The sequence below is a fragment of the Colius striatus genome, chromosome 16 (genome assembly GCF_028858725.1).
Source record: "Colius striatus isolate bColStr4 chromosome 16, bColStr4.1.hap1, whole genome shotgun sequence".
In the NCBI taxonomy this organism is placed as follows: Eukaryota; Metazoa; Chordata; class Aves; order Coliiformes; family Coliidae; genus Colius; species Colius striatus.
The window spans coordinates 12945888-13017976 of record NC_084774.1 but is presented as its reverse complement, the minus strand read 5'-3'; positions in this window follow the sequence as shown (position 1 = coordinate 13017976).

Genomic DNA, 72089 nt, shown 5'->3' with positions numbered 1-72089 from the left:
CTACTTTAAGAAGAGCAATTTATTTTAATGCTGGAAGACCCTGAAAACCTCCTTAGGCATGAGTGTATGTAGAAATTGCAGCGTGCTCTCAGTTTTCCGTGAGCTTCACACTGCCCAAGAGCGGCAGCATGTCAGAGGCTGTGATGGAAAGCAGAGCAACCTCTAGGTTAAGACAATGTGCTGAAGATGAGGCAGCTCCAGGCTAATTTAGGAGGCCAGGCAAACATGTTATGGGATGTGGGAGTGCCAGCGAATTAGTTGGAGCAAGAAAGTGCAACAAACCCTCCACAGCCTTCCCACTTTTGGGGAAAAAAAGATCTTAACATCATACACTTCTAGGAATCACCTTCAGAAAGTGTGCATTAGAGCAGGATACCTAGCTAGGTCTGACCCTTGTCAGAGCTGTGTCAGACACTGTCATCACTGGCAATAGTAGCTCCCACCTCAGTGTCAGAACACAGATCACACGCGTACCCCGTGCACAAAGCCCTACGTTATAGCAGTGTTTTGTGCAGTGAGCAATCTCATCTCCAGCACAATTTGACTGACAATTCGGTGGAGCTACAGACAGTTTCCATGGGAATTAGGTGTCTACCTGCCATTTATACCTTTCAAAATCTCTCCCTAAGTGCCAAGAGATAACATTGAATGTAAAATTACCCCCTTTTTAAAGTCAAAATAGAGGAGCAGATTCTTAACAGAAGCTGACCCTGAAAGAAAAAAGTTATTGTATAGTGTAGAGACCAAGATCTTGATATACCATTTCTTTTCCTCTATAGATGTCATCCAGGAGCAGGAAAACATCTGGAAATCTTTCATTCAGCTGAGAAAAACTGAGAGAGTGTAGCCATTTGACCTCTCAGTTACTTTACTGCCAATGTTTAATGGTTTTAACGAAGAAACATGAAAATATGAACAACAAATAAAGAATACAAAATAGCAAACAAAGAAAAATTATAACATCAACAGTCCACTGGCACACAAATTAAATGCATTATCTAAGACATGGTAAAACACTCAGCTTGTTTCTGCAAACATTAGCATTTCGAAATGGCTGAAGGACCATTGTGGTCACAGCACCCTGGATTAGAAATCATCTCCAACTAGTGAGAAGTCTTGGTGCTGCATGCCCTCAAATAGTAACTCCTACCTGTTGTCATTATTATGGGTGCACCAAATTTCCTTAATTTCATGAAGATGTGGATTTATTCAAGCAATTATTTTTGCATTGGTGAGTTTTATCAAAATGTATGCTTGGTTCTCTTATTTGATATATAAGCCCTGACAATATAGTCATTAACTGTATGGAAAAGTCATTCAAAAGAAAATTGTAGCAACAAAGGGAACATATTAAATTCAATCTCATTAAGAAGGCCCTAAGTTAAGATCACCTCTAGTTTCTTGGTCTCCTAGCTTAGGCAATAATGTCTGGGAGGTCAGCTCAAAGGAGGTGGAGGAATCAGACTGTTTCCTTCTCCCAAGAGTGTTTGGCTGGAAACTGCACAAATGTGTACTTTGGTTTCCCTCAGAAAGTGAAGTTACTAACAAGTCATTCAATCAGGCTAGAAAAAGAAATATTTTTAAATGCCAGGTCCTAGTATCATTAAAACAGTGCACTATTCTGAGATTTCTGTGATCCCAAATTCAGTGAAATTACAACCATCTGACAGCAAAGCCAACTCCTGAAGTCGGTACTGCTGAACTTTATTGCTCCACAACTACAGCCACACATGATCCCGAGCACAAGGTTTATTTCTCTCAATGTAAACTGGAGCACTTACAGAAGTTTTAATGGAACCAATATTAAATCTTTGTAGGCCACAGCTTTCTGATGTTGTGAAACATTTTTATGGGTAAGAACTCAGAATAAGAGAAGCCCAAGATACTGCTTTTTTCTTTATTTAAACCAGAGTCTTTGATTTGATCTTATCCAGTGAAACAAGCTCCCTTTCTCCTCTGACTTTTTATCTTCTCCAGTCAATAAACAGGTATTAATATCAACTGGTATTAATTTTAGTAGTAATGAAGTAAAACCTAAGGTTACCTATATATGGTTCTAATTCATGCCTCTTCCTAGATCATGTCACTAAACAAGGACAAAGAAAGTACAATGTAAGTAGGTATTTAAAAAAAAATAGCAGGAAAACAGGAAGAAATGCAATGACTTAAAGAAGTATCCCTGCTCTCTGATGTGAAATCTGAGACCTCAAACAAGCAGTCCTAACTTCCTCCACAAATGGATACCACAATTTCAGATAACTGACTGAACAACTACTCTCACTAAAATCACTGCTCTGTGACCAGAATTTTATTCATTGCTGTTTCTTCATCATCCTGGGGGCAAAACCTTTCTCTGTTCCCTTTTTCCAGCTAGCATGACAAAGGAATTTGTACAAGTATCACAATAGGAAGAAATATCATTCTTCTAGACAGAGTTCTAATTTTTCAGGTTCTCTGGGAGCCCATGAGGTGTGAGAGCTGCTTCAGCCAGTATTGCACATCTATCCATGGTGAAGAATAATATCCATAATAGCACTATGCTACCAAACACTCACTATGAAAAACCCTCACATATGGATCCTATGCTTCTGTCGCAGCCCTCTGCTAAACCAGGCTATTACGGGGAATGATAATGTTCATAAACCAAGGTACTGAATAAAAAACAAAGGAAATATCCTTGCCATATAGAAATGGTGGACAGAACATATTTATTGTATGCTTCTCTTATCAGCTTATTGTAAGCTGATATGATAGCAGTGCAAGGTACAGGAGAGGGCAGACAATGACAGTGGAATGTTGGATTTTTTTATCTTGTCCAGAGGATTAGAGAATTTGAGTGCTAACAGGTTTTTTTATTTGGCAATACTTACAACTTAAGACATAAGATAAGTAGGCAAAAAAGCACTATTGAGAATATAAGTGAGCATGTTCTATGCACTGCTGCAGCAGCCAGATGTGTTTCACTAGTGTGCTGACTGGGAGAAAAGTAATTAAAAACCTCTAACTCTGAATAGTAGTCATCAGAATGAATTAATTTATTGTATGCCCCCTTTTTTTTCTTCATCATGACAAAGCCAATGGCAAAGCCACTTGGGAAGTTTCATCAACAATAGATTCTCATCGGGATTTTTAAATCCTGATTTTTCCTTGCTAGGGAAATTTTGGTTGTTGCAGTCAGCATCATCCAGAATAACTCCCTAAAATGGAATCACAGATGGAGACCTTGCATCAGCTTTGTCTATATGACTTCTTGCAATGCTACAGGAATGGTTTATTCTATAATATACACTTGGCACTTGCTTAAGCAGCAGTTTTGTCATTCCCAGGTGCTAGTGAACTGTGAAGCCCTTCAAGATAAGGATTTTATCTGTCACTTAGGTGTAAACTGAGGCATAAAACAGTTCTGAGATTTATCCTATAGTCATAAGGAAGAATAGAAGTGAATCCAGGACTCACAATTGTCATGCTTTTATCTTTCATATTGGAAGACATATCTTGTAGCATATGAATAGGCCTATAAAAAAGGAGAAGGAAGGGGAATATGGAGAACATGGAGACATGCAGCCTGCCTGCACAAATGGTAGGAAAGGTGCATTTCCTTAATATTTAGCACTAGCCCAAGCCTGTGATGGCAAATGGGACTGTTACCACTGACTCCAACAGAAAAATATTCGTCTCAGTGCTGAGTGATTTTGAAAATGCTGCTTTGACATTTTAGGCCTGAAACCAGACATTTTGCCTGACATTATGAAACACAGCAAAGTAATATTGCAAATAAGGGTAAAAAAAATCCAACTTGGAAAACATAAATGACCTTTGAAAACCTGAAATCATATAATAATAACTGGCTTGGCCCATTTCTGAGGGTTTATTATTTGAGCTTCACTTATGTTTTTGCCTCTCTCCCTTGGATAAAGTGAACAGTTAGGGACTAAAATCCCAGAACAAGTGCATGCCTGTTTACAAACAACATGAAAAATGGCTTGAAATATCTCCAAATATCTAATCTGCTGTGGGGGAAATCACACAAAACAAAAAACTCAAACCCTCTCACCCAGTGTTTTCCAGGGTCTGCATATATTGTTTGCTTCAGACAGCTCATTTCTAATGAATCCAATAACCAGTTGGAACTTGAACCTGCTTTGCCATCACTCACTATTCTTTCAGTTCCAGTAAAACTGAAGGAAATGATATTTTTCTTGCTCAGTATTAAAAAAGTCACAATAGCGCTAATGTTTACATCTGGTTCCAAAACCAGTTTTGTGCTTCAGTCAAAACAGAGATGAAATTTAATGCATGCAAGGTTCAACTTTTTGAGAATTCATAATGTTTTCTTGGTTGGTTTTTCAAATCTTTTTTTTCTAAGAGTTTTTCTGTCCCCAAACCTGGTACTACTTTACCTAAATTGGGATTATTAGAGCAGTACTTACCCCTAATACAGTTATTTGGGTATTAAGTCAGCATAGCATTTAAGCAGCACTCTAACTGCACCCAGATGAGTAGCTGTGCTGTAGAAGTCCATTGCTAAAAAGACTAATACACTATAATTTTGTTACAGCACTGCTAGAAGTGTATGGATCAGGGCTCAGCGTTCTGTGAGGAGACAATGGCAATGTTCTCCTCTGAAAGCAACATCAGTGTTACTTGTTTTGCCAGTGTCTTCATTTTACAGGGATGCCATTGCCAAGGGTATACTAGCAAGCTAGGTGATATCCTTTGATGACAGGTTCCTGAGTGGTGTTTTTGTTGAATTATAATCTAGCCCAGAAGATGGTAGTTTGGCAAGAATTCCTGTGAAGAACAGCACTAAAGAAATTTAGTTATTTACTGATTTGGGTCCTGTGTACTCTGCTGTCTCCATTTCTCTTCTCACACTCTCTTCCTATGTCTCTAACATCTTGTCCTCCACAGTTCCCTTAGTCTGCTCTAACATTCCCCAGCTGTTTGGAACATACTACCCTGGTTCAGACTGGTAAGGCCAATAGGGCTGACCTGCATTCCACTCTGGGAATGGTTAGCTATTGTTTCATCTGCTTTTCCCTCCAACTGGGCACTTCAGGTCTCCTGTCTCAGTTGCCAAGTTCTGTTAACTTTGGACCGTCGTATGTTTGAAAACTCACCTCTTTGGTCATTTTTCCTTGATAATGGCAAACAGATTCATAAATTAATCAGAGAGGATAGACACTGAGAGACAGAAAGGTAGACAGGCAGACAGTCTCATTTCCTTAGGAAGCAAGGCTAAAAAATGAACACATTCCCTAGAGGTTTTGACAGCGATGACTTTGGTACAGTTGCGCAGAGCTACCTTTAATTGGATACTGCTGGATTACGTTCCATTTTTCCTCCTGTCCTGACCTGCTCATTGAGTAAATAGAGGCATCTGCCAAAGCAATGGCTCCTGAATTAGACAAGAGCACCTTCCCCCTGGGAGGGCAAAGTAGGACAGCAATTCACCCGGGCTTTCTGCAGCTGAAGTTATTATTCAGGTTTCCACACTGTAGGAGCAAGGCATCTGTATCTAGCTGAATAATCTAGCAGGAGATGTAGCTAAGTCACAAAAACATATTGGCTGAGAAACACAGGTATCTTAAATAGAGAGTTTAAAGTGACATTTTCAGATAAAAGTCCGTCATTCCTTTTTCCAAACCCAAACTGGTTCTTTATTCACTGAATGCACTTCTCATCTTAGCAGCAAACTGTTTGCATTGGATCCTTAGCTGACACTGAGATGCTAAAAGTCCTTAGCCACAGGCAGCAAAACTGTACACTGCCTGTTGTTCGAACTCTGGATTATCAGGAAAGCAGGTTTTTATCATGTGATTACAAAAAGCCATACAAGCAGGAGAGTTTAAATTTTTCCAACTACTGCCTTCAATGAAGAGGGTTTGTATTTCCAATGACAAACAGTTTTTAGGAAAGTAGAAAACATTTTTCCTAGAAAATATCCTTTCGAGGTTAGAAGTTTCTTGTTAAAAGTGTTTTTTCTCGAATCGCTGCTGGTAACTGTGGTTTGGCATTTTGGCAAACATGTAGGAGGGCTGAAATCCTTTCAAAGCCTCCAGTCGTTCCTCTGACAATCTAGAGGGCTCATAGGAGGAGGCAAAACCACTTTTAATGTAACTAGGAGAGAAGGGGATGTTGTACAATTAAGCAGCCTTGTCTCATACAGGTTAATGCCAAGGCAAATGCCTCATGGCTCAGTAAATCCACACCTCTTAGGAAGCACGCTAGTTGGAGTAAGAGAACCAACTTCTCAACTCCATTTTACCTCCAAGGTGGACCAAGAGAAAATAATGGATTAAATAAAGATTAGATTTAAAATGACTTTTAAATAAAATTTTAAATAACAATTCAGACTGTCAACCCATCTCACCTTTTTTTTTTCTTCCCAGAAATAAGCTGTTCTTCAGTTAATTATGTAAAAAATAAAGCAAGCCATTTTTTTTCCCCTAAGGAAATATTCCTTTGCCATAATGAGAACCCCGTGTTATCCTACAATTGTGTGAGACTGTAGCAAAGGCTTGGCAGCAGAGAGCAAAGAGTAACCATCTAGCAACAGGCTCTTTGCAAAACTCCCTGTATTGGACGCTGGCCACTCAGGCTGGCCCATGCATGCTCAAGTCTGCCTTTTAACAATAGCGTGTCCTTGGTGAATGTTATTGATGCTACCACAGGGACAGTCTGGGCACCTTCTCCCTTCACAATGACCTTTCCATGTTATTACAGGATGCTGAGGGAGCCTCTGGGAAACTATCCCAACTCACTTCTTGGATGCAATCTCTGCCCACATGCATGGAAGGTTCATACTCACATCATTCAGCCAGAGCTGGAGGTGCTTGCATCATTTGTTATCTCTGGCTTGCACAAGGTACTTTGAGCAGCTGGGTAAATTCACCATCGTGGAGGCCTACAGGTGAGGCAGCCTTATGGTAATGCTAGGAAAAGCTTAGTTACCCGTTTTTGGAGTCCAGGATTGATGGAGATGTAAAGGAAGTGCTACTGCAAATCATTTTTTTAAACTAGTACAAAGGGCTGTGAGACACCATTAGATTACATTGATTTAAATGTAATTCATTTGAAACAAATCAAAATGTGCCTAAAATAAGCCTTTGTTAAAGCACAGTAGGAGTGGCCTCCTCTAAACTCATTTAACTAAATGTAGTTGCAAACTAATTTAAGGTATGGGTCTGATACATGTAGAAAAAAGTGTGCTGTGAACATCACAAACAGCTAATGAGGCTCCCACCAGGACCCTAAAGACTTTTGAAAATTAGATGTGTTCAGACAGGCTTCACATTCTGCAATTTGTTTTCAACCCAGACACAAAAAGGACGCCTTTAAGATTTCCCAGATCAAATCCACCGATTTCCCACTGTTTCTAAGAAGTTTATGAAAATTTTGTTCAGTGATTTGTTCCAAGACTCCACAGGCATTTTAGATTTAAGAAAAAAACCAAAACAACTTTACAAAACAGTATTTTGCAGTTCAGGAGCAAAGCAAGGACAAGCAGGCCATGAAGAAATGTTTCTAAAGCAGAATGAGATGAGTCACCAAGCCACTATTTCAAAAGTGGGGGAACTGCCCACCTCCATGCTCCCACCTGCCCTCAGGACGCTTGGAGAAGCATATGGAGAACTACTGCAAGAACATCACAAAACAGATCATTTAGGCAGCAATGGTTTCAGACTGTAATGAACACAGATATTAAAAGTTTCTGGAACATGAGGCACCTTTTGTCTTTCTTTTTTGAGTCTGCTAAGTACCTAATGGTGTGTGATAAAAGCAAAGTTAAGCAATTACTTTCCTCTGTTCTGCAATCTATGTAGAAGCATGTGGGGAAACGTCATGTCTGGTTGCAAATATCATGCTGTAAGGTCTGGAAATTCACATTCTTAGAGACCAAACAGACATGAATTGACAAGCACTAGCCATTCCTAGAGCAAACATCAGATCCAGAGAGCTCTTCTCTTCAGATAAGTGCCCCGGTTTTCCATGCACACGTGCAAACCACACCTTAATCCTTAACAAGACAACAAGCAATCACATAACGAATCTCAAAAGACTTGGGTTTTCTACTTTCTGGCTGCTAGACTGGAAGGTCAGTTAAGAGACTCCTAAAAAACATTTCAGGAATTAGGTTCTTTGAATCACATATCAGGATCTTAGGTTTCATGACCAAAAAAACCCATTCTATCATAAAATCAGCCTACAATAATATTGCTAAGTCTTACAAGAACAACACACTATGAGACAAGACTGACTTATGTGAGTGCCAGTAGCTGCTCTCAATATTTTTTACTTGCTGAATTTGGTTTTAGTTTGAGCTAAATCATCAGATTTCATTTCTCATCAATCCAGAGTTATGTTCCAGCCCTTTAGGCAGAAGGCACAGAGGCACAGAGAGAAAAGAAGGAATTCACCATTTTACAATGAGGATTAGACTGAAAAAAACCCCATTTCTTAGTATTTTAATCCATTCTGCTTAGATAAGGAAGTCTCAAATACTAATTATAAGAGATATAATTCTGGTATCTTGAAGTGTTGATAAAGCTAAATTTACATGCTAGGATTTTTGGCTAAGAAATCTCAAAGTAGTTTCATTTTCCTCTCTCCTCAGGATCTGTTTTCATTGTACCCTGGACAACCATAAGTCTCTAACCATATTCAGTGTATGTTATCTTAAACTTACCTCATACTAACCAGGTAATTATCTTACACATTCTTGTTTCTGAGAAATAATAAAAGGTTTGCTTGCTACTAACCCACCCACTCAGAAGCAGTGTCTTCTCATGTTTTGTTTGATAAAGCACATGTGGTCCTTTCAAACAGTCTGATTTGACATCTCAACTAGATTAAAAGTCATATCAGAAAGCTATCTGTTGAGTGATAACATAAGTACTTATTTAATAAGTATATTAAATACATATGCAGGGCTATATACTGTACATGCAAGGGTTTAAATATATACCCTAGTTAACTGCCATATGGGTATGTTGTTGTGGAAAAAAATATTTATAAAATGTTTTTTCCAAATGTTTAATCTACAGCAGATGCGCCTTGCATTCATCTGTTTGGCTTGGCATTCACTACAGGGAGATCTTATTAATCATACAGACCTCCTGTAGTAGAGGAAACAGAGGCTATTATAGGATTCATCTGTTTATGACTAAACAGAAAAAAAGATCTTCATCAAATGAGAGATCCCTCTCTGAAAGCCCTCTGAAATGTAGAAGGTTGTGAGTAAGCCACATGCTGTTTTTCATCTCCTAGCATTGTACCCTTACACCTCCTCTTGATACTGAAATAACAAAGCAAGACAGGCTGTACGGATCTGGGGAAGGAGAGGCGAAAGAGGAGTAATAACTATGGCCACAGACCTGGAGAAGCCCAAGTTTCATTTGCTCCCTTTCCATGCTACGATTGTGAAGTTTTTTTCCTCCTGGCCCATTTGTTATTCCATAATGTTTGTAAAAAATACATAGAAGGATTTATCTAAAGTGCTTCAAAGTCTAATCTTAGTCTCAACATCTCCAGTACACATCACTCTGAGCACTGCTTCACACGAGAAGTTAGTGCCAATGTTTACAACAAAACTCTTCATGACTTTATTACTTCCCATAATTTTATTACTCTTCAGTTTCACCAGTTCTGTCCTGCCAAAGGGAGTTGCTGAAGCTGACCTTTTGAACTGGGCAGGGAAGAAGCAGAGAAAGACAGTGAGGAAAAAGAATTAATTGGGTTCTACTAAGTAGAGAAGGTCAACTATCCAGAGCACATCAGCTGAATGGAAATCAAAAAGGAGGCAGCAGGACTCAGGCATTCAAAGGATCTAATTTGAAACAAAGGAAACTTGCCACGCTTCATAAACAAATGGTGGTTCCTAATGATGAAGGATGGCTTCAAATTTCCTTTTTCATTTCTTTTAAACTCTACCGTTTTGCAGACACATTAGAATTAAATATCTAATTTGTAACAAATCACGTATCTTACAAACTGCCCTGTGTCCTTATTTTTAAAATGCACACTGACAGATCACCATTTCTGGCTGTCTGCTGGGCCATTTGAAAGCTGCCTTCTCCTGTTTCATCACAAAGATGGAACTAAAATGGATTAAGAGCTAAAAAACTTAGGTATTTGATTCCTAACAGTCTCCAAGTCAACAGATGAACTGGGGTAGTCTTTGTCTCTCCTGTTTGTGATAAACATTATCCATTCTTGAATACAATTATATGTTGGTTCAACATTTTTCCTCAGCACAGGATTTGTAAGAATTTCACTGCAACAGAATGATTTTTAAAATTCTGCTTACTCTTTAATTTTTAGTGCAAGATTTCTTGTCCTTTTTTGACAACTGACCATTAAAGTCACATGTTAAGAATTTTGTTTCCTAACTGGATAAAAATGTGACAGATTGTGGATGACATATGCTTATATCAGTTCGAGTGAAAAAAGGAAGTGGCTGCTTATGAGCTTTGTTGAACAGCAAAGGGCTAGGCTTGATTGGAAACTAAGCAAGCCCTTATCTGTTCCCTTGATTTACAAATAAAGAGGCCAGGCTGGCAAAGGCTGGGGAGCACTCTGTGGTCTTACAGGTCATCAAAGCTGAACTGCCTTATTTTTCTGTTTAAAAAGAGTTATATCTGTCACCAAAGTAAATGTAAAATGTGACTTCTGTTTTACACAGCATCTCTACAGTCAGGTCCTTTATATCTGCAAGTGAGTGTGATTTGACCTAACAGCAAAGCTAAGTGCAGCTTTGGGTTGGTGATGATATGCAGGCCAACCCAAAAGCGTCAGAATCTAAACCATTTTATCATCGCCTTATTAGCCTTTTAAAGATCAGTCTTTATGGACCAATTAAATTGCTGTCTTCACTGTTCAGCCTAGCTATATATCCACCATCTGGTTTCTGACTTACAGTGCCCATCTTTTATTGCTGACCAGCTCTCATGTTTTGCCCCAGATGTTCATACAGTCTGTTACTTCCACATAAACAAACTTTTCTATCCTCAATGTGAAATCTGGTCTCAACTTTAGCAGTTTACAAGCTTACACCACAGCATATCTCTAAAAAGGATAATCAGCAGCTGCAGCCAAACAGAATATTGTGCTTCATCATCCACTACTAAAATCCTTCTGATCCAAATAGCAGAGAGATTTTTACTAACAATCCCTGTACAGTAAAGCAGCATGTCAAGTACCATGCCAAGAGCAGGTACTTTGCCTTATATAGACACTGACAGGTCAAAGTCAATTGTAGTATTTCAAGGTGCACATGTCCTAGAATGTGTCAGAATATTTCTTTCCCAGAATCCTTGTGGAGGTGAGTAGAAACTCTAATGAGGCTTTCAGAACACGACTCATCAACAGAAACTGTCATGACATTCCAGCTGTCATTCCTAAGATGCTCAACCTGTTGAGGATGGAAATTAGAGCTTCCATAGTACCACTGGCTTTTCCAGATATTTACCCTTGCTTCAATTTGAACTGAGGTTAGAATATTTTGACAGGGAGCATAAGAAGAAAGAACTTGAGCAACTAAACACTAAGGTACTCAGGCAGGTCAACCTCAAGTAATCCCATCTCAGTCTGAGCCTCACACAAACACCTACACTGTAAGGCAGATAAGAAATGTTTATACCTATTTTATACAAAAAGACTTCAAATAGACAAGTTATTTGAAATGTTGAATGTTCCCACAAATGCCAACATCAGAAACAGGATTAAACCAAGGTTCTAATATTACATCTCACACCCATGCCTTTCTTGTGGATATATTTTTCTCTATATACACCATGAAGGCATAATAAGAAAAGTTATAGGTAGTCCTAAACCTGAGATTTCGTTTTGGGCAGTTGATGATTCTTAGTGGGGAAAAAAAATAAATGCTAGGGGAGGTTTTGAAGGTATGTTTTCAACCACATTGCAGGCCACTGGGAGAATTTAATTGTTGTTATAGCCTCTTGTAGTTATTGGCTGTTCCACAATTTCAGTGACTGAGAGTTTAGTCTGATCTCCTGATTCCCAGCCCAGTGCCTTATCCAGGTAACACTCTACTCCTGTCAATATGGATCAAGGTGCACAGGCAAAATAATGTGTGAATCTTATCCCAAAGTAGGATTGTTTGTAAATATGAGTATCCTACATAAAGTCCTGTAATATATAGCCATGTGTTACAAAATGTGAAAGTCAAAAGTGGTGGAAAAAAAAAGGTTTTGCAAAACCTTACTGTACAAAGAGATACATTTTAAACCTTTCTTTAATTATCTGTATTTACCTGCAGGTTCTTTGAGCTGTGAATTTCAGTATCTGCTGAGATCCAGAAAGTCATAAGCAGATGACTACAGGCCCAAACACTTGTAGCACCAGAGGCAAAGCATTTCCATGCTGATTTGTATGTGCAATTCCAGTGGAGAATTCATTTTATTCCTGAAGCTAGACTGGAAGAACCTATGGAAGGACCACAGAAACAGTCACTTGAAGGGAAGAGGCATTGTCTTCACAAAGTCTTCACTCCTGAAATGATCTTCTGGTTAATGTGCTCTTGTCCGAATTCTACTTCTTGTTGTCATTTTTATTTCTGAGTTATTAAGGTTTGTTTTCAAATGTATTGCATATGGGCCAAATACCACATAAACACAACTCTGCACTTTAAACTGAGCTCCATGAACTTGCAGTAATTTATGTGACCCTGGCCACCTGACTCAGTGAATCCAGATTTCCTTACTCAGTTTTCCTGGTTTAAACCCTAATTTGCCTCTCTCTAAATGTACATCTTATATATCCAATATTAACAAGATCAAATCAGCTTAATTGGCTGGTTTATGCTAATTCAAGTTCATGCAGCATCCTCTGTTTAAAGCAGATACAACATTGTACAGTATCAGGAAAACAGCTCAGCTTAATAAACTGATGGAAGAAAGAAAAACATCTTTAAAAAGAATCAAGGGATGACTCTTGAATCCAGACTGCAGAATTACCCAAAGAAACATCTGCACACAAATCCTTCTTCAAGGCAAATGTTTCACAAAAAGCAATTCACCAACAAAAGAATTCCAATAGTATTTGAAATCCTTTTCTGGCTTCTATAGTGTAAATCTGTTCTCCTCTATGAACAAGACAGCTCAAAAACCATGCAGTTGCATTCTGCTGTGCAAGCACCAATCCTGTGTCTGTGGCAAGTCACTGTTTTGCATCTCTGTTTCTACCTGCCATCTCTTTTGCCTTGCTGGTAAAGACAAATGCTGTTTCTGTGCATGGCACCACAGAATGAGCTCAGACACATTTGGCAGCATGGCATACATTCAAGTTCATTTCCTGAAACAGGTTAAGGTCTTAGAGTTAGTAGCTTTTTTCGAACATTTGATACACACATTTCACTAAAGATTAAACCAAACACCCCTATTTAGTCCACTCATGATTTATAATTATCCATTTCTAATTTGTTCACATTTATGTATTGTAACCCTTTACATCATATACAGCATTTAATGCCACACTTTGAACTGTAGGAAGCAAATCAGCATGCTTCAGCTCTGTTTTTCATGGTTCAGACATGTCTGAAATATAATGAGAGCAGGGATTTGTCTGCCCTGATTTAATTACTACAATCCAGATAACTCTGTCAATCAATTTTTCTCCTTGTGACTCCTGGCAGGGTGAAAAATGCCTTCATTATGAGGACTGATCATTAGTGGATGTGAAGTTGAGAAGATGATGAAGATGAGTTGCTGGCTCTGGCAGAGAATTGACCCATCAGTGTCATTAAGTGAACTCCAGCAAGCCCAGCAATTCCCATGGGGCAAATCATTGAATTCCTCAGGAGCAAAGGTCTGTGTCTGTCTACACCAAAGCACTTTGAAAAGTACACATATGCAGTTTACAGTAATCTGATGGATAACTAAACAATTACACAGGCAATCACTGATTTGTCCTTCCCTTTTCACAATAAAAACAACTTTTAAGGTACCATATTTTAGATTCATTTTTTAATGTGACAGTTTAAATAACACTTAGTTACATCCATTGCCCTTTCAACTCCATATTACAAAAGTTCAGCTCTGAGCTGCATCAGCCTCCCAAAGCTCGAATGTTCTTTATTAACAAAGTAACTTGCAAATCCTTTTCCTTCTAAATATTGAAGGACAAGACTGAGTCACTCCAAGCACTTTATTATGGTGAGGTTTTTAATCAAGATTGTTCATCCAGCAGTAAACACAGAAACTAGAAACAACTTGCCATACAACAGCCTGTTACAAAGAATTTAATGGCAAATGAGCGTTATCTGCTCATTGCTTTTTTAAAATGTATCCTTTAATTGCAAAAGGTGATTTCATATAATTGACTAATTAATCATCAAAAGTAAAAATAAAATAGATGCACTGATTACAGTGACAAAGAATTGCTTAACAGCTATTTACACAGAGAAAATTCTGCTGGAATCAGACATACTCAAGTGACCTACAGACAATTTTTGTGACCAAACTAAGAGCCAAAGTAAGAAAGTGTGTGTGTGAAGGTTACAGGCACAATACTACTTTTAGAATAAGTTGTAAAGTACATTCTGTGGGGATCCAGGGCTGACTGTGTGTTACAGATCCCCATGTATCTTAGTCCAGCCCCTTCAGTTGCAGCTTCAGATTTGACACTGCAGAGTCAGGCAATTCTTCCAGTCCTCAGTTCATCTCTCCTGCCTGGCTGTGTTAAACAAACTGATCCTCTCCACAGCAGCATCCGTCTGATCCTGGGAATTATCACTACCTAACTATAATCCTAGACTATATTTTCTCTGGAGGACTACAAATATTAACTGAGTTTGTTTGATGGTTAGACTAGATGATCTCTAAAGGTCCCTTCCAACCCCTACCATTCTATGATTCAATGATTGTAAGGATGTTGATTTCTATCAGTGGCTCCAAACTCTGAAGGAATCTTAAGCTCCCTTAAGTGTGTAAGTGGGGCGGGGTGAAACACACAAGAACCTTTGGCAGGAGTGGGTACAGAAGGGAATACAGCTTTGTGTATTTTGTGTTATTGAAGTTATTGAATTTGATCTTAAAACTGAGCAAGAAGAGAAGCCATTACTTTGATGGGAGGGGTGCTGGCTGAGCTAATTGATATCAGCAGTGAGACTGTTGGGAGCAGCTTTTTAGTGCTATGAGTCAGAAGAATTCAGCATTAACTTCGCTAAATAGTTGGAATTTTTCCTACAGGTTACGAAATCTCTTAAGTATTTTTCCATCTTGATGCCTCAGATATGCTTAACCACTGAGGAAGCTCTCTGGGGCACGGTTGTGTCACTGACATCACTTCAGTTGTCTTGCTTTCCTAGCTCACAGCAGTTTTTGAGAACAGCCTGGGTACCCACTTCAGGATTAGCTCCTGGATGGGCACTATTTAGAAGAAATTCTCTTTTCACTATAGCAGTTCACAGCTAGAATCACAGAGGCTGCCCACGGTCAAAACTTAAATGGTATCCAAGATATGCTGTCCAGCCAAATTATTGATAGCATTGACTGCAATAGTATTGAGGGAGACTAATTAGGTATGTAGGGCCTTAGTATCAAATCACAACTTAAGAAACAAGTCCTTTCCCAAATACTGTAGAGGTATAAGGAAATGAAGGGAAGGGAAAGAAAAAGAAGGAACATGGTAAAGTGACGGTTAAATCTTTGTCATTTTACGTAAATCTTCAGCATGACTGGAACTGAGTTTTCCATGGCAGCATTGAATAAACTCTGTAGGTTTGCTATGGTAAACACTTCTAAAGGGGAATTCTCTTACTCCTGACCACTCCTTCACATGTAACAGGGCAGGGTGGAAAATTACTTTAAAAAGTTAAATTTCTTTTTTCTTCCAGCCTCTCTTAACAAATGTGGGTTCTTAACCAACTTTCTTCAAACTTTCCAAAGCAAGTGACATTTTGGCTGGAGGTAGGTATGACAGGCTTTTTTTTCCAGAAAGCTAGGAGTGTGAAAATGTTCCTTCCCTAACTGAACCTGATATTTGGCCTTGTGACCTATGTCACTTCCAGTTCTCCACTCTGCACCTGTAAATATAATACTAGAGAAAAAACAAGTAACAGACAAATGGAAAACCGGTCTTCTAAGTAGGACTGATCCTGAAACCTGAATGTGGAGTTGTGATTCTTATGCCTATGATGAAAAAGGCCAGAGTCTGACAGCTCTTGTTAATATTGTGCTCCATACATGGTTCCAGTGGGAATCACCAAGACCATCCAGTAAGGCAAAGTTTATCAAGTAAAGTATTCAGGACCGCATTTAGGTGCAGCACACCAAGGGACTTACGTATCACATAATTTGAGTGAATGTTGGAGGAGTAGGGAGTAACAATGTGGCAGAGGTGTTATATTTTGTCAAATACATGAAAAAAAAGACAAACTGCTCAAATTGACTGCTTCAGTCAAGACAGCAGGCACCTTCCCAATTTCTGCCTGCCTAAATAGCTTGTATACCCAAATGTGTGGCCACAATTTGAGAAGGCACATTTAAGAGCCATTCGTAAATCACTCGTGAACTTGAAAAATCAGAACCAAGGGGTTCTTAAAACAAACCAGTAATCTTCAGTAATCATGAAAACTACATATAATTCAACATATTTACATTAAATGAGTAAACCAAGACATAGCTATTGTGCCCAGAGTGCATGATGATACCTCAGGAAGCACTTGTGATGATGGGTCAGATTTACCCATGGTGTCATTCCACCAGTTTCAATGAAGTTATAGTGGCAGTGAACACAGCCCATTTCCAAAGGCACAAAGCCAGTAAGTAGTCTGCAGTGGGATCCTGACAAATGCTGCCATCTGCAAAATGTTATATCCAATACAGGGGAGAAACAGATGGAAAAGCTTTTCAATCCAGAGCACCAACTTAAAATAAACATCCTTATATGTATCTTTTCCTTCAATGGGTATTGAAGAACAGGCAAAAATAAGTGAATGAAATGAAGAAGGCTTATAAATTCTTTTTTCCACAGTGACCAAAGTAAAATCTGTTGAGCTCACACAAGTCTTCCTTATGCAGGGATCTAAAGCCTTTTGCTTGCAGGACAAAACGAGCTTGTAAGTCACTGAAGGAAAAAACACAAGTGTGCAAATACTTGGGTTTTTCTTTTTTTCTGATGAGCACCCCCCATTTCTTGCCTAGTTATCTTCACTTCAGCTCCTTCCAAAGACCCAAGTTGTTGCTATAAAGATAGAGCAGCTGCAAGATTTCTTTCCTGAGCCCATTACTGAGATCTTGAGAGATGGTAAAGGTTGGCCAATAAGCACTAGAAAGGGCTTCTTTCTTTCCATGAGGATGCCCCAAGTATGCTGCTTCTATAAACTAGGAGTTGAGATTTTAACAGTAGTGTTTCTATTGGTTACTGCAGATATTACCTCCTAAGCATGGGAAATAGCAGAAGATACAAGCCTCAATCCAATATGCTCTTTGAACACAGAGATGAAATATACTGCCAAGTGTGAAATGGTTCTGCTTTTGTCCTTTCTGGCAAACACTCAGGAAGACTTGTGTACATAGATGTGAGCTAGCTTTGAGCCCAAGAGAGCAAGCAAGCAAAGATAATACTACCTCTGGTTTCCAAAACAAACTTTAAGTTTGGTTGCCCTTCATTATAAGACACCGTTTTGCCTACAAAGTCAGGATCATTTTGTTTAAGAGAGCTGCATGTCTCAGAACACAAAATAAATGGCTACAGTCACAATGCTGAAAAGATTGACTTGGAAAATTGCAAATTGAATGAGGAGAATTACTCTGGCTAGACAAACACATCATTAAGAATTATTGGCATAGGGGTTTCAACAATACTGGATGCCTGAATGAGAGAATTTCAGGCTTAGAGGAGACAGATTTAAAAGGCTTTAAGATACACTAAATGGGCTGCAGATTGCTCTGTCTGGTAAATCAGTGTGCCATGGATACATGCAATTCACTATGAAACATATGTAACTAAAACCTAATTTTATGGAGGCATTTAGGAAGGTAGCTTGGACATGCTTTCAAAGAGGTGAAACTGAGGAACAGATGTGGGTTTTACCTAGCAAATTGTATCCCTGGGATTCAAGAGATAACAAACTGATGGCTGGCATTTGAGTCAGCAAGTCTTTAACTATTCCAAAAGAAAATAGGATCTTTTTTCTCTGAAGCCCCCTCCAGTAACTTTCTCTCTGTGCTAACTGCAAAAACAAAAATCTCAGGGACAAATCTTCAGCCAGTGTAAAACTGATGTGTTTCCACTGCAGTGAGCTGATCTATGCTGATTTGAACCAGCTGAGGGTCTGGTTCCTGGACTTCTGAAATAGTCTTGAGGCTTTTGTTATTACAGCTGTATCTTTGTGTTGGCTGGTGTGCTGGCAGGGAATTGGGACAATACAGAGAACTTGGGGTGTAATGGAGTTGTACTGAGATGAAACTGCTTTCAAATTATGACCCAGAGGCATCCTGATGGGATCTCTGAGTCCATGGACTCACACTTGAGATGTAGGAAATAAAGCAGTAACTGCTTCGGTGAGTATCTCTAGAGGTTTATAGTTATATGCCATCTCTCCTTTTGATGAGTGACTTTTCCTTCTCTGCAAATTCTGGCATAAATAAGAGTGACTTCACAGAAACCAATGGCAACATCTGCAACTACATGAAATCTGAATCCAAAAGGCCAGGACAGAGAAGCAAAAGGAAGGGAGAGATCTAAGGGAAACCAGCAGGTTTGGGTAAGCAGCATTCTTGGAAGCTTTTCCTTTGGTTTCACTACAGACACACATCTCAACAAGTCCTTTGATGCCGAAGATCTGACTCTCTTTTTGAAGTCATGATGGCACCAATAACAGGCTGCAAATTTTAACCGTTTCAGCAACTTTTCCTAAAATACTGAAAGCCATCCTCTGTTGTCTCCTGCTTTTTGCCTCAACATACAAAACACCTCTCCATCACTCTATGCTTTTCTCTGTAGGGCTAAACTTTTGATATACAGTCATACGTCAGAGATACCCTTTAGTGCTAGCAATACTAATGGAAAAAATAGCTCTGTTGGAGGAAATTAACGTGGGCCAAACTTTGCTTTCTACTGCACCACCATTGCTCAACCTTTTCCATTCTGAAACTGTTCCCTTCGTCCTGGCATTTAATATGCCTCTTCCTTTTAAAAAAAAAAAGTTAGCAGAAGGTGAGAATGGCCCCTTGGACACGTGTTCATGAAAATCCATGGCAGCCAAGCATCTGCTTAGACTGAGAACTGTTGTGTATCTGCAATGCAAATGCAGAATAACACATTTATTCTGCTGGAACTGGAAACCGGAAGCTGGCGCTGCAGATTCCTCCCACTCCTCCTGCTGCTTGTTTCCATCCATAACATTTTTTCCAGTAAGCACCTGCCTGACTCCTATTTAATACATCCACAGCTGCAGTTTCCCTAGCTGCCTTTTAACAGCACAGTCCAAAACTAGTCATTCTGTCACACTGTGATGAAATTTCTCAAAAATGCTTTTTCTTTCTCATCTCTTCCTTAATCATCTCTGGATCCCCATTATTTCTAGGAGGTATGTGATTAAATTCCCATTAGAAGATCACCCATCCCTTTCCAGCCACCCACTCAGAGTCAAATACACTGCCATAGCACTAAGCTGTCTGGTCTTTTTCTTAATCATCAGGCTCTTACAAGTTCTCATATTGTCATCTATCATGAGACATCACTGACAATTCTGCTAAAGCCTCTATATGGATAAAATACATTCTGTTAAAAAATGCTTAGTACAAACTGCATTTTGTCAAGCACCTTCATCTATTTAGTGTAGAATATTAAACCCGCCAAGTATCTTAAAACAAGCCTCTATCTTTTCAACATGGGAAAGCAGTGCACAGCAAGATTTATTGTGTTTAAATGTATTTTTGCTATGTCTGATCACCAGTTCATCTTCAGCATTGGTTATCTCTTCCCCTGCCTATGTTTCTGAGATATCCAACAATAAACATTGATCAGATGCTTGGGTGTAGGAATTCCTCTCTGTTCATTTCAGTCTTGCCTTACACTTTTACATTCTTAGTTGCTTAAACCCTCATCTGCTTGATCATGGTCTAGACCAGAAGCTGTCATGGATTCACAGGGGCACAGAGAAAGAGATTGATAAGAGAATTTAGAATTTATATCATCTATCCATTTATCCCAAGACAAGAAATACTGTTGGCAATCATTGTTGGCAAATATTCACTGAACCTCTTTAACAAGTAACTACCTGATTTTGGTTTGCCAAGTGAGCAACCAGGCCAGAAGTGACCATACAAACCTACCCACACTGGAGGAATTCCCTCTATTCTGCATTTTGAAACACATCTCTCTTAAAAACACATCCTGCCCCAAATTCATGTTTATGTGACAGAATCCAAAGGTCATGCACCCTCCTGGCTCAGTGCCCAGCTTGTTCTGAGACTACACCACGTGGCCAGGCATTCACAATGGTCCTACAAGTTATTTTCTAGAGCCCGGTTCCAACCAAAACCCACCAATTTGCTTCAATTGCAGGAAACTGATTCACTGTGTTTAACAGCAACTACTGCTAGAGTTTTGGATAAATTACAAGCTCTCAGGTGCAAGCAGCAAAGCTCTCAGAACATGGTTTCACTTGATTCTCTCCCCATTAGTCAACAGTCTGTGTTCTTGTATGTAAAAGGCTGAGAATGGGCCCCAAGGGAGAGATTTGGAGGAGAAACAGGGCAAAAATGAAGCAGCCCAATAAAAGTGTTTAGCACAGAGCTTTCTCCCAATCACCTATACACGTCACACACTCCCTTAGCAACATCTGAAATTTCAGTGGCATGAAGTGTTCACTAGAGAAACATGTTTTGCTCAGGACTGAAATCAGTACCATATTAAGGACAACTTCCTCTTATTTATATCAATGACTAGCCCTGGAAGTTTGGGGGTATACACAAGCTAAGAATTTGTCCAGTAATTCAAACTCCAGTCAGTAACTATAGTAAATTCATCACCTGCATACCAAAGATTTAGTCTCTACAGAGATGTAACAACAGAAGAGGGATACATTTTGCTGTATTTATCACAAGTTTTATTATTCATAGTAAGATATATAGAGCTAACAGAAATTAATTTTAGCAACAGTGTAAGTAATTAAACAGAAAGCATTTTCTATGTACTGAATATGAAATTCACAGGAAAGCATTCATACTATACACTGAGAAGAAGCACGGGAAGCAAAAGTTAACCAAAACTTGGATTGAATAAAACGTGCCACTTTCTCTGCTGTTTATGCAAGCAATGCTTTTATAAAGACAATGAGAGTTTTACCTCAAGGTAAAAATATTGAATCTGATTCTAATGGTAATAAGTCATTCATACAGATTTCTATAGAATCATTTACCAATGTGGGGTTTTTTTCTCCCAGTCTCAGTAACCGCCTTAAGGAGAATTAAAAAGGAGAGAAGTTTCTCTTATAAAGTAGTTCTGCTTCCTGCACTCCATGTTGCAACCTTCTGAAGGCTGGTTGAACCAGAGGAGAGGAACAGACACTCCATCACCACTCTCAAAATCCCTTTTTTTCCTGGCTTGCCTTAATGAGGGCCTGATGCCAATGGCAGTAATTGAAAGGTCATTGATCCTCACAGATCTTCCAGTAACACACTTCTTCAGTGGGGAAAAAAAAGGCATCTTGAACCAAATTATACTTTCCTTTAAAATAAAAATCTAATTTCTCAAAAAAACAGTAAGACTTCATTAAAAGACATATGGCAGAAAATCACAAATGCTTTAGTTTCAGGGCTGAAAAATATCAATATAAGCTACGGAAAAGATGTTACAGCATTAATATGAGTTTCTAAGTGCTAAAACAAGTACAAATAAAGATTAAATACTCTGTCTTCCAGATATGTGGGTTTGATACTGAAACCTGGAAGTGAAAGGTTCCCAATCAGGGGATTAGATATTTTTTTTTTAATAAACATTAGATCAAAAGTAAAAACTCAGAGATCCTGATCCAACCACCTGGAACCAAAATCACATAAAAGCAAAAAAGAAGGGTCACTAGAAGGAAATGGGGAAGGTGATACTTGAAATCTCAGTCACAAATGATGTAGATTCAACAGTGCTCTTCCATATCAAAACATCAGAAGCATGGAATACAAACAAAACTATTCTCGTAGAGCTATTTCACGTACTTAAAATGATTACCATGTGAATTTACAGAACTTTACTTTCCAAAGCATTTTATTAGGCTTTTTCTTCCTCCAGCTGAAATAACAGCAATGAGCTATTCTCACTACTCCTTTCCTGTAGCCTTCACATAATCAAAGCAAATCAGCAGAAGAAACAATATGGAAAGGACAAGGCCACAGTCATCAAGATACTTTGAGTCTTCCTCTTGTTGAGATTAAGACCTCATCTTGTTGAGAAGAGTCATGGCCTAGCTGTACTCTGTCTCCACTTTCTACTATAAGAATAGCAAAAATGACGGGGGGAGGGGGTGGGGAAGTGAAGCATAATATTGTGAGCTTCTGTTAAATCACACAATCTGTTATCCTGTACTCAGATAGCATTCCAAACCTCCCTTTTACCAGATCTTCAGCACAACACAAGCCACCAGGATAGGCTGCCTCCCATTGTGCTCTGTCTTCTAAAAGCAAACATTGTTCATAACATGCATGTTTTAAAAAGCGTGTGCTCTCTTCTCAGAAATGCTTTGGCACATGGATTTGGGCCAGCATCAACAGAGATGATTTTCTTACAAGTCTTCTGCTTTGAGAATTGTCACATACATGACAAGTACTTTCATCAGTCTGCTTTTGTGAAGATCACCCTTTGCACTGCCCTAGAACCATGGGCTCCTATTTAGTGGTGTGGTTATATCCAGCACATGAAGACAGAATCGTAGAATATCTGAAGTTGGAAAGGATCCACAAGGGTCAATGAGCCTAATCCTGCTCCACAAAGGACCACCTAAAACTAAGTGTTGTCCAGGCCATTCTTGAACTCTGACAGGCTTGGTGCCGTGAGTCTTTCTCTGACGAACATGTTCTGGTGTGTGACCAGCCTCTCAGTGAAGAACCTTTCCCTAATGCCCAGTCTGAACTTCTCCTAACATAACTTCATTCCATTTCCACATGTCTGAGATTTACGCTTCAGCATCAAGCTCTGCTCTAGATTTGCCTAAAGCTTGAGGGAAAGGAAGGTGTTCCACAACCAAATAGTGGATCAACAAAGCAAACTGTGAAACAAAGTCTATTGGGCACAGGCTGAAGCTGCAAGAAGCTTGTTTGAAACCAACATTTTCCCCCTTGGTTTTTTTGAGCCTGGTACGAGATTGCAGATCTGCTCCCAAAACAGCAGATCTGCAATGGCTATGGAGAGACTTCCCCACATCAGATGTGGGCACACATACATACACACAGAGAAATACTGTTGTAACAGGCAAATCAGAAATGTGAGAAGCAAATCAGGATAGCAAAGAACATCTCAGAAGAAAGGTCTGGACCTATAGAGTATGTCTGTCTGCCAAAATACAAGTATTTATTAATACCAACTCATTTTCCAAGTTGACCAGATGACAGTTTACCTATACATTCCTTTTGGGAGCAAAAGGTGCCTTGCATCTTCACCAAATGAAGCCAGTGAATGCTGTAAGAAGCAAGCTCTACTGAAAATTGTAGCCTGTAATATTTCTTGCTTAAGATAATGTCAGTAGCCAATAAAGCTCCATAACAGTAACTGGAGATGGCCAGGGCATTTGCAGCCTTAGTGAGTAAATGGTGGCAGATCAATAGCTTGTGATATTGATTTTTGTGATAAATCCACCTTTGTGAGCTATGTTGCAGCCTGACAAAGGTGGCTGCCACCTCTTGCCCATACAGCCATCTTGGATGAATATCACTTTACCAAATCACAATTAGTCAGGGGCATTATCAGAACCTCAGCATCTTTCTCTTAAAAGGAAGCGTGTAAAAGGAAAACTGGCCAAAGAGCTAACTTCCATAATCATGTTAAAAACACTCTGAGAAAGAAAAGTCTCCTCTACAAGTACATTGCTGACATAAAATGGCTGAAGTAGCACCTTGCTCTGATTCTCATTCACAAAAAACCCTCTTTAGACCATTCTCCCAGGAAAGGTAGTATCTTATTCTGCTTTGCTTACTGCCTTACTGATGTCTACCTTGCACAAAAAAAAAAAAGGGGGAGAATGTTGCTTTCAAACAAGTTTCTCAGAGCTGCAGTCTGTTTCAGAACTTTGTCAGGGAGCTTCTGTGATAAAGCACTAGCCCTTGTATTTCTACATATTTCAATGACTTGAAGCATTGTACACCTGCATGATCAATATGAACTTTGCTTGTTATCAACTTCTGTGGCCTTGGGTATTTTTATTCCTATTTCCTGTTCTTGAGTTCCACTGGTGAACATGAGGTGCTGTGGAGGTAAAAAGGAAAAGCAAATGCAAATAAAGGAAGAGTTTTGTATACATCCCCAAAAGAGCAAACAGAAAAGGTCAGATAACACGTATTAAAAACAAATAGCTGGAAAAATAAACAGGATGCCTTGAAAATGAACCAGATGAGTCACAAGGACAAGAGGAGTCTACTGGAAAAAAAAAAAAAAGGAATAAAAGAGAATGTAGGGTAAGATGGTTAAAGCAAGATAGTTCTTACAGAAAACTCAGCTGCAACAAACAGCAGCAACAGGCCTCTACAGAGGAAAAATAGTTACACAGAAATAATATAGAGAAAACAAATACGGCCATAAATTCACTCAGAGGTCTAAAGTTTCCTTGGGGGAAAGATGGAGAAACATTCTAAAAACCAAAGATGCTGTTAGAGTTTTCACAAATCTCAGATGCAGTATTGGGTGGTTTCTGTTTCTCACCATTTATGTTAGTCTCCTACATGTCCCAAGCCATCTGCATTGCCATATTTGTTTGACAAGGTGCGTATATACAGCAACTTCTCTGGGTCACTGAATAGCAGAGAGAGATGGTTTCCCATGAAACCTTTTATAAAAACTAGAAGTTTTTGAAGAAATACGTCAGTTTGAACAAAAACGTTTCTTTATGTGAGATATGGAGATAGCTGAAGAAACTGCAATACTAAAGCTAAAATAGCATCACACAGGGGCTAAAACTCACATTGCCCTGTCCTTGGTAAAATGCACAGACTTGTCTACTCTGGGGCTTGTATCTATCTGCCTGCCTCTGAGAGCTTTAAAAGGCTTTGCTGTAATTTCCTGTCGGAAAATAAATACACTTCAAAACCTCCAAATCTTTTGCTAAACAGAATAGTTGTTTTCCTAGTCCAAGAGCAATACTCTCCTCTCTGGTAAATTCAGTACTGCATTGGAACCCCATGGCTTGTTCTCTGAATGTTGATTTTAAACCAGCTTTCATGGGCAGCTTCAGTAAATAAACCTCTCAGATGGTTTTTCATGCCGCAGGGAGCAGGGAGGGACAGGGTTAGATCACACACTGCAGTGATCCTGCTCCAGCAGAGTAAGACATTCGGAACTGCATGAGAACTTCTCAGATCTCAGTTTAACAGCATGCTAACAGATCAGGTCCTGAAAACTTTCATATGTCTGAACTGGATTAGTTTCCGAAATTCATGATACAGATTAGCCAGGGCAATTGATGAGTGTGTTAATGGCACAGGGTTGGCATAAGGCCTGTCACTCTCTACCATAAAGCCATAAATGAGTGGTTGGTATTGTACCGAGGGAAGAGAAAGAAGTCTGCAGATCCTATATTACCAACATAAAGTTAGAGTTTAAAAAGTTAAACCTGTCAGATTATAACCCAGATATGGCTATGCTGGTAATCATGTCGAGGTGTATTTTAATTTGTTTAAAGTCTGTATCATTTGCATGTGTTTAACATAAAACTATAGTTCAGCTAGGGTTTTATGATAAAATTGTTACTTCCTGATAGCTTTACTTAGTTTCAGACCTTACTTGTAGGCTGCAAAACAGTAAAACGTTTGAACAAAACATATATGGTGTAAATAAATAATGAGGATTATGAGAAAACTCCATGCATTTAAAACTATATTTGTTTAAAGGAATAAAGAGGCAAAAAGACAAAATGCAACATACCCAAGTAAAAACAGAGGTTGATACTGGAAGAAAGGTAGCAATTTCACTTCATGTTGCACAAATACAGACTAACACAGAGTAGGTAACATCTCCTGTAACTTAGACATGAAGTTACTGAGCTTGTCCCAAAAAGTAGGTTCAACTTTATTAACTCTGACAGCTCAGGCAGATAAGATGTTTCATTTAGGGGCTAGTCCAGAGCCCTTCCACTCATGCTCCTATTTTTGCAGGATTAGAATCCTCTGGGACAATCGTTCCTATTTCATATTAACTGTTGTCAGCAATCTGAGTCAGCCATTATTGTTCAGAAGCCCAGGTCACCTTCATGTCACTTCAAAATCTGAAGCAACTGCATTTGAATCAGTTTAGTAGCTCCAAGTATTAACTGAAAGTTGAATCTGTCCTAACATCTTGAGGTCCTTTGTGAGTTTCGTGAGTGATTGCTGGTGACAACTGGTGTGCCATCATCCGCTCTTGACACCACTACACCATCACACATTGCTTTACTCCGTCTCTAAATACATTGCTGCTGTCTCTTTGGTTGTGCGGTACTTTCCATTAGCCCTGAGTTAAGATACAAATCCCAGCCATGACAAAGGGAAAACCGCAAGAAAATAACCAGTATCTGAGAAAGGGCTCACAATTACTAGGGGAAAAAATTAACACTATGCTGAGGAGAAAGGAAAATATCATATGTACCAGCAGAGGAGGAAAGTCAGGCTCTTCCCCTGGAAAAACAAAGGGGAGTGGGAGGTGTGGCAGTGCTGATGAGGGTGAAAAGCTAACAGTAATCATGAGTAATTGTGCATCTTTCCCAGCACTATTCTTTACAGTACATAATATTTGTTTACTGCTGCCTTTTTCTGCAAGCATCTGTTTTGTGTGACAGTACATAGCATGAAGGCCCAGTTCTGAGAATTCCTGATCTAATAAGCTCACCAAAAGAGGCTGAACTGGGAGATTTAGGCATTGAGTAGGAAGAACCATCTATCATCAAGCTGAGGTAACAATTTTTAAGTAACTTGAAATACATGTTGTTCATAATTGATGGACCATCACGTGGTATATGACAGAGGCTGAAAATTTAATCAAAATTATATGTTGCATTTGGCAGAGAAGTGGACTTCAGGGACACAGAATGATCAGGCAAATAGAATAACAGAAATAAACACTGCTTTTCCTTTCCCTGAGCAAATTAAAAATAGCCATAGTATATCATGAATCAATGGTCTGAATCATGCTCCAAAATAATTCTTTAATGGACCTTAGTGCAGAGCAGTTAGCCTAAAAGGAGAAAAATCTCTAGAGGCTTCAAATATATTCTCAAATAAGTTACTCAAATTAGCTGAGATATCATTTATAAAGTGCCTGTCCTCATGCTATACAAGCATCACTATTTAAAAATTCACATGAGAATTGAAGATGTGAGCTCCACAACTTCCCTTCCAGTCTGCTTTGCTTGTGGTCTTGGGGACTAATCCATATAAATATGAATATAATTAGATATTTAGAAATAGCAAAGAGAGTTCATTTGTTACAGAAGTCTACAAAGAATAAGAAGGGTGTTTATAATCCAGTTTGTGATATTAAATTGGATTCTTCATTGTCTGAAGTCTGTTAGTCATTATTCCCTGGGTGCAGTGCTCTAACTGACGTCTGCAAGGGTTTGTGTATGTATATGCCATTAAGAAAACATTCTGAATACTGAGATTCCCCAGGGAGTGCTGACACAAAAAACGGACACAACATATTTTATCTATTAAAAACACTTCCAACTTTTAAGTAATGCCAAAACCCACAATTAAATCAATGAAGAGATGATTCAGAAAAATTTCTTCCCAGTAATGCACAGGTGGATATTTGCATTGTGGGAAGAAGCCAAATTGAAAGAATTTTAACTCTGTACATGAAGATAGCTTCCTGAGAGCGATAACAATCCAGAACTATCTTATTCCAGAATTCAAAGCCCAGATTCAGAAACTCTCAGGTGAAAGTAATTTCCAAATTAAAGCGTTTATAGTAGAGCCAACTGTAGTGAAATCATGGCTTTGTTTTGATCATGCAGGTTCTAGGTGTTACTCAGTATGCAAGCAGCCTAACTCCTGAGAAATGAGGCCTCTAGCAACACTTTGACTCACCTTTTCATCAGTTTTTAAACATTTTACTTCTTTATTCTGGCCATAAGAGTGTCATAAGACCCTTAGTTATCTTTTAAACTAACTGTATCCTGCCATGGTTAGCCTTCTACCAGCTTTGTTAGGTACAAATTAGCACATATCCCTTCCCTTCTGACTTGGTTATTTGAACACTGAAGTCAAATATGCTCAAATGTTTACACAGTGAAAGCTTTGGAAATACCAGTCACTTCTAAAGCATGGATCCCTTCTTCTAAAGCATGTATCCCTCTCTAACCTGTCATTTTAGTCTCTGTTCCATACACATTTAGTAACATTTCCTCACTTTTATTTAGTAAGAAATGTTTATAATGGAAATAGATATTCACAAGAGTCAGACACTGGAAACATTTATACAAATGAATGGCTCCTCCTGGCATTTTTCACCACTTGCACTTTTTTTCTCTTATTTTTTGGGTACTTTGATATATGGTATGTCCAAAAAGTTGAGACATATCATGATTGAAAGCTGTCTCATTGTTCCACATGATCACTCTCTCTCAGTTTGAAAACTTCCCAAGAGATTGCTTGTTTGTCTTGAGTTTATTTCTTGTTTATCATAATAAGAGAATATCATAAGGTGACTGGGTGTAAAGTATTGTGGGAACAGCATCTGAGCACTCTCTGTGTCTATGGTGTAAGACACCTTTATAACCATATTTATGATACAAGTGGGGGAAAAGTTATGCACATGGTGAGTTTTATTTTGCTCTCCAATTTATTGCTATATCCATGCAGTCTATGATTTCTGAGAAAGGGAAAATGAAGAAAGAACTTGGTCATCATTATTTGAAACACAGCATTTTCTGTGTTAGTCAACAACTCTTCTCAGCTTGTACTGCAGGCAAATGTTGGTCTTCAGATTTCTGCAGCAAGATTAGTCACTGCTAAAAGGCAATTGTGTTCATTCTTTTGTTGAAAGAACAATAGATGCTACCAATAAACTTGTATCTCTCTGCATCAACTTCAGAAAGCAGGTGGGTTATTTTCCTGCACTTACAATGACACATGTAAGTGTGCAGGGTCTAGGGGGAAAAAAAAAAGGCAATTTTGCGTGTTAGATGACTCCTCGTCCTTGTAAGGAACTGAAGGAAATAGCTTGAGTTCAACAACATTATGGAAGGAGTGACTTCAACAAATTCCTGTCTCTAACTAGGAAAGGTATCGATTAGTCTTGGCTTTGTTCTGTGAACAATCTGCATCATTATTACAAGCTCTGAAGTACTGTGTGGCCCTTGTTACAGGTATCTACGTATGTCCCTTATCTATAACTTGTTCTTCTGGTCATCTGACACAGAAATTTCCAGTAGGCTATGATCCTGGCTGAAAGATTTCTGCAGCACCAATGAACAGCATTTGGATCAACATTTTCCCAGCCACTTAGCAAGATTTTTGGCTTAAAATTCACAGGAAAAAAAACCCAACAAAACCACAATTGTTTTCTTGTTGTCTTGTTGGAAGTGAAAAGAGTTCCACGTATCAATTGCTGCCTGGCTGTAAAAACCTAGCTAGCAGAGACCACATCCTCAGTATCATTCAAGTGAGAACAGTAGACATGAATGCAAGTATCAATATGGGCCTTGATTCTTCATCATCCATGAATGAGAAAAAGGGTCTGGAAATGAAACAAGTCTTGTTTTGACCTACACAACTGCATTTAATGTGCCTGTTCACTGAGACTGTGTTTATTCTTTAAACTGGTTTTAATCAATATTTAGTTTTGAAATGTTTGCACAGAAGACATCTGGAAGAAAGGGAAGGCCAAGTCCAGGGTACTGCAAATGTTATGGCAATTGTCTATGGATTGGTCTATCATATAAAGTTGTGAAATGGTAGTTTATCTTCCATTAAAAGGAGATGGGATAATTAAAAGCAAAGCAACAGAACAAACAGTGGAGGCAGATGTTTTCCAGATTTTCTTGTCATATTTAAACTGCTATAGGTGAAATATCTAGAGCTAACTCATGGGCAGCACCAACAAGACCCAGAGAAAGCAAAAACACATGCCAAAGGCAAACAAAACATGAGAAAATAACCCTCCATCCTTTACTACATTTACTTTTCATCTTGTCTCAGCATTCCTTATGGACCAAACTCCAAAATTAAATGGACATTATAGGCATGCAAATATTTTACAAACTTTAAAATAATTTGAAAGCAATCCTTTCATTTCTATATCCCTCAAGTGTAAAACAGTTTCTTGTTTCTGTGCATCCAACATTTTGAATAAGATTAGGGGTTAGACTACATGTGTTTCCTTAATGAAGTCAAGTGTAAATATACACACACAGATAATACCATACTGGTCATCAGTTTGGCATCCTCAAAGGAGACACAAGATTGCCTTGGAAAATTTAACTACTCCCTTGCTTTAATTTAAAGCATTCCCTTGTATGGCAAGTTGAAATTACAGTAGAAGAGAGGTTTAGAGGCAGCAGGTAGAAGTCCACACTGTCACCTTTAGCTGAATAAGTTTATTTTAACATTTCTCTCCCTGATCTGCATTTTCAGCTGGGTACACTGGAAAATCTGGTGCTCAGATTCTGCTGGCATCCAGATAACACTTTGATTCAGTCATGGTCTTTATCATTCCCTCCTGTCTTTCCTGGAAATATTCCTGGAAATTGCTGGAAAAGTGCTTTAATTTGGGGAAATATCAGGTTTTAACTGTTTACTGAGAGTTGGGAGTGCATGGAGCAATGGACTGGAGAGATGGAGGGGGAAAAATTCATGAGATATGAACACAGGAAATACTGATTAAAGTCCAAATATCCCCATTGTAAGCTCATGGTTTGCATCTCGTAGTGTACCTCCTGCTAACTACTACTAAAACTACTGTAGGGCAGTAAAGACAACACTGAAGAAATTTTTATCTCCTGCTGCTGCTTTCTCTGGTCTTCTTTATTCTTTCAGGCTTTCCATTTTCTAGTTGCACTTACCATTTGCTCTGCTCTAGTCTGGTTCTAATGAACCCTTACTGCCAACACAGAAATCCCTAAGGGTTTAATTGTAGAGAGGGAAATATTTCATAGGAAGAAACATCCTTTGCACGCCTTTCACAATATCGTATTCACTCATGATATACATCTGTTCTTGATGTCAAGAGAGTATACAAAGACAGCTTTAGTTCAAGTCTATGCTGGTAGCTTTACACAAGAATGTCTGGGTCCAGTTCTCTGAGTCATTTGAGAAGATCAATTTGATTTTTATGGCTTTAAAATCTACATGATCTCCAAACACAAAAGATTCTGCTTTCATCTTCAGTTTACACAGATACTTGGATTGTATCTCACTGAAAAAATAAGCAACACAAAACTTTTCCTCAAATATCTTCTTATGGATAATCCAGGTAATTGCTACAAAATTAAATTAGCATAGCACAGGCACAGAGGCAGGCAAACAGACAAAAGGAAGTTAAAATTGTATATGTAAGGCAGCTAAGTCAAGTCTATTGCTGTGGAAATGGGGAAAAGTGACCATCTACAAGTACTGAATGGGGGTTGTGCACGGAAAGGGGTGAAGTATTTAAGATGCAGGATTATGTACTTAAGTGGAAGGGGAAAGCAACTTTTAAAGTGTAGGGGGGAGAAAACTGGAAATAATGAATACACTAACCTCACAATATATTAATTTACAGGACTGTCACTAAAGCCTCATTGGAGATTTTCCACAACAATCCATGAAAAAGGAAAAGCAAAACACTGGGCAGTACATCTCTGGGAGGAAGCCTGAAACACCAAGTAAACTCATGGTGGCAAGTTTTTTTCTGTTTTGGATGTCAATATAAGTTACAGAGGCCTGTATGTACAAGCAATGACTCTCAATCAAGTCTGAGGGTAACTACATTAGCATAGAATGTGCGTTTTTAAATTTTACACTTTTCAGGGACTTGTGTAAAACAGGAAAGGAGCATAATAAAAATAATGGACAGATTAAAGAGCTAAAGGTGTGTGAAAGATATATGCATAGAAGAGAGCACCGAGGAGCAAAAAGTGCAGAGTGAAAGAGATGTCACAATTCTTATTAAAAGGAATTTTGCCCTTAGTCTCTCTAACATGTTCCCATGGCTTTTAATGGAGATGCAAAAGCGTGCCATGAAAATATAGCTTTGGGAATAATTCCCAGTCTTGAAACACAATACACAGAACAAAGAATAGTAGTTTAAAATTAAGGCAACAAATTAGAAAAATGTTCTTAATAGAAAAGAGAGGGCAGTAAAATTGCCCAAGGGATAAGGCATCATCACTGCACAGACCAGACAAAGACAGGACATAAACAGAAATTATGTCAATAATCCAAGGCTTCACAATAGTCTGGTGTAGCACAACCTTCCACAATGCTTCAGATCTACCAGCTGCCTTTTACTCTTTGATACTAAATTGTAATATATAGGTACATATGCCATAGCAAACAAACTATCCAAGTAGTTCTGGGTTTGTTATGTTAAATGAAGGAGCAAAATGGCAGAGATCTTCAAAACTCAAGTTGAACCATATGGATGCGTAAGGCTAAGTAGCAAGTAAAGGCAAGCTCAAAAGAATCATAGTTAATCGTGGTCTGTGAAATATGATGAGATGATGAAAGGCAGGATGAACAATTAGGCCTGATACATAACATATGACAACCATAAATGGCTCTGCATTGTGGCTAATCTAAAGCAGCAATGAAAAGAGATGACAAAAGATAGACAGGAAATGTGAGCAATGCATGGAAACCCATGGAAGCCAGCAGGCTAATCTGTACCGCTCTAGGACTCCTTTTTTTCAAAATGTACAAAGACAGAATCAAGAAGGAAATAGGATACACAAACTAGAAATACAGTTGTCTTTTGTTTGGGGGTCTTGTTTATTTGTTTTGCATTTGAGAACAAATTGGGTTGCAAACCCAAAAAAAGCTTCCATGACTGTGGTTTGGAGAGTAATCTAGATCCAAGTCAGACACACAACAGGTATAAACAAAACCTGCAACTTCATGAGGGTTACATGAATCAGATGAAGTTTCTTTGCCAACGGCAGGAGAAGCTTGTATTTAACTGACATTCTCTTTTTCTTCCTCAGCATACTAGGGCACCTTTTGTATCCAATATTGTTAGAAAACAGGGAATCCTACATCACTAGACAAGAACCCCAGAACCACATAGAGAATCTTGCAAGGAGTAGGCTCCATTTTAGATTTGTAGGGCTTCCTACCTCACAATCCTACAAGGTTCGCAGGTCAAGTTCACTCTCTATTCTGTCACATTTAGGAATGTGCTGCCACAAAGGCACTGCAAGTATCAAGTTATTCCATATATCATTTTCCACAGCTTCTAATTTTGGAGTGTGAAATGGCCCACGTAATAGCTCTGTGCACATGACCATGTGTGCACATATGTGTAGATGAGAAGTTTATTAGCAAGGAGATTTCTGCACAAGAGCAATGCATTTTTGCTGCATATCACACATGCCTGGAACTGCTAGTAACATCACTGGAAATCCTAGACAAAGACCAGACTCTGGTGAAACCATTTATAAGTACTAGAATAGAAGAATTAATCCTTTGACTGTGAGTGCTAGAGAAATCTTGCTACATTCTTTGCTAGACTTCTGTTCCACTTGGAAGTGATCTGGAAAAGTGCAGTCAATATAGCCAAAGGAGTGCCTGTGTTTATATTTGTAGCTTTTCTTGGCCACATACAGCAATAAATTACTCTAATTTAAAGAGAGGCCTTCTGACAACTTAAAAATATGATTTAGCTCTATAAAAGAAACATATGAACACAATGCTTCCCATGTTAAATCAGCCAAAACTTCATCTCTTTTTGCATGAAGATCCTGCCTTACACAGTGATGCGTGAGTCCTTACACGGCTTGAGAAAGAAGAGGAATTTCAGTCTCTACTTTTAGCTGTGCCACAATTGTTGCCTTTAAAAAAAAAAATAACGTATTGCAGCTGTGTCACTAGAGCTCAGCTTCTTGCAGTGACAACCTTTCCCCAAGCATCTCAAATGCTTTTCAAACATTACGTCACTAAAGCTTCCAGGGAAGTAGTACCATGGCAGAGAAGTATTAGACAAAGTCTACAAAAGAGTAAAGGAAAGGCACAGAGATTTTAGTAAGTGAAAAGAAAGTCCTAGAGAATCAGTGCTCATGAACACATCCAGGCCTTAGGTTTGCTTGGAGCCAAGTTGCATTTTTTTTAAACCCTACATTAGTAGAGGATTTATGTTCCCAGCAGACGTGCAGCTCATTGACTAAAACAATTTTATTTCTCTACCTCATATTATTATGAAGTATACATTAAATATACAGATGCTGATAAATCAGCCCAAGGAAAGCTGAAACAGTAGAAAATGTGGAGGAAAGAGGTTTTTCCTTACTGTCTTGTTTTCTTTCTTCAAACCTGTTTAGCAGTTTTTAAGAACAGCCTCAAACAGGCCACAAGTTATCATGGAACCTTATTATACCACCTTAGAAACACATTTCCAGAAAAAATCTACCATGCAAGTAATTTTCTATTTTGGCAGCAAAAGAAGGAGAAGACCTGTTAGATATTAAACCTCCAGTCATGGAATGACTCAAGAGGAAACAGAACCCTTTATCACACCTCACCATAGATGCTTAATCTTAGTGAATAGTCTCACTTGGATGCTTTCTCACTACTTTCTCACTACAATGAAAAACAGATGCTCATTAATTTACAGTGACACCCGATATGTCTCTATACTACTTAGTGAGAAACACTTCCAAATACACATTTGGTATAAATTTAATAATACAAATATTGTTAGATTTACAAAATTCTCTTATAAAAATACTGAATTAAATTTTTAAGTGACTCACAGTTTATCTCTGAGTATACAGTCTGGGGTGACTTGAGAGTCCTTTCTTTTCACAAAATGCCTAGCTTCTGTTTTCTGAAAATCAGGCCTAGATATGGTGTGAAAAAATGAGCATTCACAAATGGAGCCATCACAATCCAACAGTAACTCCTGAACACATTGACCACGGGGTAGTCAATACTGTAATAGACCTGGTTAGACTGATCCCTGGAACACAGTTATCAAATGTCAAAGAAAGATCTCACGTTGCTCATACTCTTCAGGCCAGGATCTTCTGGACTGCAAATGTATATGTACAACATATACTTGCTTGCAAGCACTGAGAATGCACAAGTAAAAATCTTGGTGTGCAAATTAATCATTGGGCAAACCATTTTGTTCTCTTTATGTTCCCACACTCTGGGCTTGTCAGTTCTCCTGAGTGACTGTCAATGTCCACTGAACATTTCACTAGATACTTCCCCTAAATTACCTTGAAAAAACTGAAGTAGCTCAATTAGTCTTTGGGTCCTTAGCTTAATACCATATTGGTTATTTAGTATCCAGGTGATCAATATCCCCACAACAGAAAACAGAATAATGTTAGTTTACCACTGATTGCATTATCCTCTCTGAGGGAAACTTCTCACTGAAATATTCAGTTAAAGATGTATCTTCCCATCTTGGTTTCCCTGACTTCTCTGTGGATTTACTGCTTGTGCATCAGTGAGTGCAGGTGTGTCCACGTTTGATAGTTAAGGAAAAGATTAAGATAAGTATATCCTTTCCATCAGCACTAAGGGACAAACGTGCCTCACGATCAGACCTTGAGCTAGAAGCTCCAGCTGTCTCTGCTGAGTTGTCTGAGAGAAAATGGAAACTATATCTATTTTTAATGGTAGTTACCTCCAGCCCATTCATCAGTCCCATTCCTGATTTATAATGTCTCAATGGAAATGATGGAGAATCCCATCTGGGCACCTCATTCTCACGAATGAGATGACATTCTTCTCTGACGGAAGACAGTCCGTAAGAGTAACCCTCTCCTGCTAGTACTTGTCTTGGGTAACTTCATGAATGTCTGAGAAGTCAGGATGCAAACAGGCTGCCACCAATATCCTGTAATCCAGTGGCACTTTGGTGCACAATTCTACCACTGTTACTGTGTTCTGCCCTGAACTGACACACAGTGGCCTAAATGTATAAACTCAGTCAGTTCTTGGATATAAGCCGATTTTTGGAAACATTCCGTTGATCTTCCTCCTCCTTAGAATGACTGGCAGCCTGTGGCTGGATGCAGCTCCTAGTCAAGACACAGCAATTCTGACCTCCATTTCCCAGTCAATACATTTCTATGCCCAGATAATAGCTTTCCTTTCATTTCTTGCCTGGGCTCAATGTCACAGACCACCAATGAAACACACCCACTATTTGAAATATGGTGTTCCATCAGACTGAATGGAAATAACTCAGCAAATAACAGCAGTGTCTGACAGCCATGGTAAAAGTGTGGCTTGCTGCACTATTCCTTCTTATTCCTACTCCTCCTAATGCGGAATCAGTGGCTTATGGTTTATTAAAACTTTATGTAATAAAACATTCCATTTCTGTATAGTCCTCAGCTTTGTCTGCATGCAGCACAGCTTGTTTTTCTCACTGGAGATTAGGATGCTGAAGAATACACGTCAATCAAACGACCTACATTTTTTAAGAAAGAAACTCCTAAGGGTGAAGTGCAAAACTCCACTTTAATTAGCAGACTTACACAGCTCTGTGATGAGGCTCCAAGGGGTTGGGGGGAAAGGGAGCCCTTGTTTCTTGCCTCTGTCTAGACAGTGGCATTGAATCTTTTCCAAAAGCCTGATCCATAGCAGCCTCTTCAACAGTTAGTTGAACGAGCAGTTTGCCACGGCCCTGTCAATGTTTCCCCTGAGATACAAGATTTATGAAAAAAGGTGTTTGTTCAACATGCTGTACAAGGCATATGGCTTAGATGCAGTTAAAGCTACAACAAACACAGAAAGTTGCTCCACAGATCAGAACTCTATTTTACAGTTCTACCTGCATATTAACTGTACCTAGAGAAACACCGAGAGCCCCAAAACACAGTTGAGATCTTTAAACACTAGTCTGCTACTCCAGGTAATGTCAGCAATATGATCTTCCACTTCTAAATATTCATAAGGCCATTGGGAAATGGCAATTTTTTCATATGCTTGTCTAAAAGGCTCAGGCATCCACCAATGCTTCTATCTGAGCAGCGCAGACAGCCATATGACACTCACAAATACACATTCCTAGTGTGCAGCTAAGTTGAAGAATGTACTGCTGTTCTCAGCTATAATTATCACAGTTGCGGTTCTTGTCACCCACATAGGTGCATTATCATCTAATATGAAGCTAAAAGAACCTTACTAAACAATAGGAGCAGTAGGGGATAGGAGATCCAAAGCTGTTATTTCTGATGCCAGTGAGTCTAGAATCCCACATTCAAACTTGTTCTAGTAGTTGTGCTTCAAGTCTGTCTGGGGCTTTAATTTGTATAACACAGGCTCTCCTTCCTTTGGTATTTCCTCATTGTTAAAAGTCCTGATTCAGGTAACTCATGCAAGCAAAATATTTAGCAATCCCAATGGAAGCTTCACTCGAACACAAAGAATGAATCTGAGCTTAAAACAGAAGATCCCTTTCACGCTAATGTCAGTCAGTGGTTTCATTTACGCCAATAACATTAATTTATATGTTTATTAGTTACCTCCTGGCTGTTGTTGGGTATTGGATGGGATCAAACAGACATGCTGAGCTAGGATTTAAGATTTCTTCATGTTGCATTTTTATGAACTTTCCTGATGTTAGTTAAACTGAATGTTTTAGCAAAGACACTTCAGTGCGAAAGTCAAAATATGCTTGAAAGACTATAAAGGAAAAGAAACTTTGTATTATTATTGTTATCTTTGTATTGCACTGGTATCCAGAGATGTGGGCCTCACTTTAGGCACAAAGATCTAATGAGCTTGGGGGGATTTACTGCATAAAACATAATCAGGATAATACATGAAAGAAAATTGTCAGGGTTTTTCATGGATATAAGCATAAAACAATTAAATTGGGTAATTCAGTGGTTATTATGTATCCCACAGTTGGCATCAGGTCTGACATGCTAGTGACAAAATTAGCCTTTGTAAGTCCCTCAAAGACTGACCTTTGAAAGCAAATGTTTATAAGCCAAATCAGTTATTGCAGTGGCATTAGAAAATAGTTTTCTATGTTACTAATTATAAAAAGTATTGTATCCAACCAGAGCAAACAAAAAACTCCTCTGAACAGACTGAGAATACTTATATTAGTGCCTGTTCAGTTCCAGTGCTCTGTAGCAGATGTAAAGCAGCTGTGCTTTTCTGCTTGTGAGCCAAGAACGTGACTAGAATGGTTTAACTAGAGAAACCCAGCTTCCCTCCTCCATATTTTCTCTTCCTCTTGGCACCGCCTTTTCATTCTTCTGCTCAATTGTTCCTTTAATCCATGAAAGCAGGGTAACGATGAGGTCTCTTTCATGTAGATTTCATTCACATTGGAAATGTCCTTGATCTCCTCTAGTGCCTTCCTGAAGCACTTCATAGTTTCTGGCTTTTGCTCTTTCACCATTGATCTTAAGTGTGGTACAGGCTGTTGGGAAGTGTTTTGTGGCCTGTGGTGTCGTACATACAGAAGAGGCAGTCTGAGGATTTTTCCAGGCTGCTTGAGACTGAGAGGACTGAAAGGGATGTATCCAGGCTGATGCCTTTCTGTAACTATAGCTGTATTAAAACCTACTTGGGGGAAGTAGGGGAGGAGATATACTGAGTAGAGCCAGAAGCTGCAAAGAAGGCTTGAACATCAATCAGCTAGTGACTGCAGTCCCTTAACTACCTGGTCCATACCAGATCTGCTCCTTGACAAACAATCCAAGCTAAATTGACGAGAGACCAATTTACTCAAGATCTCTGAGCCTGGTACTGTTTTGTATGAACTTCCCTTCAGAATTTTCCTCTCTGTAACAAGCTTTCTCTCAAGGTGATCAAGACAGGGAAAGAGAAAAGCAAGTAAAGAGGTTAGTTCACACTGTTATAAAAAGTAAAAAGAGACCCTGGCTCACAGTATTTCAAGACATCTTAATGCAAAAATACGTGGAGCTCAGCTTTTGTCTTAGGTAGACTTCCAGCACATTTATGCACATCTGTGTGCACCCGAGATTTTCTTCTCCAAGAGTCCATTACCTAGCTATTATTTGTCTCTGATGTCTCGTGTCTTGTGTTTCCACTGTCTGCTTAAAACACGGCAAACAGGTCATCTTCATTCAAGACATTAAAGCCTTGTTTGGAAAGGTATTCAATGCACAATCTATGTATGCTTTTAAGAGAGCCTAGAGGAGCATTTTCTGCAGTATGGGGTAACTAATATCAGTGCTGGTGTCCACAGGTCCTACTAACCTCTGTTTCCCTCTTTCCTGTTCCTATTAAAGTCATAACTTGCTTTGATTTTAACAAATGCAAAATATTTTATTCTTTGAATCAGCACAATCAGCAGGGCTATTGCAGAACACTTTGATGCCCAGCCAGGCTGTCAGTTCAGTGTCAGTTCTCTCTCCTCCCAGATAAAACTATGTGAGGGATGGACTAGGTCCAATGGAAAAGAATATAAGGATTTTATGGCTGATCCTTCTGACAACAGATATTTAAAATAATGTTCTTGAGTTCATTAGAGTATTTGCATTAATTATCCTGTCATTCTCATCTTCACTAGCCTCTAGTTTGAGTCCATGTGTTTGTTCTTTAGACCATTGTGAGTATTGTACCTTGTGTATTGTCTTGAAAGCACAAGACACTCAAATATTCTATTTGCATATGCAAAGGATAACAAATTGAAGAACTATGAGGATAAATGGTAGTGCAAGTAAAATGATTCTCCTGTTAATCAAAAGCTATATTTGATTCTTCATTGAAAACAAAGCTCTGTGATGTTTGCCAGAAATTTGCCATTTAATCTCCAGAACCACAGTTGAAGACTTTTGGCATCTTGAGAAGAAAGTAATGTGAGAATCAGAGGCAAATATAAATATAAAGGGAACAAGGGGGAATTAAAAAAAAAGACAACAAACCAAAACCCCAAGCATAATCACTTCTCTGTGCTTTGAATTCCCAGTGTTATGCTATAAACAGTTGTAAAAACCCCACTATTCCCTTTCTTTTCTTAGTAGCGGCATTAAGAAAGGAACTCTGTGGCATTTAAAACTAAGAATGTCAACTTTGAAAAACAGGAAAGATTTTAAAGAAAAAGTCATCCATGAGATCCTTCTGTGAAAGATTAAGTCAATCACAAAGGAGCCTGACAAGCTCTGAATTCCAGAATTGTTGAAATCAAACCCATACTGAGGAAATAACTGTGAATATAGCTCATATATCTATAGTGAACTGAAGCAACTGTCAAGCCACTGTTTTGGTAAATCTGAAATCAAAAGAGAAATCTCGATTCTGTGACGAGTCAAATTCAGTTTTGTAACTGTTTCTCAATTATGTGGGAAATTCTGAATAGAAGAGGCCAAGCCTTAAGTGTAAATTGACTCATTTCCACTGTCTTTCATCAGGGGAACATCAGTTAAGAATCTTGTGCGTGGTACTTAGACTAAACCTCTCTGCAGAGAAACCTCCAGATATCATTTATTCTTCATAATTAATATTCATGTAACTTTAATGGATGATCTGATGCCTACCTCATTGTTTTTCCAGTTTTAGGTACTTTTTCCTCATATGCTTTTTGCACATGGGGATTTCAAAACAAACTCTACCCACATTTAAATGTCAGATAAACTTCCCTCCTCTGCCACCACTCATTTCAAAAGTAACAGTTGTGGTTGCTTGATCTGGGATCTGAACAGGAAGTAAACTCAGCTGAAAGTCTGACTTGGGGGGGTGGTTCCAGCCCCAATGCAAGGCAGCAAGCAAGCACTGAATAAACTGCTTTTGTTTTGTTGATGTTTTGGACACATTCTAAAAATTAACCCAGTTGCTGCAATTTCCCCTCTCTTTGATAACCAATGGGTATTGTCGTATAAGGGAACGATACCTACCTACAAATACAGAATAGCACCTGTAATGCTAAAATACATTTTTGAAAAGCTATCAAAGTAATAAAACTCACTATATTTGCAGAATGTTCTCAGTCACAAAATATATTTTGCCATGTTCAGTTGCACCTCACAAGGCACAGAGACTTCAGAAATGAAAGCACACAGGGTTTTTGTTGCCAGCAGAATAAACCAAACGTTCCAAGAACAGCAATTTTAAAGACAATTATGGAGTCAAATATGTGTATGTTTGTGACTCCTCTCTTGTGTTCAGACTACAGAACTAACACAGCCAAACTGTATGCTGTATGTTAGCAACTGATTGCTAGTGTACAAAGGTCATTGCTGCATGACTCACTAGATGAATAAGGAGATGGTTTTGCTTCTTTCTACAGAAATAGGTATTGGCTGTCAGTATTGATTCCATGTTAGCTGAACTAATAGCTTAAGGCTGAATTTAAGTTGAAGTAATAGCTCAAACACTATAAGGAGTCAGAGGCTCTTTTTGGCCGTTCTGGGGATATCCAGATAGTACCACAAGATAGTACCACAGCAAACTCTAAACTCTGTGCCTTAGTTTGCTCATCTATTGCATTTGATCAAAAGTGTTAGGCCCAGAAGTGCTCTTTTGTTCTGTTTCTAAAGCTTAGTTATTCTGTCACAAATAGTAGCAGATCTCACATTTCTCTATATCACAGGTTTGCTGTGAGGTTTAATTTTTTTTTTTGCAAAGAATTTTGAGAGTCTAGATAAAAGACATTGCAGAAATGGAAAGTTTTAGAAGGGAAAAACACAGAAGATCTGGTTCTGAATGCAAACTCAAAGCTGTTCATGCTGCTGCCTTTCTAAAAGCTGAGCCAAAAGATAGCAGAAGAGAGAACTCAGCAGGCCCAGCCAAGTGTCCGGGCTCTGTGAAACGCTAACTTCCTGTCTTGTTTGCTGTATCCAACTCATATTGCAGCAGGGAAAAATCATAGACCATGAGGGATTTGATCAAACTCACTACCACCACAAAGGCTAGAGTGTTGGAAGGCAAGGAATGATAATACCTATGCAGGGCGTGCCATCTCAGAGTGTCTGTGGCAGACCAATGTACCAATAAGCAAAGGGAAATTAAAAAAGAAACACAAGACTTCAGTAAACCGTCTTAGCACCACTTGGAGATATGCAATCAAAAGCAGTACCCAGCATAAAGGAGATGCACACTGGTCAGCACAGCAAACTGTGCTCTCAGCAGAGGCCAAAATTAGGCTCTTGTGCAATTTTGGTATTTTATATGTTAGCTCTTCATAGTTAGCCTTCTTTTAATGCCAGTGTGAAACAGGTGATGTTATGCTGCATCAGTTGCCTTTTTAAAATTATTTTTACTCATTTAGATTTAAAATACTTGAAAACATTTCTCTGAGGTCTCAGCTCCAACTCTTACCAGTATGTTCACACTCACATCTGCTCAATGAGTGCTACAGGCTGCTGAACAATTCTAAACTCCGAAGATTGTTAAGTTCCTTGAGTGTGGAGATAGAAACCTGTAGCTATGGACATTAATGTGTGCTTAGCTGCTTAAATAGTAATAATAATTGTTATTTAGACACTGTGGAATACCTTATAAAAGAAGTGAGGCATTGAAAACGAATGCGTAGTGGATTGTGAAGTTCTTTTCACAGGATATTTTACTCAAATCATGGTGTCTAACATATAACGCGTCTAGAACCAAAATATGCACCAGTTGTTTTGAATATTGACAATTCCATTTTAAACTTTTCACCTGCAGAAGCCAAGTGTGATTAGGTTCTTTGTAGTATGCCACAGCACTGACTTTTCTTAAAAAGAATTTTTGTGCTTGCGTTTGTTTCTATATGCTTAAAAAGTGGCTCCATGGAAACACATGGAGCCCTCTAAGATAGCTTTAAAGGAAGGTAGGGGGAGTTTAAAAAGAAAGCTGTTTGAGAGTATTGATTTTACAAGTAAGTACTGTGAAAAAGAAGGTGGAAAATGTGCTGGGGAAAAAATGAGGAATTTAAATGAAACCTATAAATAGCTTTTACAGCATACACATCTGTACAAACGCAGAAGGAACAGGGAGAAACAGATCTCTCAAATTCATTCTAGTTATTGTGGTGTCAGTAGGTATAGTCAGCACCCAACTGCAATGTATAGGCTTGGATTTCTCTGTCCTTATTTCCAACTGTATAATTTCTAGAAGATTACATGGAAGACCAGTGAAAACAAAACCCTGAAAGTTTAAAGGAGCATGAAACCTAAACCTTAATAAACACATTTTCTTTAGCTGCATATTTCATGAAGTTCAGAAACCCTGAAGAAATATCATTCAAGATCCTTCTAGCAAGAGAATATGTAAACAGAGAACTTCTCTACAACTAGATGAAAAGTAACCCTTATCAGATGACACAAGCTATGTTGAGTAAAGACCAGGCTTATGGTTAAAGCAACTAGAAAACTATAACAGACTGCTACTAATCCATAACCTCAAACTCCCATCACTCTAACTAGTCCTTCACAAAGACTTGTTACATGGTTAAGAACAACAGATGAACAATTAATTGATAAGACTAAATTTTTTGATTGCATCTTCATTACTTTCAGGTGCATTTTTTCCCAGTTCAACCCACAAGTGCCTGTCTATCAAAACAGAAAGTCTTCACTCTAGTGAAAGAATTAGATTCGTCACTCTAAATCTATTGAGACAAACACTGTAATTCCTTACAATGACCTATTAGTCCCTTCTTATTTCCTACCAAGTGGAAGGAAATACACAATTCCTGATTAAATTTACCGATTTTTTTTCCAATAAGAGTTTCACAGGCATCCTTTACAGATTCTTCCAAAATGTAGAAGCCAGATTTTCATTAATGTTAAAATACTTTCCCATGATTGCATTGTCAGAGCAGAAGAATTTAAAAAAGGCCTCAGATTTAAACCAGACAGTTGCTGTTTTTGGTATGTCACAATCCCTTTCATAGATTTCCTCCCAGTTTGGGCAGGTTCTCAAAAAATCTCTCTTATTGCCAGCAACAGTTTCTTGTACACAGGTGCCACAGGAGTGCATTTTACCAGTATGCCCTTGCATGACACAAGCTTGACACATGTCTTTGTGCAAACAGGAAAGCCTCTGTGGTGCCTCAGAAATTCATGATAAAATGTTGAAGGCCTGAAACATGTATTTTGCCTACAGTACCATGTACAATTAGTTAAACCTCGAGTTGAATTCATATGGTAATATTGCCAAGTGCATTTGTTGTTTTTCATTTTTTTACTGAGTCCTTGTTGGTTCAGTGTTATAAAGAACATCTCGAGTGCATTTCCCTGTTACAGCTTCTTCAGTAGCAAAAGCAAATTTAAAGAATTCCTGCCCTCTCCTCTCCAACCTCCCAATCTAATCCCTCAGCCCTGGCCAAGCCTCTCGCTCATCAAAGCAGCTAGGTGAAATCATCTGGCAATATCTAGCAGCATTGTTTCTTGGAGAACTATTTAAGACCAGTGCCTGCTGGAATGACACTAGCCAATGTGTGTTTGTTTGCCACTGGAGAAAATGCAAGAGGAAGCTGTTAACAAGCATTGTCACCAGCACAATCATCTAACATCTAAAATTGCAAAAGAGCTGTTAATGGAAAAGACAAGATGTGGGAATCTAAATATAGCAAAAGGCAAAACAGTCAAAGAAAGCAAAGAGGAGATATAAATTTGGTATTGCTCTACTTTTATCACATTCACTGTGGTTTGTAGCTCCTGGGTCATACTCAACTGCAGTCTGTACTATGGTTTAATCTGACACCCAGTTTCTCTATATGGAAGCTGTTCCACAATTTGCAAAATAAAGTATTCAGAGAAGGAATATTCTAATTTTACACTGAAACACGCTTTTCTAAGTAGAAGACAATACGTCTGCAGTGTTTGGGGCTGTTGGTGGGATGTATGCTTACCTTGCAGGGCAGGGAACCTAGCAGCAGAGTGGTTGAAGCGTTCCACAAGTGCAAGAGCATACACCAGGCTGAATGTCATTTCTTAATGTACTGCTCTCATTTGAACAAGATCCCTCTTTCTTTTTGCATATTCATTTTGTTTCCTTCACTTTTCATGTTCTTATGTCTTTCACTGTGACACAAAGGCAGAACCCAACAACTGCTGTGCATAAATAGTGGCCGTCTGATGCAGCCACATGGGTGCAGTTGTTTCCAAACTGAAGTGGCAAGCTCCATACTTCTCAGCAGAATTTCTCATCAGCAAATCTGCCTCTTGCTCAGAGATTTTATTTTTCCATGCTCACTTGTTGTCATGTTGATGACAACAGTTTCAGAAGTACAGTATGTTTATCAGAAAGATGCATATTCAATTAATATTGCTTCAGGCAATTTTCACTAAAAATCAAGAATTACAAATCCCTCCACGATTCACACAGATAATAAGCCCCTTCAGAAGGATGTTTCAGCAGTATTTCTAAGATAATGCTACTCACCCTACCCTTCAAGACCCTGCCTTGCTCATTTGGAACTTGACTAGAACTTTATTTACTGTCAGTCTAAACTAGATACATCAGGAATGGAAACCTAAAATGCTGATTCTTTGATCTGTCATCACAGTTTTCAAGACATTCATTATCAAGCGGTTTGGTACCAATAACTGTTTGAGCCACCTTAAAATAGTCTGCTGCTGCAAAAGCAGATATAATTGGTACATACATACAAACACACATACATCTCCTGCAGTAGGAATATAAATCCCAAGCATTTAAAATTTCAGCCTCTCTCAATTAAGCCTTTCTAACATTTTCAATTAGGAGAGGAGATGAAGTTCTTCCATTAAAATCTTCAATTCTCTGCATTTTTAATTTTAGACCTAAAGAGCAACCTGATGGGTCATGCCAAGAGGGCAAATCTAAGCAGATATGTATTCATCTCTTCACAGGTCTTCACTAATATCTCATTTCTCTTGTCATTATGTAGCAGAACACCTTTGCTGGAATCAAATGTCGTTGGGTTAATTAAGTGAAAGCACAAATGTATTTTCAGTGGAGCTCTCTTTTTGAAAGCTTCCTATCTGTGACTGAATCTGTGTCCAACTCACCACAACAGCGATCCTTTCAGAGGGGAGAATGTTTCCAAATATTTCTGTTGCCATGAAGCAGAATTTAAACACATCAAAATGCTTTTCATTGGCATTTCAAAAAAAGAGTAAATTTCTGCTTAAATTATTTGAAGAAACCTCTCGAGTGACTTATAATAATCATTAAAGACATTTAGTGGGAAATTAAATTTGGTTTCGTGTTTTATGGCCTCCTTTTCACGGTATTGGACTGGAGTTCTGCCATTTGTTTAATTAAGAATTGATTAGTCTTTATTTTTTGCTTCTGATTTTAAAGGTACCAATTGTCCAATCTCACATTTTCACGGCATCTAAAATCTTTTCCTACCTTTTCCTAAACCCAAGAGGAATAACACAGTGCAAATTATGCAATGATATAATAGCAGAAATTGAATTCTCACTGCATCATCACTGCTAGTTACAAATTCCTAGTGAGAAACTTTTGTAACATTTGCAAAACTTTCATTAGAATGCACTGATTTTCTACGTGGGCTAACACTTAGAGCCTTTAACAATTAACAAATGTTCTAGGTAGTGCTTACCATAAAACTTGAATGAACAATGTCTTCTGTTTGGAAATCAGGGGAGCAGAGGGAGAGCTTCTTAATATAAATCATGTTTATCAAATTAGAGTTGGTTTTATTTTAAATTGACTGTTGAAAACAAACATCTCCATTATATATAAATACGCTTTTGGGCTAGATCGAATATGTGCAAATGGCACTTGTTAAACAAGCTGTATAATTGCCACACTGAAATCAGGAGAGTAAAACTAGATTTAGCTAGACATTTAACGTCATTCTCTCTCAGGTCTTAATGTTTGGCAGCAGAGACACACTTATATCAGAATGTTCGACAGATACAACACATGTTGCTGCTGTGGCCGACTTGGGAGATATTTTAGCTGCACAAGAAGCCAGAAGCACCCTGATGCATCCTATAAGTGCAAAAGAAAACTCAAATAGCAGCTGTCTTGCCTTTGAATCCCAGGCCTTTGCAAGTAAGCCCATGAACACCTAGAAAGTGAAAATTAAACAACATGGCCTCTGTGTTTACTAACTGATCCATCCACTAATGCATGAATAAGATTTTGCTTTTCCAAAAGCAGTTGGTTCCCTGCATTGCAATTCTCTGACTGGAAATAGATTTGAATAGAATATCCAGATGCATTTGAGTGATGAGCCTTTGCCCTGTACTGAATCATGGAGTCTTTCTGAGTTGAGATAAACTTCCACGTGCCTTGCTTAAGAATGCTGGCCTGGCAGGATCCTCTTGGGACAGCAAATCTCATCCTGTGGCAGTAAAATCTCATGCTATCAAGTGTATCCATGTGTAACAGCCGTTACATTCACACAGTTCCAATTAAAAACAAAACGGGGGTTTATTACAACCTGAGCAGTGCAGAGGGCAACGCTCATGAGATCTCACAAGCACACTTACCTCACACTGGATTGCAAAACTTGAGCCAAAATTACACCTGCCATTACCACAACAGAAGTGTCTTAACATCAAGCGAGTGGATTCTGACCCAGAGGACAGGGATGTGTGCTAGTTTTCAAACTCTGATACAGGCTTCCTTTGACTTGTTTTAAGTCCTGCCTTGTTTTGTACCCCTATTTCTTAGTGTATAAAATGGAGACTGTGAAGAATTACCATAAAGACTGTTCTTGTACAATAAGCTAAATATCAATTTTGAACTAATGATCTGCTAGGTTTGCCAAACACATTATTAGAGACCAGGATCCCAAAGTGTCAGGTAGGAAACCAATCCTTCAGGCAAGCAGTCAAGCTAGTTTCATCAGTGCAGACTATCCTGATAAGGATTCTTAATTTAATGGAGCTCCTGCAAATAAACAAGCTTAATGAAGATTACTCGCTTCCTGGAATTCATTGTGCTGCTCCAATTTAATGCTATCACTTGCACAAGAGGCTGTGACAAAGTCTCTGGAAAAACATAAAATATGCAAATTCTAACACTTCAAAGGCTTTTATTTTAATTGTGCAGAATGCAGAACAGAACAAGAACAACTCCACTAAAAATGGAAAAAGCATAAGAGAGGAAACTGATACATTTCCATAATTTCTTTCAACTCTTTAAGAATTAGTCTCAAGCACATGAGTTCTCTGAACTACCAGTTTCTTTGAATAAATGCAGTTCTCATGATGGGTTTGCAGATCTGCATGAAGTGCCCACAAGAAACAAACCAAAAAGACCTCACAGTAGTCTCTCAATTTCGGTTTTATTGCAAATGCTGAGCCCTGGGTAGATTTGCTGAAGTTTCTAAATACTATGTCCAGCTATGGATTATATTCAACAGAATCTGTGACCAGTTTTAAGCCATTTTCAAACAAACCTGGGCTGAACTGTGGCTTGGCACACTAACCAGTGAAGCTTAGTGGTTTTGATAGAATTTTGCCTACAATTTGGAGGTTCTTTTGAATCAGAGATGAGCTCAAGATGAAAAATTCAGATCTGCGCCAGGAGTTGTAGGTATTTGGATCCACAGTTGTGGTTCCTGTCCAGTTATAAACAGAGTCAAAACCGCAACTCAAATCAAAACTGAAGAAAAGTACATATAAAGCCAGCCAACTATGGAAAACCAAATTTTACATAACTCCCTCAGTTTAACTGTTTTACTGATTACATTTACTGGATGCTTTAGGTCATTTTGCATGGATTAATTTCTCTCAGTCTGCCACGGGAACAGGGTATTGTGCGATGACTTTGTATCAGATGAAAATTCTTTAGTGAGTGCAAAAGAAATTGTTAGAACTCCATTTTTATGTTACTACATCTGAATTGATTGTGGGTAGAAATACTTTTGAATTTACTTTATTTAGCAAGCCATTTTATCCCTGCAAATAAGTTCAATTCCAGGAATTGGACTAAGAGTAAGCTATTCAATAATGCTGGAACGGCTAGGCGAGGAACTGTAATGTGAGAGACTTACGGGGTTTAATAAAAGCTAGTACAATAGCAATAAAGGCTTCAGCTCACTTAAAACTTGTAGAATTAACTGTGGTCGAACTGCTCAAGGATTGATGAGAGCAGTCATCAAGTCACAGGTGTGAATTATTTTTCTTAGGTCTGTCTCAGAACACAGTTGTTATGTGAAAGTAATAAAAACTACAGAGAAGAATTAATCAGAAAGCAGCACAGGCCAGAATGTATCTCCCAGCCTTCAAAAACTTCACCCAAACCTGTCTTTTTTCCAATTAATAATACAAAATTTATAAATAAAATCAAGCAAAATGGACAGCAACTAATTAACTAACATTACAGCTTACCCTGTCATTTAAATTCTACTGCATAAGACTTTTCCTCAAGTAGCTACCACTGAACCACACAGAGTTTACTGCAGTCTGACAAGCCCTCACATTCATTTATTCTACATTCCTGAGACATGTTCTAATTTCAGGATAATTAATAGTTTTGTAATGTTGACAACATAATTCTCTCAAATAGCTAACAGCTACAGATATATTTTATAGACATGAGATTATACACTTAATTGCTGTACAAAATTTAAACCAAATCTGACACAATGGTTTGTCCTGATACAGGCCAGTTTCCAGGACAGTAGAGTTCCCAGCTCATCTTCAGATCCATTCCTTGAATTTAAACACTTAAGAATTTAAGGGGGATTGGGGAGGGGGGGAAGCAGAGAGGAGAGGAAGGATGTTTGTCTAAAACTAATACCTTGCTGACATCCATATTTTAAGCATATTTTTCCTCATATCCTCATACCTCCAGTATACCAGAAACTTCTGAGACACCAGAAGGGAATCCAGGGACCAAATTTATCCTGCCTATACACGTTTCAGAAATCCAGCTGTTCTACAGTGTATTTGTCAATACACACTTTGTTTTCACTTAAGGCTTAATTTGCTATTTTCTTGAAGAGAGATTCTGCTCCTAGAAATTCAGGTGTAGCTTGCACAGAGTAAGACCACATCTATAAAAAGGAAACTGATCTCCTTTCCCTACAAAAATATTTTTAGCTTCTGAACTACCTCAGTGGTTAATATTTCTAAAACAGCTCCAAAAAATAATCATAATGGAAAATCAGAGACTTCTGTGAGGGGCCTCAGACCCCAGGTTATCTAGTTTTACAGTGCATGCTTGTGTAAATATTTATTTTAAATAAATGAAATGTTGCTATTATTCAATAAAAAATATTCCTGAAAACTGTTTTCCAACAACGTTATTTTACAAGTGATTATATTATTATATATTAACATAAATTCAGCCATTGGACCTGGATGATGAAAAGCAGCTCAAACTTCTTTGCTTTTAATTTATAACTGTTTTCATGCAGAAGAGTTCTCAGTTCTTCAAGCTATTCTGCACAGTTTGTCAGGCTGAATTAGAAACAAAAGATGAAAGGCAGTATCAAGATCCCTTAATTCTGTCCAGTCAGTTCCTCTACAGTATTTTAGTAACTCATTTGAACAGAATCATTACAGAGTGAACGAGATTTCAAGAAAACAGTTTAAGAGCAGGTATGAAAAGGATTCATGGGAATCTATAATTAAAGCCACATGCGGGAGAAGTAGAGCACAGTGTTCTTGTGCTTCCTTTCAATAATACCTCATAACCCTAAGGATATTATCTCAGTCAGTGGTCTGTTGAGCAGGACAAAAGAACACCCATATCCCAAACCTCTTTAAAGTTTGTGTTTGGCAGGATAAGGCAAGGGAGTGATCTTCAACATTATTTTGTGCTCAGGGTGTAGGCTTATAAAGACATATGGAACTAAGAGCCAAGGTCTGTGCTTTCATGAAGGAAGAATTCAGATCTGCAAAGGCTCTGAAAATAATAAGTTAAAAAACAACAGCCTACATCATAACATGAAGAATTTGGAGCTTTTTTTAAACAAAGTGCTGGGAAGCTGTGCTGTATTTATAGTTCATGGTTTTGCCTGAGAAGTACACCTGCAAACCATGTAAGACCCAATTTATACCTGTTAGCATTTCTCACCCTTTCGATTTTAACTTTATGTGACATACTTTGATAAATTCTGTGGCACTACCTATACTTCCAAGAAATATCTCAGTACAGACACCCAAAATAACAAAGCATCCATTTACTTAGCCTCAGTCTATGGATACATTTGAGGAGAGAAGTTTTTAAGAGCTGAGGGTTTTTCTTCTCAGGTGTTAATGTTCCATTGTAGAACTGTAACTGGGAAGCCTTCATCTCCCTAAAAAACAGGGAGATTTGGACTGCACTTTCAGAAAGTGCTGGGTATGAGCTGCTAGGGAGCAAGTCTTTTCAGTGTCTCTTCAATTCAGCACTTATTTATTGAAAGCATGAAAAACTATTTACTTTTTCTAAAGTCTTGACCAATAGAACAAAAATATTATTCATCATTATAGTCACTTTCCATGATAAATGTCACAACAGTTGAAGAATGGATCATTCTGAACATCCTGAACAAATTCTATTTAGGTGGGCCAGTCAATATTACCTGGGTTCTACAGTTCCCCAATACTGTCATTTCACTGTAAGAGTTTTGTTATTCACCTCAAAGGGACTACTCACTAGAAAGGAGGCTAACCAGCCATTGATTATCAGAGAGACCACATGCTGTACTAGCAGTAACATAAGCCCTGTTCAGAAGAATATTCTCCCAAGTTCACATTTGGTTTTCCCTTATGTCCCTCCTTGGCTTCTCTGCACTCAGTTGCCCACTGCTTTGGTAAGCCCACGGCCTCATTCAAGACAACAGTAAATCTGGTACTGACACCGGTAAAACAAAAAGATGCTCTCATCGGAGAGAATGGTACCACATGAAAACAGCACATAGGAAGAAACATAAGAAAGAGAAATCTTTCTTAATAGGAGTTTTCTAGTGCAGATATCCCTGTGTGGTAGAAAGCAGGCATAAACACTGATTCTCATGAAAGATGATTTAGCCAAATAAAGGAGATGCAGAAAGGGAAAGAATACAGTCCTGCAGCTAATGAATATTGTGTCTTAACAAGAAGGCATAATAAGGAGACACAGGGTTGAAAATATAGATGAGAATTCAAGTTGCTTGGATATCAAAGATTAATCTGAAGAGTAAAGTGGGATTTGTCCCTTTCTTCGTGATTTACAAAGTATTTTTTTAAATTGCCAGTTCATGGAGAGAGAAAATACAGCTGACCTCAAAAGCCTGATGCAGCTGTAGCAGCTCCGATGTGATAAGAAAGCTTATATCCAGACAAAATGTCACTCCTCCAGATGGACCTTCGCACATTCCCAAGCTCCTTCACAAAGCCCAGGATTTTGGAAGAAGCCAAGCAACGACGCTCTCTTGCAAGGGCTGGCTCACGGTCAGCAACGGGCTCTTGGACCTGCCAAGGGTGCCACCGCGTGGACAGTGACTAATTACTGTCCTGATAGCCCAGGCTGTGATGTGAGACACAGCAGCGCTCAGCCGACCTGTGTGACACACAAACGGCTTACCAGTGCTGTAGCTTATAGTTCAGGTGCTTGAAATTATTTTAATGACCAATATTTTAATTCTGCCTGTGCAATTTCATAGCAGACAGCAGATTTTATGTACAATGACCACGCTGAAGGTCTTTCCTAGCTTTCTGAGACGAGGATAAATAACCCTTCAGTTAGGTGCTAAAATACATGTGGATTCATTTCTCTACTCTGTGCAAATCACGTATGATCTGTGTTTCAGACTGAGATGGTGGTAGCAACAGTGTCCTATTGCCTTCGTCTGTGAGAACAAAAGGTTTCTCTGATGCTATATTAGTACAGGTCATACCAGTGCCAGAGAGATATGAAGATTTGTAATGCAAGAGAAGAGTAAAGGTATGAATCAGAGAAAATAACACATAATTCAGCTAACCTACCATCCACAACTATTTTTGCAAACAAATGGTGCCCTATTGCTGGCAAGAGAAGGAAAATTTTAAACAGAAAAATGTAGAGGTGCTGGAAACAGTTTCAGCTGAGGAAGACCAGAGCCCTTGGAAACTCCTGGTTTGTGAGTGCAACAAAAGAAAATATGCTAAATGACAAAGAAGAATTTCTTAATCTAGACCTCAGATTTGAGGAATGAGTGTCATTTGCATGGTGTCCAGGATTGCTATTTTTTTCCACTAGGCCTTTAAAAGAACACACTCCAGACATTTCTTTTGAGATGGAAAGTAATGTAGAGAAAGGGGACAAGGTCCTAACTGAGCACAGATAGAGTCAGTGAAGTAAAATGCAGAAGCATTCACTCCATTTCTATAGGGAAACGGTATCCTGTGGTTTGTAGATGCCTCCTTGATGCTTTACAGTTTGAGGATTCTAAGTGCCAAGTATGGTCTTAAAGCAACATGGAACAAACCTTGGTATTGTCAGTCTGACAAACATGAATCTGATCAGTCATGTACTACAAAGGCTTTTTACAATGAATATTTACGTGCAGATCTTTCAAAAGAGCACATCTCCTTTCAAACACCTACAGAACAGCTTTATGCTATCCAGTAAAGCCAGCATTTACTGACATGTATCTTTAAAAAGCTGGCCATTTGTGTGAGTTCCTAAATGGAGCACAAGTTCTTTAGCCAAATTCTGGTCTTAGAAGCACTGTATTTCTGTGGTTCAGATACAGTGGGAGCAGCACAGCTATCTATTACTTATGCATTCCAGTTCTTGCCTAAAAGCAGCATACCCTTGATATTTTAGATGTATGTTTAAATGTGTCTCTTTTGACTTTCCCTTTGGAAGTAGATCATGTCACAAAAACTCCCAATACCACATCTTTGTGTTATAGCAGCAATTCTTCTGTTATCAATACACAGTGAATATTTAGCTGCATCAGTGTTTTCCATTCCTGGTTTTCTCTACATATTCTTGAGATATTTACTGGACAAGGACAAAAGATTCTTATTCATAAATCTGGCAAGCTGAAGAATCTGAACTACAAACAAAGAGAAATATAGCTCTGTACATTCAAAAAATGAAATGGAAAAATGCTCTGGCTTTTGTTCCATTTCTGAAACTCCCTTTGTTTCATTATCTCTGCACTTTCAGTGTCGGAAGTTTATGACCTATCAATCAACCAAGTATTAAGAGTAACTATTAAGGACATATTTATGTGAGAACCATGTGTAGTTCTTGGCATCGTATATAGCCTTAGCCTCCCTTTGAGCCCACTCATTCCTCTCTGAGCATTTTATTCTTGAAAGAATGGCCTACTGTCAAATAAGTGATTTAATCAGTGACAGAATGCCTGCTTCTGTGATTTTAAATTTGTAATCTGTGTAGGAATAATTTTTTGATTCAGGCACTTATGTGGGCTGATGGCTTTACCCAATGAATCGTTAATGGAGAGTGAATTTTAAGCACAAAAATCAGCAGAGAAACACCAGAGTTCGGTCTGGTATTTATTGCTACAATGAGGGATAGAGCCTTTGGCTCTACAGCTGGTCTTATCCACAGGATGAGTGGCTCATGGTTTCATTCATCCACGTGTTTCTTCTAACCAAATACTGAGATTGCTTAATTCCTGGGCCTAAAGTGAGTTTGGCCGCATATTTCATGAAGGGCACATTTTCAAAATTGGCATATGATTATCTGATTCTTTAGCCCAGAAAAGAGTGGAAGGAGGTTTGACACAAAATCTCAGATCTAAATAGGAAACAAAGAAGTGATTAAAATACCAGAATGGGATTCAGGAGTTCTAGTTACAGATTTCCTTGATGATCTGAAGAAATAAGGTCATCATTTTTACTTTCGTAATCCCTCAACTCTCAATTTGTCTTTGTTTGTTTGATTTATGAAGGTTAATTCAATCACAAAGGCAAGAACTGTTTATACTATACAGGAACATAGCACACCCATAGTAATTCCTTGCCCTAATACTAACTAAATAATAATAACAGATCATACTAAAGATATAAAATTAGATTTCACTCTCCTCTTATGTTTGAACATTCTGAACTTTGATAAGCTTTAATTTTGGATTTGCATTATGCAATTCCAACCCAGATTTTAACTACTGAAAGTCTGGAGATGACCTCACATTAGATGAGAAAGCAGACAAGAGAAACAGAACAGTGATCAAAACAAATTATGCAGATCATAGTGGAAAGACACAGAATGAGAAACAAAGTTCAGAAAAGGTGCAGAAGGGGGGAAAAAAAGAAAAAGGAAGGAAATGGTGCAACACAAAAATAAGAATGGAAACAAACTCTTCAAAAAAATCATCCCAGAAGTTGGAAAGATTTCAGAGAACCAAAGAATGGATCTGGGGAAAAAAAGAAATATGGGGTCATCAAGGAACCTTAATTTTTAATTTTGACTCCAAAGTGTCACATGTGTTTGAGTTTCACATCAGTCATCTTTTTCATGGGAATCAAAACCCAAAGTGTTGAGGAAGACTTGTCAACATATTTATGAGACATAACAGGGAAACACGTGGCCAGGCATAGTATCCCATATCTCAACATATGACACCCAATCTCCAAATCAGAAATTCTGAATCTCTCAGTTGAGCTAAAATGCTGCAGGCCAGAGTTGCAGAAATACACCTATATGTGTAAAGGTTCAAGTAAGTGCCTAGCTAGAGTGAGATATACCTCTCTCTGTACCTGTTTCTTTAGGCACGCCATGTGTAACCCTCAAGCTCTGTGTAGAAAGGGCATATGTTTCTTGTGAGAATCAGGCATTAATAGGGTCATACACACGAAGTAGTGGTTTACCTAATAATGCTACAAACTCTGTATACAGTTCCCATCCTAGTTGCATTTAAACCTATTATTTTGACTGTAGTGGAGAAAAGATTTTTACCCATTCCAATTCTTAGAGTTCTGTTTCAAGACCAAAACTATCCTCAGTTCCCACTGAATCCAATACATAGCAGCTTTGCACTCCTCAGCCAATTGATAGCATAGCACTTGGCAGAGAGTAGGTGAGTGCAGCACATGTAACTTGCAAAGTCAGTGTCCAGGTAGACTTTTTGTAAATCATATCTTAGAATCATAGAATTGTTGCAGCTGGAAGAGACCGTAAGAGTTCAACCTTTGTCCCAGTCCTATCAACCACTAGACCGTTTCCCTAAGTGCAACATCCAATCTTCTCTTAAACCCCTCCAGGGATGGCAACTCAGATGCTGGGCAGTCTGTTCTACGCATGACAACCCTTTCAGGAAAGAAATTCCTCCTCACATCCAGCCTGAACCTCTCCCACGCAAACTGAGGCCATATCTTTTCAATACCAACACTTTTATTCTGTACATAGTGCATTCAGTAACTTTTAGCTTTGCTTTCTTAGTTTTTTCTCCCTGTTTTACCTCCATGACTCTAGCCCTCCTGCCTCATACTCTGCAGAACAATTTGTTCGTGATGCCTTTGGAGTGGGAGAAGAGGGGGAAAGGGGGAAAATGAAAGCAGCAACAAAGCCACATTACCTCCTGTGATACAAGAGGCAGAAGATCAAATATGAATTTTAATAGTAGCAAACTCGGGACCAAACTTAATAGTTGCAAATTGTGCCAAGTGCTCAGCACACCAATGCTCAGCAACACTCAGAAATTAATCTAAGCAAAAGCTGCTAAAGGGAGGGGGGAACCCACTAGAGTGATAATGCATCATGGAGAGCTGTCACAATAAATGAAAGTACTGGAGCAATTAGCAGACACAGTACTAAGCACTGTGCCACTTTCTTCATTTTAATTGTACTTCATCTTAGTCAGAAGCTAAACTCAAACTGAACTCTGTTGGATATGGCAGAATTGAGTCATTCTGAAGAACACAATGGCCTAACAGTTAACTTCTACTTTTCTAACAAAATAAGGAGTAGGAGTTTGAGAAAGGGAACGTGAGGAAGAAGAACTGGGAGTAGTTATGGCTCGGAATAATTTACTCAGAAGAGCGTTCATTTTCTAAAGGAAACTGAGGAACAAGATTCAGTTCCACATATTTAGAGGAGTTCCTCTGCAAAGTGTTCTCAGTAGGTATCATTTTGATGAGGAGATATTTTTTCCTTTTGTCACATGACACTGATTTGTTGCAATTTTTAAATCCAAGATTAACAATTCTTCTTCTTGACACCTCATTCTACTTTTTTTAGTTTTCAATGAGCTTTAATAACAGAGGAGCAAAGAGGAAAGAAAGAATTTTCTGTCACTCTCTCATTTCTCACACAAAACAGTAACTGTTTTGGCATCCAGAGATGTCATTGCCATGCTCAAAGATAATTTCACTTATTTTTGCACAAAGCTGGTAGAATTATCATTAGCTCTAGCAAGTTAAAAAAAGGGGGGGGGAAAGAATATTGATATGAGACCTCCCACTTAATAGCTATTAGGTATGTAGATAATGTTAAATGTTTACATACACATCATCATGTTTGTTCAGGAACACATCAAATGAGAGAGTGACCAAGATTGAAGAGCCAGAACCTGTCATGTCTGCTGTAAAGTCCAATAAGCTTGCATCTTCTGACTATTAAACCCTTACTGCTCTCTTCTTCTTCATATTTCTTTCCCATTAACAGAGTTGACTGTGTAATAAGCCAAATAACCTCATCATACTCTCAGCTGAGCAATCTAGGTTGAAATACCATAGTTAACAGTGTACTATATATACTACCCAGCTCAGTATGTAAAATATTCTGGTGCTATTCAGGATCAGAAGTAGTTTTCTTTCTATGAACATGAGAAATTAGTTTTAGAGTGTTTTTCTTCATTACTCTGCAAGCTTGTGCTAATGTGTCTGGTATTTGTGCACCTAGACTGAAAGCAGACATCCTCTCCAGTCTTACAGTGAGAAATACTCAGATTAGCAGAATTAAATATGCAATGAACACAGGAGTGGGAAAGTTGGAAATGAATCTTGTGCAACATATACCTCTACAAATCTTCAGTAAATAGTACAGCATTCTGTGTTCATGTTATGAGGACAACATGGGAAACCACCACATCTACCATAGCACACAGCCAACACTTCATCCAAAGAAAGTATCTCTACTTAAGGAGTTTTTGTCCACCAGAGACACATAACTGCAGGCCTGTGCATTCTGAGTCATTCCCTGACACAAAACCCTCCTCATTTGGCTGTGAGGCACATTCCTCTCTAACAACCGCATATCTGGTTATGAAGAGCAGCTGTGTTTCAGCTTTGCAAAGACTTTGCACTGCCTTAGTACTCTTGGGTGTGTGACAGACCGTTAAAAGAGACAGTACTTCTGTCAGTGCATTGTCTCTTCCAAACAAAGAGCTGCAACAGTGACAAAGACTGAAGTCCTACAGAAAAGACACGTGGCTAGAACTGTTTTCACCACTGTGGATTCTAATCCCCTGTCTGCCATCATTCCTCTGTATAATCTTTGGGTCACTTCATCTTCACGACCTACTTAGAATCCAAGTTCTTCAGGATGAAGACCTGCTCCCACTTTACATTTCAGAATTCCTGGCGCCAGAGGCCACTGAAGGTCTCCAGATCTTCTATAACAGAAAGAGTAATAGTATACCATTCCCGTACTAACCATCATAGCTATGTATCAGAGGTACAGCAACAAATGTCTCATTTTACATCTACATGTTGATCATGCAATAAGGATTTAACTACTCATAGAAAGCTGTACTTCTCATTTTACTGTAACCCATAAGAAAATGTATTCACATATAATCCTTCCACATGTAAATTACAAATGCAGCATGTATCTTAAGTATGGCAGAATATTTCTAATCAAAATACTGTGTCTCAGCAGATCATTTCTCCTTGCTTCCCATGCAGCCTGAAGAACACTCCTAAAATGTGAGCTATGCTGGGACTCACAGCCACATGCTGTCTGCCTTCATTAATCATTATCGTCCTGCTGCTTCAGGCCTTGGGAAGCCTTGTGGATTTCATAAATAAATTACTTCATGGAACCATATCTACTTAAAAACAAACTCTAGCAAACATACCACAGGAAGAATTAAAATGTATAAAACTTGTGTTATGCTACAGGCCAAGTCTCCAGAACTGCTACATGTACTCAGTTTTGTCTGGTCAATAAAGGCAACCAAGAGCTTCTGCAAGTGAACACAAACTGTGGAGGAATTAAAGTCACTGAGTATTTAAAATCAATGACCTCTCCATAGGCTGCAGCAACTTTAAACTTTTGCCTAAGACCTGCAGCTGTGAGAAAATGAAGAAAATTGGAATATCCCTATAACACAATCTACCAAATGCAGCTTGCAAATCTAGAGCAAAGAAAACTATTTTTATGCCAGATACACCCAGATGGCCAGACAGGTCTCATGACAGCTCTTTTATTGAGAACTATAAGGAATATGAGAAAATACCTATAATTTTTTTTAAATATATAAATCAAATTATGGATCTTCATGATATGAGATCAGATCCTGGGGTCTTAAGTCAGTTTTCATTCATCGATGCCAATGTGAATGTGCCCAACAAAGCTCTGTAAGACTTTCACAGTTTAACTTTTACAGTTTACCTTCAATATTCAATTCAAACCTCTTTTAATTTCAAAACCCAACTGGTAGAACTGATTTACATTTCTTTGCCAAAACAAACGCATTCTGCTGGAATGACTGTTAGCCCGCAGTTTCCTTTCTTTCCACGAATATGTAGTTCATAGTAATGAACAGAACTCAGTTTCAAATGAAAATATGAAAGCTGGAGCTCTAATATTAAAGTTGAAAATATTTTAAAAGATAACACGTGTCTTTCTTAAAAGGCTGCAGGGTTGGTTTGAGGGGTTTTTTCTGAAAGTCAAAAGCACTGAAGAGATGATCTACAGAATCACAAAAAATACATATTGTAACCAAAATGAGTACAGTCACAAAAACCCTCCAAGACTTCCCACAGAAAATAACTGCTGTCAATAAACTAGTTGTACTATACAGTTCTGCTCACCCGTCAAGCTTTCAGTATACACAGATGTTGCCAAAGACATAAGCATCTAAATTCTACATACAACATCCATTCACATAGGTAAGGACAGGCTTCATCTGGGTTTCTCTTGTATCCAGGTTTCTCCTGGATATTCTTTTCCCTTGGAAACTGAAAATTTTAGGGATTTGTCTTAGATTTCTAAACACTTGGCAATACCAACACTAAAGTTCCAAACCTGCTGCCAGACATCTGGAAATCCAGACGTGTAGGCAACATGAGTCCCTATCAATGATACTGCACAAGCATAAGCAGTCCAAAAGCCATCAGGCTTCTCTCATCAGGCAATTTGTACGGAGCATGAGCAGAAGGCCTAATTTTTTAGGAAGCACACACTGGTCACACTTTACATTGTGAGTTCTTGGTATTGTAATTGGTCTCCATACCCTTGGTAAGTGGAGACAAATGCTGTAATTCATTGTGACACGTGCATGGCTTCATTTTTAAACCCATCCTTTTCCATATTCATCTCTTACTTTGTTTTTTTTAAAAAAAAAAAAAATGCTAGCTCTTTTGAGGGATTTTGGACTAAATTTTTTGCCAGGTTCCAACATTTTATACCCATTTTTGTAGATATAACTGATTACCATGTTCAATTTGTCTTCTGCAAATGCATAGGTTTTACACTGATGCTGGGTGTGCTTATGAAATGCAAAGAACAAAATGGTAAGTCAGGTGGAGAAATTTGGTTATTAAGCATAAGAAATTGTCTCCACTTAATTTAGCTTTGGAAATGAGGCTTGAGGCTGAAAATCCTGTTTCTTGCAAATACAAGTAATATGTCCAGAAAAACTCCACGAGTTAGTCATCCAAAATTGATGCTGTACAAACGGTGGCCTCATGAAGCATTGCCTGCTTTCTCTCTGAAGTCAGTCTGATGAGAGGAAGCTTCCTGTGCAAACAGAACAGCATTCCAAAGACATTTTTGAGGGAAAATGGAAACTAAGACTGGACAGAGAGGACAGAATCTTAAATGAGAGCATGTTTAAATACTCTATGACAAGAAATATACAATATTAATTTTTTTTCTTGTCTTATGCTTGCTTTGTACAGAATACATTTACAAAACAATGAACAACCATGGGATTATTTTTACTCTATTTAGCCCTAGTTAACATTGAGAGTCTCCTGTTAGGAGAGCAACTCTGTATCTTGGATGGGATGAGGATAGTCACAAAATCAGAGAACCCCTGGACTAAAATAGCCCCTACCAACATAGTATGAAGTATGAGTCAGGATGAGCAGAAAGAGCAAAGGGTCAGCTTGCTCAGCAGAAGAAAAACAGACAATGCACTTTATTTTAACAGAGCATCCTTCCTTATCTCAAGTATTACACAATGGTTCACAGCGGTACAGCATTTAAATGATGCTGGCAGAGAAGTGTTTCCTAAGGGCTTGTCAAGGAGACAAGCAGAGTTCAAAAAAGTAAAATCATAATCAGAGAAAGATCTTCCATGAAACTAGTATGGACAGACTTCTACATGAAGGAGAGAAGTGAGGAAGCAAAGGAAAAAAATGGAGAAATTCAGAGAGAGGAATCACCTGTCAGAAGCTTTTAAAACAAGGGATGGAATTCCAAGCTTAAGACATGTGGCCAAGCTCTCTGAGGAAGCATCCTACCGACCACATTCGGGGCAGATGATGCTAAGAATATGGAAAAAACACTGCTGATTGGATTGAAGTATATTCAAATGAAGAGACCAGACTATATTTGTCTCTCCTTGTGACAAAGACTGTAATAAACAGACATGTTCAGGTAGCAGCTTTGAGGAAAACAAGTTTCCACATCCAGGCTGTAAGACAGCTTCCTAAGAAGTTCATGTCTGATAAAAAGGTCACAAGAAAGGATGATAATCTGTATGACAAAATCAATAGAGGAAAAGGAAATCTACTATCTACAGATTAGAAGCAATATCCTCTTTCAAGTGGGAACTATCTGGGCTTGATCTTGGCGCCATTTACATCCTCAGTAATTGCATGTGGAAGCATAGTTGTATAGATACATAAGTAAGAGGAGACTAAAACTTCTTTCTATTACTTAAATGTTATAATGTTGATTCTTTTTATTCAGCTTTCCTGATCCAATAGATTGCATGAATAGCACATGAAATAACACCAGCTCAAATAGATCTTATTGATACGCATAACATTACGGATGTGAATAATCCTGTTGAAGTCAATACAGTTATTCATGTGTGTAAATTTAAGCATACGTTTTGCCAAGAGTAGAGTCTGGGTTGCAAGCAAAGAAAACTGATCAAAGTAATTTTTAGAAGTAAGTGTCTGTGGTTCAATGCTTTAATATAATGATGTGCTTTCAAGTTGTATATACCTGATTGGTTTTATCAAATAGCAACCTTTATAGAAAGTCCAGTGTATTTTAAATCTAACACCTTGTCGCTCTCAAAATCACAACAGGATGTCAGTGAGTTTCTAAATATGAATACTAGACATGCAAACAATAGTATTCACTATTGGTGTCAATTTATTTATATAAAGCAAGTTTTGAAAATTAAACAGTTTCTTCCTCCTGATTTCTGTTGTCCAGAATAAGACAATACAAGTCATCCATTCAAAGTGCATCATTCTCTCAGCATCTAATTGCCTAGGACACAAAGAAGTACTAATTCTCCCTACCAGTCATTTGACTGACACATGTTTTACCTCTGAATCATATCATTTTTATCATCATTATTTTCATACCAGCACAAAACACTAGATATCATATCAACAAAGAAGCAAAGAAGGAACAGTTCCAAGAAGAGAATAAAGAATTATTCAGAGTGGAAGAGGTTTTTAGACTGGCCCTGTTCAGAGCCTTGCAAGCAACCATTTTACGTTAGTAACATGAAAAACTGTTAAAGGTCAGTTATTAAATGTCAGTTATAGTCACTCTGTTGGAGCAATTCCCAAGGCTCCTGACTCATTTTTTATTCTGGCAAAACCCAAGTCCCATGAGAGAGGAAAAACTGTCTTCACAGTATAAATGTTGGACTGAGGCTGAAGAAGAGCAGTAGAGACTCATATAGAGCAGAATTCCTGTCCTGTTTCAGGAGAATCATTTCCCTTGCCACTGATCTCCATCTATAACAAGGAACAATAATATATCTACTCCTATCTGAGTTCCTTTTAGGTACCCACGCACTTTAAGCTCAGTCATGTCTGTCAATATAAAGCAATATAGAAAATACTAATACTAATGGTGAAGTTATTAATATGAGAGGCATACCAACAAAGTACCACTGCCTTGGCATCTGCTACCGCCATTGGCAGAGAGCAAATACTGGGACTGATGGACATTTGAGCTGACACAGTACAGCTGTTCATATGTTCTTGTGTTTCTAGAATGCCTTAAAAACATATGTTTAATTTTTGGTTTTAAATTCTTATCTCTGACCTGACAATGCACTGAGCAACTCCTAAAAACTGACAACCTGAAAACTTTCATGTCCTCTGAAAGTCACTTCCAAATTAACCTCTTAATTGAAATCACACTGGGAAGACATAAATGGGCAAAAACTCAGATCTGTAAGAGGTGATGGTGACTTACAGAAAATACCACTTCACACTTTCAATTGAGAAAACCTATCAAAAAATTATTCTAATTTTCCTGATTTCATTAAGGCCACTGAAATTATATTAATTTTAAATGAGAGCACAACTAGAATCGGGTCCTAATAATTATTAATGGAAAACTATGCAATGTTTACCTGTATTGCCCCTAACTGATGCCCATAAGTGACCTGACTGAAGATAAAAAAACCTACAGTATTTTAAGTTTCACAGTTGAATTCTTAATTCAAGTTCTCATACAGTGAGCCTAGACAGAATAAGAAATACACACCAAAATGTGACATACCACTACCTGAAGAAGACAAACATCCACTCTACAGTTAAACAAATCCAAAATATTCCCATCATCACTAACTGGTTGATAGCCTTCTGCAGTGAAATTATTGCTATTGTGTTTCCCATGGAAAACTCAAAGTAAGAACCAGATGTCTCTTTCTTTTCTGTAAATTCAAACCTAACTGAAGTGACAGCTGAATAACAGTAAGGGAGCTATTCTGAGAACTCTCATGTACAACGCATGGAAACCAGCTCTGTTGTTTGCAGGTGTTTGGATTGCTTTCTCACATGGACTATGACCAATAATTATGCCACTATGGGAAAAAATGAACAAAAACACATAACCCTCACCCACCCCAAAGTACAATTTTAAAGCTAAGACAAACATTTCTTACAGATGTCTTCACTGAAATTTTGTCACTGTTACAGCAAAAAAGTCAGCAGAGAACTACCACCAATCCCTCTTGAAACAGTAAATTTTTAGCAAGTGCCAACTGTAAGACCAGTACATACTTTGATACTGAGTATCTAAATTTCATTCAATGGTACTTCATGTATGCTTTTCCTTGTACTTGAGCCATAACTATAAATTGTAAACGTTTTACACCATAATAGCAAGGGCGCTTACTATTGATGTCAGGGACAAGTTGCGAAGCCCAATGTGAATTAGTCACCCATGAAAAAGATGCATGGGGTTGGCCAGCTCACTCAAACTTGTTAAGAAAATATAGTACAGAAATTATGAAGCAAAGAAATTATATATCAGTAGTAACTGTCTGCTTTCTCAAAGAGTGGGCCTTTTGAAGAAGAAGAAATATGTAACCTGAGGAACAAACACCATGGGGACTTCTTTTTTTACTTTGTAGATAGTCTAAATGCATATGATTAAGAGTTTCTTGTCCCCAAAACCCTTGTTTGTGTAGTAGATAAAAAGCATCCAGATGTCACCAAAAATATCTGCCCTGTTCCATAGACTGTGCTGTACGTCACTCCTTCATATGCTGCTGAGTTTGACATTGATTCAACAACCCAGCAACAGATGGTTGAGTTCTATGCTTCCAGTGTGCTGGTTTAATTCTTTTTTTAGGAGATATTGGGGCAATTCTTCTATGCATTTTATTTAGGCTAGAAATTAAATTAATTTACTGCAGAAATATCTAAAATACAGAGGACAGATTAGATTGGTTATGAGATTACTTTTCTTTTTTAATTCTCTGAATTTGTTACAGATTTATTGAAACCTAACAGCCAAAATTCACTGTGGTACTACCCTTTCAGGGACTAGAATTTTATTTTTGAAGTGTAAAGCAACCTGCAAATTTATGGGTGCTATATAAATAAATAATCCAGTACTATTTTTGCAATTCCAAAGGATGTTGGCTTTTTCAAGCCCACATGATGAATCTGGAGTTGGGCCCAGGGTTTTTGGAACAACAACTTGCATATTATTGCATTAGTGCAAGATAATTTTATAAGTACAAAGACATTGAAAACTTTAAAAGTCCTTGGGCATAGTGGTGGTTGAGGCATTTAGTATGGAGATACCTCTTCCCTGAACAATGTGGTTTGGGTTTTAGGGTGGATTTTTGTTTGTTTGGGGTTTGTTTTGATTTGGTTTTTATTTTCTTGCAATTGCCAAAGGGTTTTAGGATGTGACAAGAGGTCTCCACATAAGGCAAATCATTTCTCTCTGCAGAAGACTGGTGTAAAACTTAGACACTTAGATTTTGTTTTTCTTGTTAGAGCTCTTTAGGCAGCAGTCTGATGGCTTTTCAGAGGACTTAACAAGTTCAGCATTAAGGTTCTTAACTGCAAATCCTGCCAAAATTGTTAACTACTCAGGCTTTTTTGTTCCAGTTTGAAGGAAGAGACAAATCTGTTGGGTTTTTTTAACCAGATCTTCATCCTACAGAATCCTCTTCATGCTGTTTACACAGTTGAGCCTTTAAAGAAGATTTCTCCTGATGGAAGGCCAAATTTTCATTGCATCTTCAACATAGTTCAGAAGAGTTGCTCCAGAAAACAGTTCAGCCCATGAATTTTTAATTAGCCTCCTACCAAGAGCCTCCTTTCTCTATGCAGATATTTTTTCTCCTAAAGAACCAATAGGGACTACCTTACTTCACAGAGATAGCAGGAGGCTAAACAAATTGACAGTGATGTCAACTTCGTCTAGCAAATGCTGCGAGCACAATTCTTTATTAATCTACAACAGTATAAAACAGGGATAAAGACAATATTTTCAGTGACATAAAAGTCTTCTTGGTATTTTTAAAGGAACTAGTAACTAAGCAATGGTATGTGAAAAAGGAAATAGATAATTAGTAGCACTGTAAGAGACCTTCTGAGTCATATTCCTCTTGTTGTAAATACAAAATGCCGAGTTGGATTTATTTGAACATTTCCTTTCCAGAGTACAGAGGTGAAGGACCAAGAGTGCTTTCTGCTAAGCTATGAATTTTTCACAAATTAATTTTCTCCTTAGCAATGCTCAGTGACCAAATTAGAAGACTTGCCAAGTCTTCTCTGGCAGGTAATGCTGTTAAGTACTGTAAGTCAGTATTTCTGAACATGGTTTCTATCATAACATGCTCTTCTAAAATGTCTGACAGTTCACTGCGTTCTTTTAAGGAAAAAGACATCATCAACATTATTCTAACAGTAAGAATTCAGACACAGCAGAAATTCAGGACTTAATCCTACAGATTTTACTCACATTAACATTCTTATTGGCTTTAAAGAGAACGTCCAAGCATATCCCAATTACCAGAGAATTAAGTTGCTTTCGTACCTCATCAGTTTGATTGTTGGGAAGACCTAGAGTTTGTATCCCAACTTTGTCACAGATTTCCTCTGTGACTGAAATACATCTCTTAGGGACATACAAGGTACTCTGGTATTTAAACAAGGAATAAGGGAGGAAAGTATTTCTCTTAACTAGTCTCTCTGACTCTATAGTCAAAGAACAGCAATAAGAACACCTGGAGAGAAAGTCAGCCCAGATATGGTGTCTCTGATGTAATCTCACAGATGATGTAAAATATCACTTTTCCCAGCTCTCTGCTCACAACATTAAGAAATACTTCTGAAAATAGGGACACCACCTCATCCCCCTCTGTTCATAGTCTGGTGTACCAGCTTAAAGAATGGAATGAGGTGCTCTTTCCACTTCCAGTCTAATTTCAACATGGTAACTTGAGGCTACCAAACAGAGCTGTGAAGAGAATGTCTAAAACCATCCTAGTGAGAGACACTAGAAACTCAGAAATAAAACTAGAGAAATAGTATTTCTGAGAGTGTCCATGTTTCTGACCCTCATTTCTAGATCTCCAAGACAGAGGTGACAGATTTTCTCTGGTACACAGGGGTTGAAGAGGGAAAAGTGCTGTGTAAAATAGCAGCCACAGGGACATCAGAGTCTTTAGTTACGTAAAGCATTCCCACCAGCTGTAGAGAGCTGAGGGCTACCTTTGGCAGGACTCTTCTGCTCATGGACTAGCATCAGTCAATCTTTAGGTACACAGTACTTAAAGCAAAGCTGATTGCCTTCTAGAAAACATGCATGATCCTGAAAGGATCACAAACGTGTTAGCCCACCAAGAAATAGTTTTTTCATACTAACTTACACATTATCTGTGACTTCTTTGAGGAAACATTCCTCTGTCAACCACATCAGATTATCTACCTGAATCTGAAATCCCTTCTGTATTATAATTATTGCTTGAAGATTAACATACATTATATTTTAGGCTTAACAAAAGGCTTTGTTTCCGTGAAAATCTTTCAAGCAAGTTGTATGTACAGAGAGATAAGTAACTACACACACAGCCTGCTTGCATTTCTGTGCATTCCTTTGTCTCCAAGCTCAAATGGTTCTTTTGTGACAAAAATCCTTTGGAAAATGGGGATATTCTCATCAGTTTCTCTGCCATCATATCTTCAGGGAAACACCCAAGGCATAAAATCTGTAAGCTACGCAGAATTTGGGGGCTCTAGCAAGGTAAAAGGCTTCTGCTTATGTATTCCGTGCTTCTATAAAGAAAGCTTTTCACAGGCTTCAGTGTACCATGTGTTACTGGAAAACAAAAAGCAGAAAAAGATCCTACATTTTCTCAGACACAGCATTCCCCCAAGTACAGTGCTTATATGCATGATGGATAGGCTTCTACAGGAAGGAGGAAAATGAAAAGGAAGACTGATAATGCAGGTGTTGTCATAAGTTCATGTAAGAGGGTATCTATATTGTTTCATTTGGGGCACTACAATGGGATGAAAAGTAAGGAGTCCAGGTTTCCTTAATCGATTTCTTGAAGCTGCACTTGTTCGGTTAAAAACCCTAAAATATGAGTCTACTTCACCCAAGTGATCATACAGTAATCTATGTCCTTCTGTTTCCATTTTAGATACCAGAAATGAGATTAAGTGGGTAGCCCAACATGCTAATATGAAAAAAAATCATCATGGGCAACTCATTTAAATTCATTTTCTCTGTAAAAATAGCTTGTCAAAGTACTACATGTTCCCTGGAACTCTGGCCAAAGATGGGACATCTCCAATACACTTCAGCCTGTTTCTTTTCAAGGTTTAAATAATAAATATTGCTCTTATCTTCTGTTTTATGGGGTATGTCTTATAAATCAGAGACTAATTCTGAGTTGGTTGATTGTGCCTCCTTATCACATAAATGGACCTAAAACATTTTAAGGAAGCAAATACAACATAACACATTGCCTGGAGACTTGAAGGTAAACCACTGTTTCTAAATAATTTCACTTTCGAGACAAGGTATTTTCAATATCTACAATAATTCTCAGGCAGCATTCATCCATTTCAGAAATTCTTGCATTCACTTTCAGTTTAAAGCTCAAACTCCCTGTTTTGTTCTCTTGTCACTGTTGTTTCTAGCTCAATGTCAGACTATCTTACTCAAAAGCAGAATCAGATGTGAAAAACAACTCAGTAATTAACCAGCAATTTGTATGAGAGGTAAAATATCTTCCTAGTAGGGGTATAATGGAATCATTATTGAAAGCTGTCTAAAAGCACTACATGAAAACAGAGAGAAAGATGTTTGACCTCAACTACACCGATTTCACAAATAAAGCCTTAATAATAGCTCACAATCACACTTGGCTGGGCATTATTTCCCAGACACGCAAGGTCTGCATTACAGGGCCAGAAGCAATGACTCACTCCGCCAGCTGCCGTGATGGCCCAGGGCAGCTTGTTATTCTGTCATAAGTTGTTTTGTGGATGTTGTAAAAGCTTCTATACATCTGATCCTTCAAGAAAGCATTTACTGTATATAAGCAAAAAGGGAGGGAGTTTTCCCCATTCCTGAAACATCAGTTACAGTTATTTTTGAAGGTGGAAGAGAGAAATCAAATTATCTTTTACTCAAAGAAAAAGACTCAGAGGTTACTTTTTTAAAGACATGAGTGTAAAAAAGGAGGGCTGACTCGTTTATACCCAAAGGCAAGATGAACACATGCATTCAATGTTATGTGGACATCTGCATCCATCAGCACCTGCAGGCTGTGGATCACTGTGCAGTTCTGAATTGTAAAACAAGCAGACAATGCTAAAAGGCTGTGCATCTCTTCTATACCAGTCCTTGTCTAGATCCTGAAGCTGTTCAAATTTTCCCAAGCTAAAAGCAAAAACTGGAAAGCTAGCCTATCAGTTCTATAATCACAGACTGCTTAAGACAGCCTATTACTTGTGTCAGCAAAAGATTTAAAGTCCACATTATTGTTCAAAGCCCTTGATTAGTTCAGCCATATGATCACTGCCATCTTTTAGAGACTGACTTTCTTGTGTTTATGCCTTTTTGCCCTCATGAAATGTCTGTTATTTTCTCTTGTCTAACAGGTACGCCCTAGGTCACACCTTTAGCAAAAGGCACAGGTTTATGTGCAAGGACTCTCCAAAGATTTGGAAGTGACTAATCATAATTTAGTAATTGACTAAAAGTTTATACAAGTTCTCTGAATATGTTCATGTTGGATAGTTTAGCTGAGTTTCTTATGGGTTTGCATACCCATGAGATCTCTAGGATTCCTTGTTTCTGAACTTCCTGGTGATATGCCTGCCTTTTAGCACGCTGACACTACTGAGTCTGATCCTGGATACTACACAGGCTTTTAGAGGAGCGGTCTATGTTGGACATATTTTGCAATAGCTTCTTAAACATTCAGAGGGAAAACAGCAATATTTCTTGTTGCAAAGTACTAAGATGACTATCTTAGTTTTCTGACATGAATCATCTGGTCCTTCAGTCTGCTCCTTGCAATAAGCAAGTAAAGCGGTAGTCAAACTCTTCAGAAACACACTGCTGCTTTCAATAGTTTTTATGATTGCGGATTCCCCACTGACACTCTCTTCAGATCACATACGGTGTTCACAACTCTTCAATACCGTAGGAAAAAAAAAAATGGAGTGAGATCTAGTAGAGTTTAAAAGCTTGCACTTTTATCTTTCTGAAGAGGGAAAAATCACAGATAAAACCTTCCTGCTTGAGGGTATAGAATGGCCTCTATATGCCTGAGGTTAGGGCAGATGGTCCTTTTTGAAGGTATAATTCCAGGATTGTCTGCTGTAGGGTTTCCTTGCAACATTGTTATGTGGGCCTGGGCACTGTCAGAGGTGTGTTTTGGACTAGATGACCATAGTCATTACAATACAATAGTACACTTCTAGTCTTGGCATTAGACTTAATGTATTTGTAGTTTCATGGGTAAGTCATATCTAGGTTTTGAAGCTTAAGTTTCTGCTTAAATTCTTCAGAATGAGGGAACTTGAAGTAACAGTTTTGCAGATTTTGCCAAAAGTAGTATGACTGTTCCATCCTGAAATCTGTAGCTAAACAAAGGAAACTTGCCTTACTTTTAGTGCATCTTCTAATTATGGTCTTCAGATTGAAGATCCAAAGGAAGCAAGTTGAGGAGGAATGGTTCACATATAAAAGGACTATTGTCCCACTGCAAAAATGCATGTGACCCAATTCAGAGGACAAAGCAACAGGAAAGAGCAAAAACAGCTGAGACAGAAAATTCACAATCTAAACACTTTGGAGATTTTCAGGAAGGTAAAAGAAAGAACAAGACAGAATGAATAGGAGACAAATAATGAATGAAAGTACCCAGAATTAATTGAATACTAATAATGCAGCACTGAGATACACCTTCAGCTTAACTAGGAATGCATGTTGAAGAAATTAATCTCAGTTGTCCACAACAGCTGAATGCTCAAATCCATAAGTACAACCAAGTTTATGCAATAACATTTATCACACTTGTTATTTACTCAACAGATATAATAGTCTCATTCTGGGATGATAGAGAATAGTACAAATTACATTTTCATTACAAACACTGCTAGAACATGGAAATCCAGTAAAAATTATGCAAGTATAAATCAATACTGTGAATGGAACAATTAGAAGAGCTACATATCCCTATGCTTCTCTGCAACAAAAATATAGTAGACATCTGTCTGTACTTGAACACATATTGAAAGCAGATCCTTAAAGAGTCACAGATTTTGCAAGTATATCCATTTGCAGCTATATAAACTCTCAGACTAATGTTTATGGTGTGTCTAAACCTGATACAGATGCACCTAGAAACAACGAGAGAAAACTGAGGCACATACTAACTGCCCACCCACTTCTCACTGCAGAGAGAGCTTTGCTGGAGTAAAGGTGAAGCATTCCAAGGTATAAGCCAGTTTGTGCCTGAAGATACATGTCATGTATGCATGACTTTCAGATAACAAGGTTCCCTCAAAGGCATTACAGAATTTTAAAAGGCTTTAAAATGTTGCCCCATTGCATACCTGATAGATAAGACAGATGATTGTATACCATCTTGGCATTTACAGTCTTTGAAGCGATCTGCAGCATCTAAGATAATAAAGTGGGTGGCTTAAGGAGCAAGAATACCAAAAAAATAAATTTTAAATGTTTTAATGTGTCACAGTCATTTATCTATAAAACAACATATATGTTCTCATGTAACTAAACCTAATTTACACCTCCTTCATTTTGTAGCAGTTTTATTCTGCAATT